The sequence below is a fragment of the Electrona antarctica genome (genome assembly GCF_951216825.1).
Source record: "Electrona antarctica genome assembly, chromosome: 12".
In the NCBI taxonomy this organism is placed as follows: domain Eukaryota; kingdom Metazoa; phylum Chordata; class Actinopteri; order Myctophiformes; family Myctophidae; genus Electrona; species Electrona antarctica.
This window is the reverse complement of record NC_136793.1, coordinates 47,389,612-47,449,611: the sequence shown is the minus strand read 5'-3', so window position 1 is coordinate 47,449,611 and position 60,000 is coordinate 47,389,612. Positions and strand designations below refer to the sequence as shown.

At 42.1% G+C, this 60,000-nt stretch overlaps 1 protein-coding gene across 3 annotated transcripts; it reads left to right on the top strand.

The window, feature by feature from the left end:
* Positions 1-19,971: 19,971 nt before the first annotated feature.
* Positions 19,972-55,570, top strand: LOC306934215 (far upstream element-binding protein 3-like). 3 transcript variants are annotated; one of them, XM_079516761.1, is made up of 19 exons: positions 19,972-20,199; positions 29,941-30,049; positions 32,201-32,234; positions 32,726-32,772; positions 34,620-34,691; positions 34,777-34,834; positions 36,404-36,566; positions 37,152-37,250; positions 40,376-40,480; positions 41,157-41,259; positions 42,783-42,883; positions 43,268-43,412; positions 43,877-44,037; positions 46,690-46,760; positions 48,027-48,112; positions 48,286-48,333; positions 51,480-51,551; positions 52,283-52,377; positions 53,165-55,570. In XM_079516761.1, exons 1-19 carry the CDS (start codon positions 20,107-20,109, stop codon positions 53,171-53,173), a joined length of 1,671 nt encoding a protein of 556 aa, XP_079372887.1. In that variant the 5' UTR covers positions 19,972-20,106; the 3' UTR covers positions 53,174-55,570. The 3 variants fall into 3 exon arrangements, with proteins under 3 accessions (XP_079372887.1, XP_079372886.1, XP_079372888.1); XM_079516760.1 differs by having other exon boundaries at positions 40,376-40,486; XM_079516762.1 differs by lacking the exon at positions 48,286-48,333 and having other exon boundaries at positions 19,974-20,199.
* The last annotated feature ends 4,430 nt before the right edge of the window (positions 55,571-60,000 follow it).

Below are 60,000 nucleotides of genomic sequence, written 5' to 3'. Positions count from 1 at the left end.
TGCCAAAACATTCTTCCCAAGATGCCGAAGGTATCTCTCTGTCTCTCTCTCTCTCTCTCTCTCTCTCTCTCTCTCTCTCTATATATATATATATATATATATATATATATATATATATATATATACACACATATATATGTGTGTATTGAATGTTTGCAAGAAAAGAAACAAAACACATGTATTTACTAAACCCCACAAAAGACCCCTGGTGAAGGGGAGGACTGGACCCCTTGCAGTTTGAGAGTAGGCTACTGAGAATGTTATTGTTTTATTTCTCCAATTGTGCTTTTAACACCGTCCAGCCCATACCCCTGGGAGATCAATTAGGTAGAACAGGTAGAATATTGACTATACCTGTCCGGCAGAACACAGTGAGAGAAATAAGCAACCATGGGTCTATGAAAACAAGCCCAAAAGAAGCGACTAGACTACATGAGCACTTTAAACCTATATACATTGGCTATTTGAAAATAGAAGATCTACAAGCTCTTGTGGATCTGCTATTTTCAAATAAATATATATATAAATTAAATGTGCAATATTTGGAGTTACCATTTGGAGTGTGTGTTACCAACACAAGTCTGTTGCTCCCTGGCACAAATATTTTCAGGGGTGGTTAGGGACACATACTTACTATTTGGTGGGTCCTTGACATGAAAATATTTGAGGACCATTGGTTTAAATAATAATAATTTTAAACATTTGGAAACAAGCCCAAATAAGCAACTACACTTTAGAAACAAGTAGCCCAAAAAGGCCCACAACTAGCACTATCACTTATAGCAGACCTGGCAACGCATAGACTTTTCCTACCCGATATCACACACAATTGTCAACGCCCCCTTCTGTGACACCCTAGTAGTCGTGAACAAGACCCAGAGATACTTCAGTAAATTAAACATCTACTGATGCACAAACTTGGACACATCATCAGTGTTGTAAACCTGGAATCATTAGACGTTTCTGGGTCTTGCAACAGACACCCTCCTCCAGGCGACCCGACCAAGGCTGATCAGACCCCGGCCTGTGTCCAAGTCCAACTGTCTCTTGTGAGACTGAGAAACAGTCATTGTGGAAGATGGCTGATGAGATGTTGGCGACACTATAAGAGGCTCCTGGCTCTGTGGGCGTCCGGGCCTGGTTCCTCCTTCGTCTGACCAGGAGTGTAGAATCCTTTTGCATGTGCGTTGTGTTGTCGTTACCGCTGAACAGCACACATCATAGCCTCGGTGACACTCAAGGCTGATTTTAAACCCTCCTTTCAGGTTTTAGAGAGGACTCTCTGCGGCCGTCCTCTGTCTTTCCAGATGTCACCACACTCTATGTTCGTCACCCAGTCCGTTCCTGGTTGTCACTGGTACTTCTTTACTTCTTTTCTTTCGGAAAATTAAACATCTACTGATGCACAAACTTGGACACATCATCAGTGCTGTAAACCTACTCCCCTGGGGCAAAGTCTCGTTCCCTACACGGACTGCACAATCCATCGGTTTCCTGCTGAGCTCCCATAACGTTTTTTTCAGGCTGCTGCCCTCAGGGAAGAGGTACCAGAGTATCAAAGCCAATACAAGCAGACTGAAGAACAGTTTTCTCCCCTAGGCTGTAAGACTGCTTAAAAAGCCCAAATGAATGATCCATGGTATTATGGCCTTGTATACTGATCGGAGTTCTTTTAAACTTTTTAAAACTTTTTTCACTTAGTATCGTTATTTATTTACTGTTTTTATTGTGTATTGTGGAGCATCACCCAACCTAAGTTTTTCACAATGCATGTACTTGTACATCTGTGTGACAATAAACACCTTGAACCTTGAGAACCATAGCCTCAGATTTGGAGATGCTGATCCTCATCCCAGCCGCCGTACACTCGACTGCGAACCGGTCCAGTGAGAGCTGAAGGTGTCGGACCGATGGTGCCATCAGGACCATGTAAATAGGCTACTGAAGACTGCCTGACTGGCAGAACACAACAATTGTATGTGAGGCTATACAGGGATGTACCAGGGTAACATAATGGCCCCATTCCTGTTCACTCTATGCACCTGACGTTAGATACAACGCAGAGTCACAGAGCAGCAAAGGAGGTCCTTCTATGTTGCCATGCAGCCATTAAATCCATCCTCATACGCATGCAAAACAGCCTATAGAGCGTCGCAGTCCCGCCCCCTACCATGGCCCAGGAAATGAATCCCAATGCATTTTCCTCATAGACATTTCAAAAAGTATTTATTTAAAGACGGTTACGCCGCGGACAAAGCCAACTGGAGTCGTGACAACTCATGACAACACAAACAATATTTTGGACCAAACAAATAATTACAAAGAAGAAAAACAACAAAAAAGTGTTGTAACCTGCCGTTTCTTTCTTCTTTCTAATTATTTGTTCGGCCCAAAAAATTGTGTTTGTTGTCATGATTTATCACGACTCGAGTTGGCTTTGTCCGCGGCGTAAACGTCTTTAAATAAATACTTTCTGAAATGTCTATGAGGAAAATGAACAGAGAATCATTTCCTGGGCCATGGTAGGGGGCGGGACTGCGACGCTCTATAGCGTCAGCCTAAATGATCTGTACATGCATCACAGACGCATGGACAGGTATTGTGTGTGTGCGTGTGTTTGTGTAGCTGCTTACAGCCAGAGTGACCACCTGAAATCAATCACCTGTGCATTCAAGCCAGTTTAATCCTCAGCCTCGAGCCTTTGCGGAGCCTTGCTTTTGTGAACTGATTGGGTCTTTTGCTCTGTTTTTCAGACAACAAAGATTCTGTGCTTGTGCCTTGTGCCTTGCCTTTCTGCCTGACCTTTTGGATTGTTCTTTCCATTAGCCTGTCCACTGTTCGCTCCTGCCTGCTCCTTGATTGCTTTTCATTTTGTCATTAAGGCTTCTGCTTTTATGACGGTCTTTTCCACAGTGTCTATGATAGACCAGTGACTAACTAATCCGTAAAGTAGTTCGTTTATTATCTTGTGGAATGGTGGCTGCTGCTGCTACTGAAGAGTGCCATGAATTCCACATATAAATGGTTCTACCGTATTTCTTTCCTTTTTAAAATCACAACTGTGTAGCTGCTTAGATTGAAAGCATCTACTGTGTAATCCTGTGGAAGGAAAAAAGGGCCCTGATAATTATTGTAATGAGGACAAAACATTGAGATGTCAGAACAGGAAACAGGCTGCAGGAGTGTCTGTTCGCATCACAAAGAGTTGAACATCACATTCCCAGGGTTAAAGCAGTTATGGTCTGGATTGAGCTGACTGAATGTATTTTCTCCCCCTCCCGTTCAACTCCAACTATCATCAAAGGCCTGAATTACCTTATGAGTGAAAGATAACAGCTTTCTACTGAGAGAGCAGAATGGATGCATTGATACCACCTGCTGTTACGGCTTCTATACAAGGCCAAATGGAGTTGGAAGAACCATTCAGCCTGTCTGCTAATTGAAATCGTGCAAGACACATCTGCATTTCAATATACCTGTCACTGTACACATGTTTGTAATGTTTATCGTGTGTGTGTGTGTGTGTGTGTGTGTGTGTGTGTGTGTGTGTGTGTGTGTGTGTGTGTGTGTGTGTGTGTGTGTGTGTGTGTGTGTGTGTGTGTGTGTGTGTGTGTGTGTGTCTAAATGAAGTGCTCAATCGGACAAAGTCATTATTAATGATGAACAATTATCTCCAAGGACAGGAGAGTTGGCCTTGTGGCGCACACTGGACTGCTTCCCTTAACACACACACACACGCGCGCGTGCATGCACGCATGCACGCACGCACGCACGCACGCACGCACGCACGCATGCTCTCAGCGTTAATGTGTTTAGATTGAGGCAGAATCCTGTCCTTCACAGTCACTTTGTCTCCACAATACAGACAAACCATCGGTCGCTAATGCTAATAGCTGCTACTACCTGACTCCGTACCTCCACCTCTATCCATTGCTCATGCTTCTATACCTCCACCTATCCCTCCATCCATCCGTCTAGCCATCCATCTTCCTTCCCTGTTGAAATCCCACAGTTTATTCTGCCAGCTTTTTGCCTAATAGATGTAGTATGCATGTTCATGTCATGTGTTTAAATACCTGTGTGCGTATATGAGTGTGCACGTGCATGTGCGCGTGTGTATGTGTGCGTGTGTGTGTGTGTGTAATTAGGCAGTAGTTTCTACCCACTGTGAGTCTAACTGCTATGCTTCATAATGTCACTCTGTCAGTCAGAAACACAGAAATCACTGAGGCACATAAAACTGCTGGAGAGGAGAGGAGAACGACAGGAGAGGAGAGGAGAGTTATGTATAACAGAGGGATGCTGAGTTCAGAGTGAGCTGACGACTTAATGGACTCAAACACACACACACACACACACACACACACACACACACACACACACACACACACACACACACACACACACACACACACACACACACGTTCAGTCTTGTAGATAAAGAAAGCATATACTGTACTAAAATAATGATCCCTCTCTTTTCTCTCTCTCTCTCATAACTCATATGCACACACCCTCCCCTCTCTCTCTGCGTCAGTTAAAAGGCAGCTGTCATTAGCGCCCACTGGGGTGTGTGTTCGTGCGTGCGTGCGTGCGTGCGTGCGTGCGTGCGTGCGTGCGTGCGTGTGTGCGTGCGTGCGTGCGTGGCAACTGCCATTAAGGCCCCACCACAGAGCATCTCGGTCCACTCTGGCCCGTGGCATGCTGGGAATCTTCAGCTTCCCTACGGCTTTCAGCCGAGAGCCAGAGAACTAAATGACAGGGTAGACTTTGCCTGGACACCCCGCAACGCCAACCTAATGTCCCCTAACCTGCACCCTACAATTAACACACCGCTGGGAGGAGAGGAGAGGAGTCTGTATTTTTTATTTATTTTGTTTTGTGTGTGTGTGTGTGTGTGTGTGTGTGTGTGCGTGTGTGCGTGTGTGCGTGTGTGCGTGCGTGCGTGCGTGCGTGCGTGCGCGAGTGTACTGTAAGTGCATGTGTGTGTTCTCTATATATAGTATGTGTGTATATGGAATTTTATGCATATGTGCTTATGTGTGTAATTATTTGGAAAATAAGGGTGAACATTTAAAAAAAAGTAAAAGGGGGAGTTGAATTAGGTATGGAATGCGAGTTTGAAAAGGTGTTTTTGAGAGTGGTTTTAAATGTGCATGCGTGCTGGATCCTGTGGCACAAGTTGCTTCTTTGACTTGTTTATTTTAAATCCCTTCTTAAAACATACTCTTATCAAAGGTTAGATTTTTTTAATTCCCTAAATGGTTTTATTTTTCACTGCACTTTGTTATATACGTTATCATGCTTTTATAGTTTTTAATATTATTATTGTTAATATTATCTTGACTAGTGAATATACCGGTATATCGTATCAGTTGTATTCTAATTGATCATTTGCACTATAGTTTCGGCTTGTGCCAGATTTGAAGTGTAATCGTTCAATTTAAGCCTTGGTATGAACATTGCAAAAATGCCCCATGGTGACCATTTTAGCTTCCGCCTTAAATAATAAAGTACATACAGTCGTTGCATTGTATCCAAACATGATAACACAGAATAGAATAGATTATGTTTTACCCTATGTTTTGTTCAAAAACCAATAATAATAAAATAATAATAAATAAATCAACACTGATCCCAACACCTCTGCCCCACACTGACCCTTTACCCGGGGAACATGGACCCTGGAAAACATAGAACCCTACGCACATATGGCCTTGGTACTGGCCAGCACCTATAGCCACATATAGGGCCTTGGAAACATAGCACCCTAGGCACATACTGTATATGGCCCTGGAAACATAGCACCCTAGGCACATACTGTATATGGCCCTGGAAACATAGCACCCTAGGCACATACTGTATATGGCCCTGGAAACATAGCACCCTATGGCACATACTGTATATGGCCCTGGAAACATAGCACCCTATGGCACATACTGTATATGGCCCTGGAAACATAGCACCCTATGGCACATACTGTATATGGCCCTGGAAACATAGCACCCTATGGCACATATAGGGCCTTGGAACATAGCTCTGTATGGCACATAGGGCCTTGGAGACATAACATCCTATATGGCCTTGGAAACATAGCACCCTATGGCACATATAGGGCCTTGGAACATAGCTCTGTATGGCACATAGGGCCTTGGAGACATAACATCCTATATGGCCTTGGAAACATAGCACCCTATGGCACATATAGGGCCTTGGAACATAGCTCCCTATAGGCACATAGGGCCTTGGAACATAGCTCCATATAGGCACATAGGGCCTTGGAACATAGCACCCTATAGGCACACATAGGGCCTTGGAACATAGTTCCGTAGGCACATAGGGCCTTGGAACATAGCTCCGTAGGCACACATAGGGCCTTGGGAACATAGCATATATTGTAAGGGTCTGGGAACACAAGTTCCTGAATGACCTTGGTTCTCATCCTGTGATTTCCTGCTCTCAGTATCACTGAATTCACCACTAACTATTCCCCGATGTATGAAGTTGTCCATGATAATCCTCCAACACGTAACAGCTGTGTTATCGTGTTTGGTTCAGGAGATATGATACACAATTTATAATTTCGTTATAGCAGAAATTAAAATGGACACAATGTGGTCAGCACAAGGTGTTTTTGCGATGACTCCTGAAAATGTTTAGGGGCCCAAACTTGTGCAAGTACATGTGTACCAATTTGTAAAATATCGTTTCACCTATCAAATGGACTAGCCTATGTCATTTTTGGACTATTAGTGAATGTATCATTTGGACTAGTTTGGGCAAAGCACAATCAGTGCTCATCATGTCTCCCATTTTTGATTGTGGCTCTTCTAACTGTCTAATTGACAAATTATCTAAACAAAAGGTAGCAATTGTCCGCCAATTCTCTTCTAATTGACCCATGAGCCTCGTTAAGAAACGGACTCCAGTCTGGTGAGCTCTAACCGCGTCTGCTGCAAACATCACTCGCTGTGTGTGTGTGTGTGTGTGTGTGTGTGTGTGTGTGTGTGTGTGTGTGTGTGTGTGTGTGTGTGTGTGTGTGTGTGTGTGTGTGTGTGTGTGTGTGTGTGTGTGTGTGTGTGTGTGTGTGTGTGTGTGTGTGTGTGTGTGTGTGTGTGTGTGTGTGTGTGTGTGTGTGTGTGTGTGTGTGTGTTGGACAGGTCTACAGCTCAAATGAAGTCTGACTCTATACTTAATTTAATTGGTCATTTGACATGAAGGGTGGGTGTGTGTGTGTGTGTGTGTGTGCGCACGCGTGTGTGCGTGTCTAATGGAGCAGGTAGGCAGTGAATTCATTACATTCAGTCTTTTATTAGGAACCATTTTAATGGTTGAAAACCATGGAGACGACAAATTACTGCCTTCTACCTCTCTTCCCCCCCCCCCCCTTCTCCCTATCTGCGTGCGTGTGTGTGCGTGCACATGAGTGTGTGTGTGTGTGTGACTGTGTGTGTCTGAAGTATTCTCTACACTAAGGAGAGTTGTTCTGCAGGGTTGAGGTCAGTAAAGTGACTCACTCTATATGTCTGTATGTCTGTCTGTCTGTCTATTGATGCCAGTCCTGCGTCTACACACGTTGCTTTCAAATTATACACCGTTGGTAATGCCTCATTTTCTGAAAATTGAAGAAATACACAAAATGAATTACAAAATTGCCTAAGCTTAATTCTTTTTTTCTCTCTCCAGATTTCTCATCCCTTCAAAACCGTGGAATCACCAGGAGGTCTGAGAGAGAACGTTTCTAAAGGTATAGTTGATGCTGCAGCATTGGAGCAAATGTTGTCATCAAAAACAGAACAAGAGAGAGAGAGAGAGAGATCTGTCTGTATAGTCTTGATTTTTAGTTGTTGATTTTTAAATGATGGAAATTCTCATTGTTTAATTTGTAGAAAAGAAAGGAGAGAGGGGGGGTGGAGTGATGTTTTTGATGTTTCAGGGTCTTCCATAGGGAGACAAATGAATAAAGTCATTATTTTCCCTTGTTTTCTTTGGTTAGAAACAAAGAACCTGTCTACAGAGCGTGCGTGCGTGCGTGCGTGCGTGTGTGCGTGCGTGCGCGTGTGTGTGTGTGTGTCCAACCCAGTCTCTCCAACACGGTGAAATGGCAAAACTTTTAATTCTGTAATAGACTTATTAATTTACGGAATTGTACAGTAAGACGCCCTGAGGGCGAGAAGCGAAAGGCGAGGTCGCGTGCACGCATCCGCCTGGGTGACAGCAGACTGCTGGGCTGGCGCTTTGGCATGGGGATTCAGATCAACATATGGAATGAATTCTGCACTGGCCATATATGGAGCGTGTCTTGAGTGTACAGGGTTTGATGAGGTCAGATCAACATATGGAATGTCAGAACAGGTCAGCTATATATATATCTAAGATCTTCTCCATGTATGGCTATCCAGGGTTTGATGAGGTCAGGGTCATGATCTTCATATATGGAGACGGCCATATATGGAGCGTCGACCATATATGGTGGCGTGACGTGGCACGAGGCGTAACGGGCTGACGGCCGTGGCGTGACCTGACGGACGGACAGACAGGTCTGCAACCTATACGGTCGCAATAATAGTGAACATTAAAGTTAACTCACAGACGAGACACAGAGAAATCTGTGTATATTACCAATTGTATTTTATTTTAGACATAAACTGTCACCAATGTACTTTAAACCAAATCTTCAGAATCCGAATCAGCTTTAATTGTCACATCACATGTTTACAGAAGTAAAAAAGTGGGTGAAATTAGTTTCTCATGTGCATCGTTCCCAGCATATCGTTATCCTCCATAGATGAAAGAAAGGGAAGAAGAAGGGGGGGGCAAGAGGGGAAAGGAGATCAAACATAATACAAAATGGTACCTGAGATAAGATGTAGCAGATGTATACTGTGCATGATCATGTGTGAGCCGAACTGAATGTCCAACAAGCTGAATATTCATGTCCTGACAAAGAAATCCACGGGTTTAATGACAATTAGGTCCTGTGTCACCCCCGCGTGACGCAGTGACCACTTAACTGGGTTGCCGGGTTAAGAGGTCAGATGATGGGTGGGCCACGAACGCTTTCGAGATGTTCAAGTGGGCCCTTAAGGGCCCAGAAAAGGTTGAGAAGAGCATATAGTTTTGAGCGCATTTTGATGTTTTTTTTTTTTTTTTGTTTTTTTAATTTTAAATGTAATTTAGTTTTAGTCATCTGAAATATTTTCATTTTAGTCTAGTTTTAGTCGACTAAATATTATACGATTTTAGTCGACTAAAGCTACAGTTGATTTAGTCGACAGGCCTAGATGGGCATCATAATGCCTGATTATGATGCCCAAAATCATGGAGAGTTCCCTAGATTACACGCGCCGAGCCTTTCTTTGTGAACGGTAAACAGGGAAGTGAACGACAACGCGCATGCGCGAAAGAGCAAGGAAGGAGAGGCCAACTAAAAAAAAAGAGAAAACAATTCAGAATATTTTTCTCGCGGTTGATATCAATGAAAATGCGCTAGGACGTGTACACACGTCTGGATTAGTTATGACGTGCCCACACGTCGTACTCGTATACGGTCTGAACCGGTTAAAAATGATGTGATCGGCCCCGATTTCTGATCACGTGATCGGATCGGGACAACCCTAAACGTAATGAATAATGCAATGCAGAATAATTTATAATCCATAATATATTATGTACTGTTAACACTAACAGTCAAACTGTCGCAGATGCTAATTGGCAAACAGCTAAGGTGACAATTATACCGCTAATATCCCCTGACACACACACACAAACACACGCACAGGCATCTGCGCACTTGCACACACAGTCACACACACACACACATAAACACGCACGCGTGTACACTGACACCACTTGAGGGGTCACAGCTGTGGGAGTCCTTATAACAGATGGACACACACATGCACGCACGCACGTTGCACACACACACACACACACACACACACACACACACGCACACACGCACGCACACACGCACGCACACACACACACACACACACACACTGTGAACTCTGACCTTCACACGCACACACACACACACACACACACAATACATTGTTGTAGCGACCAGCTGTCATTTACTACCTGCTAGTTAGAAACCTTTCGGAGAGGAGAGGAGAGGAGAGGAGACATGACATGACATGACATGATGTGACTGCAATTTGTTAGACAGGTTACACATGGGGGGCACGATGACTATAAAGACAGACAGACAGACAGACAGACAGACAGACAGACAGACAGACACACACAGACACACACACACACAGACACACAGACACACACACACACACACACACACACACACACAGCTAATTAAATTTCATGGCTTGGCAATGTTCCTCTTATTTTCTCTCTCTGTATGAATGTAAATATGATGCAATAACAATTATAACAAATTCACTCAACATTAACAGTGACACATCAAAGAGGAAAGACAGGAAAAACTCTAGCAATATAATTCATAATAATAGTTCTGCCTCATAGAAAACTCATTCTATTTTTCATGGATTTACAGACAATCTAAATATTTCAGGTACAAAATTTTTTTTAAACATTTTTCCAAAGAATTTCATGCATTTTCCAAAACAATCAAATTATTTTATGTTGACTGATTTTTTTACTACTTTGTATTCTTTATATAGAGAATGTATTTGTATTAATTGTATTGTGACTGATTTAGGCTACATTTACTATATGTAATAAAAGGGTATTATTACCAGTAAGACGCATAAGGGCGAGAAGCGACCTCGCCCTAAGCGGCGAGGTCATGTGCACGCATCCGCCTCGTTGACGGCAGACAGCTGGGCGAGCGCTGGCGCTTTGGCATGGGGGGTCAGATCAACATGGAATGAATTCTGTACTGGCCATAGAAGGAGCATATCTTGAGTGTACAGGGTTTGATGAGGTCAGATCAACATATGCAATGTCAGAACCGGTCAGCTCCCTATATGGAGATCTAACACCAGGGCTCCACCGGGCGCGTCAGCGTCGCGTCAGCGTCGCGTCAGCGTCGCGTCAGCGTCGCGTCTCCGTCACGGAATTTTCCCTTTTTAATCAATGAAGGGTGGCTCCACTGCCCACGTTGCGTTGCGTTGACGGAGACGTGACGCGTGCATTAAAATTGAACCGGTGCGTTTTTTGACGCACGCGGCGGAGACGCAACGCGTCCGGTGGAGCCCTGGCGTAAGGGTGCAAGCGGGGACATTCTCTTGAGTGTACAGGGTTTATGAGGGCCTTAATTTTCGGGCCTCTAGTTTTGGGGCAGGCCCGTCTAGAGTTTGAATGGACAGGTATCAGTCAAAAGAGAGACATCGAAGAGGAAGCATGGATGGGGAAGGATCGACATATGGAATATCAGGTAGCATTTACTATGACATTAGGGATCTGACGATAAAAATGTACGATTTCATAGTAAACTAGAAAAAGTGCCCTTCTGGGCACAGGTCTCCACCAGGAGGATAGGACTGTGTGAGATGTTTGGCAAAATGTTTAGGAGTAATATAAACATGTTTGCCTTTGATGGCAATTGGATGACTTGAGGCATTTTGTTCCAAAAATGTGTTTTGCAAAAATCAACCTGTTGGTGGCGCTATAACAGGCCAATGTGAAAAGGGTGGGATATATTCCTCAGCCTAGTAAGAAAATGTGTGAAAGATTTCACGTAAATTGCATGCTGCGTTCATGATTTGAGGCTTTTGTTCAAAACGGGGCAATCTTGCAAACTGTGAAAGCCAATTATAGCCAATTAGGATGGAATATGAAATATCGGACAGATCCAACTTAAGCACATGACCATAGAGATACTGTGTAACGATTTGTGAGATTTTTGGACAGAATCTGGAGGAGTAATATCAAAAAATGTGTTTTACAAAAGTCGGCCTCCTGGTGGCGCTATAAAAGGCAGATGTGGAAAATGCAAGTCAAAGGTTTGTCCTTGGCCTCTAGGGAGTGTGCATGCAACGTTTCACGCAGATCGGTGCAGTTTTAGGTAAAAAAATGTGAAAAGCTGCCTCATGGTGGCGCTATAACAGGCCGTTCTGGAAAATTTGGGGCAGAGGTTCATTGTTGGCATCTAGGGAGTGTGTGTGCAAAGTTTGGCATCGACCGGGTTAACGGTGCCGGAGATTAGCTGTACACAGACGGACGGAAGGAAGGACGGACGGACGGACGGACACACACACACACGGACGGACGGACACACACACACACGGACGGAGTGCAAAACATACTCTCTCCCCATGCCTTCAGCCTGGTGGAGACAATGAAATCAACAATAAACTTCATTTTTGTATTATAACACATTGTTTTACAATATATTCTTATGTGTCAAGTTAAGAAAGAAGCCGGACAATATAAGCTTTTCCTTCTCTTGTCCCTTCTTGCACAAACAATTGTTGTGCTTTGTTGTTGTGTTGATAATGTACCGGTATGCAGTATAGAGTTTTCTGTACATTTTTGTATTAGTTCAAGATAAATTGAAGATCGAATCAAACAAAAATCCTTGTTGTGGGCTTGTACATCGGCTATTTTCAATAGTTTGGGTCCCAGGGAGATCCAAACTCTCTTTGGGGTCCACCGCTGGAAAATACTGTTACATTAATTCTAACCACTAGTAAATATGGTTAAACACATAACTGTCCAAATTGTAATGTTGAATGTGACGTGTGTGTGTGTGTGTGTGTGTGTGTGTGTGTGTGTGTGTGTGTGTGTGTGTGTGTGTGTGTGTGTGTGTGTGTGTGTGTGTGTGTGTGTGTGTGTGTGTGTGTGTGTGCGCTAAAAAACAAGAATAAGTGAAAAGAAAGACACAGAGGTGACAAGGTCCCATATGTTTCTCATGCGCACGCACGCACGCACGCACGCACGCGCGCGCGCGCGCGCACACACACACACACACACTCCAGAGGGTCCTAATGCCACTTAAGTGTTAGTGTTTCCTGTTGACGTCCAACAGACACTTGAAGAGCCTCATTTTCCACTTGGCAGTGCTCTTTAAACACGCACGTGCGCACGCACACACACACACACACACACACACACACACACACACACACACACACACACACACACACACACACACACACACACACACACCGAATGAAAGACATTGTCAGATAATTGTTCACATAGAAAATGATTTGACTGAATCTCATTAAGCGCAAACATCTCTCCTCCTCCTCTATCCCCACTCGCTCTCTCTCTCACTCTCTCTCTCCCCCAACCCCTTCTCTCCCATAACCACCTATCCTTCCTCCCACCCCCCACACATTCTCTCCCCTATACTCTCTCCATCAGGTCACGTGTGTATATATGCTATGCTATGTGTCCACTGGAAAAGGTACTCAAATGTTTTACTTTAAGTTAAAGTATCAATACTGCAATGGAGAAATACTCTGTTGCAAGTAAAAGTCCGGTAATCAAAATTAACTTGAGTAAAAGTGCAAAAGTACTCATTATGCAGAATGTCCCATTTCAAGTTTTCAAATGTATACATTTAAATTTAAAATATATACTAAAGATGTAGTAGCTTAACTACAGTTTTCAAACTAGAAAAAGTGCCCTTCCGGGCACAGGTCTCCACCAGGAGGATAGGAGTGTGTGTGATGTTTGGCAAAATGTTTAGGAGGATGTTTTTTTTTATTTGTTTTTGCAACAGTTTTCTTCATTTTGTTGAGGAGAGCCAGATCACTCATAGCATCTCTTCTGGATGAGCAGGACATGTGCAGCATTTTGTACAAAACGGGCCACTCCTGAAAACTTTGGAAGGCAATGTTAGCCAATCAGTGTACAATCTGAGAAATCCAACAGACTCGTCTTGATCACATGACTACAGAGATCATGTATTTCTGTAGCCATTTCTTCATACGCCTTTGATGGCAATTTGATGATTTGAGGCATTTTGTTCCAAAAATGTGTTTTGCAAAAATCAACCTGTTGGTGGCGCTATAACAGGCCAATGTGAAAAGGGTGGGATATATTCCTCAGCCTAGTAAGAAAATGTGTGAAAGATTTCACGTAAATTGCATGCTGCGTTCATGATTTGAGGCTATTGTTCAAAACGGGGCAATCTTGCAAACTGTGAAAGCCAATTATAGCCAATTAGGATGGAATATGAAATATCAGACAGATCCGACTTGAGCACATGACCATAGAGATACTGTGTAACGATTTGTGAGATTTTTGGACAGAATCTGGAGGAGTAATATCAAAAAATGTGTTTTACAAAAGTCGGCCTCCTGGTGGCGCTATAAAAGGCAGATGCGGAAAATGCAGGTCAAAGGTTTGTCCTTGGCCTCTAGGGAGTGTGCATGCAACGTTTCACGCAGATTGGTGCAGTTTTAGGTAATAAATGTGAAAAGCTGCCTCATGGTGGCGCTATAACAGGCCGTTCTGGAAAATGTGGGGCAGAGGTTCATCGTTGGCATCCAGGGAGTTTGTGTGCAAAGTTTGGCATCGGCCGGGTTAACGGTGCCGGAGATTAGCTGTACACAGACGGACGGAAGGAAGGACGGACGGACGGACGGACGGACACACACACACACACACGGACGGAGTGCAAAACATACTCTCTCCCCATGCCTTCGGCCTGGTGGAGACAATAATTGTAGTGGAGTAATAGTACAATATTTGCTTCTGAAATGTAGTGGGAAAAAAACCAATTATTTTAAAAACGTTTTAAGAATATTGAAATTATCCGATCTGCAAGCACACAACGTTGTAGATTTCACTACTTTTGTGCTACACGCTTGTATGATGAAATGTAGGGCATGTGGAAGAATGATATGGTTGCTTTATATCTAGCCTTTATATTTTACCATCAACTCATGATACTTATACTGTATATAATACATTGTGGTATTTGATAGCTTGTATAAGAGCCTAGAAGTCTCCAGATCTCCACTAAGGCCTAATAGCCATTGTTTATGTTACACTTTGTTCTATCTTGTTGTGGTTCAGTTTGTCCTTGAAGCATTCTCTGCCCTGTGCAGAACTACCGTACTACACTTTATATTGTACTTCTACCCATCATATCATAAAGCATAAACATCACCACCTGAGAATATTGTCTCGACTTCTATTTGCCTCGTCGATTATTGATTGATCCAGAATTTCACGACAGCGTCCATTTAGGAAAAGACAAGAGAAAAAGTTGAAACATGGATATAAGTGGTTTCAACTTGCTGCCAACCAATCATATTTGTCTCACACAACTTTTGTTCTCTGGCCAAAGTCTGTCTCCATATAGCCTACTCTGGTTGATAATGAAATCTTCATTAATTAAAACAAAATATTTTTTTTTAAATAAAGTTCATAATAAGAAATACAATTTTCACAAGCTTGATGGCTGGGACAGTGGTGTGCACAGATAGACACTAGGGGGTGTTTTGTGTACAGTGTACACTGTACAGTATGTACAGTTGGGTAGCACCGATATTGTCCCTTATCATTTGACCCATTTAGGCCTGACCTCAAAATTTTAAAAAATCCTTCTAAATCCTCCAGTTTTCTGAAATAAATATTTTCACGATTTTTCAAAAATAGCAGACCTACAAGCTCGTAGCGCGCCACTCGGTGGCGCGCTATGAGCTTGTAGATCTGCTATTTTTCAATAGCTAAATTATAACATAATGTTTAAAACACCAAAAGGGGTTCCCCCCCAAAATGGGTTAACTGTCCTTTTGCCCAGATCACGCAAAACTCAGCAAAAAGAAAAGGACAATATCGATGGCCTTCAACTACTATAGACCATGGTGACATTGATCAATTCTTGATAAAAAGCTTCTAATATATTATTTAGGCCCCAAAATCTATAAATGTCACACTATTAAGGCAACCGGCCGGTTCCACACGCTGCACAAGGTGCCCTTTTTTTTCACTTGAGCTCCTGCCCCTCTAAATGTCTGTGCACGCCACTGCTGGGAACTCTGTCTGTGGCAATGACTGGCCAGCCTCATTCTCCTGGCTGATATCATATCACTCATTCTTTGTAGCCCCCTTGCAGAAGCTTGTAACGTTCTCGTTCTGTTTGCCCGTTCTCGTTCTGGTCGTTGTTTAGTACAACAGCATGGTGTAGCACCCATGATTCAGGGTTTTTTCTTTTTTTAATCTTTTACATACACCCTATGCATTTTCCATGTACAGCATACAAGAAAAAAGACACACTTTTATCATACCCATCCAAAGTCATAAAAGGGTAAAAGAGAGAACATAACACAGACAAAAATAGACACTCTGATGACATCAGTACTAAATGGTAAATGGTGCATTTATATAGCGCCTTTATCCAAGGCGCTTTACATAGATTGTGCATTACATTCACCCATTCACACACACATTCATACACCGATTGCAGCGGAAGCCATGCAAGCTACCAACCAGCACATCGGGAGCAATTTGGGGGTCAGTGTCTTGCCCAAGGACACTTCGACATGTAGACAGGAGGAGCCGGGATTCGAACCGCCGACCCATGGATCATTGGACAACCTGCTCTACCTCTTGAGCCACAGTCGCCCCGACTACTAGTAGTGATGACGAGGATAATGTTAAGAGGGGGAAAGAAAACTGACCACTGTTAAACTGAGTTCATTCAGGGATTTCATTAGGGCAGGCTTCAGAGCTGAATAGGAGAACAGACTCTACCGTTGCAGAGAAGAAGCTGACATTGATGTGACATGCCGGGTGGAAGTTGAACATCCACACTGACAGAGCCTTCCGTGCAAGCATTTTCTTGTGTCAAGTTGAGACGGGTAAAAAGACATGCTGTCTTCACTAATGCAGCAAAAAATAGTTTAATGCAGATCCACCATTTCTGGCACTCAGACCTTCAACGTTTTTGCTCTTCTCGAGTTCTTTAATCTATGCACCTGGCAATTTCAGTAGGTGCATGCAAAAGGATTTTATTTTCTGCTACGTTTGTATCAAGTTGACCCATGAATTATGTGTCCCGGAGGATATTATAAGTCAGTGGTGTTCAAACAAGAGCTGGTCCTTGAGGAGGTTCCAGGTGGTGACTCCCCAGCTAAATGATGGAGAGTTGGTAACGGGAATTGACCCTTATAGATCTTTAACTCTCGAGAGCGTATGCTCTCAAGAGTCAAATAATTGTTAAACATCTGCATTACTTAATTTATAAGAAGTCTACACAATTAGAGAATATAATGTATGAATACAGCATGGAATTGTGGACAACATCTTAGCCAATGATATACGTAACAAAATATTCTAGGTTTTGGGTCTGAGAGGCTAAATGTCATCAAATGGTATAGTCCGTGGCTCAAATGCCGAATAAATAATGGGTTTTGATATGAAAAAGGTTTAAAACCACTGTTATAAGTGATAAACTCAGTTTTCGTATAGCATTTAGCGCAAGCCCAACCCCAATGAGTTTTGTCATTCACCAACAGCAGCAAGTTACAAAGTGATTATTTTAAACAACAGAATGAAAATAAAATAGCAGATCTACAAGCTCACAACATGTCATCGCGAGGCATTATGAACTTGTAGAAAATCACAGAATCAAAGGATTTATGGTCATGATTCACCAGGATCCTGGATTTTGTTGTGGAACCAGAAGACCACACCCACTGCTATGCCCTGGCCTATAATATATCCTACATAATTCTAAGCGTGAGTGTTTCCCAAGTGGTCTGACCCCCTGCAGTGAAAAGACTGACTCCATTTCAACACAAATTGTCATTTTCTCCTCTATCTATAAATGGTTTCTGCAGAGTTGTTGTTGTGCAATAACAGACAGACAATATATCAGTATTTATAGATAGCAGTGCTCTCTGTTCTCTGCTCATGTGTTGTTCTCTCTGAACACCAACACAGATGTCTGTCTGAATGACTGTGTGTGTGTGTGTGTGTGTGTGTGTGTGTGTGTGTGTGTGTGTGTGTGTGTGTGTGTGTGTGTGTGTGTGTGTGTGTGTGTGTGTGTGTGTGTGTGTGTGTGTGTGTGTGTGTGTGTGTGCGTGTGTTTGTGTGTGTGTGCGTGTGCGTGTGTGCGTCTGTGTGTGTGTGTGTGTGTGTGTGCGTGCGTGCGTGCGTGCGTGCGTGTGTGCCTGCCTGCTCTGCCTCTGCCACTCTTTCTGGAAAATATTGCACAGATCGCTTGATGTACAATTTTACAGAAGGATGGTCTTCCTGCTTGGACTCCACCGGTGCCCATGGTGCATGGCAGGGGCGTGCTCTTCCCTGAGCCAGGCCTAAACCTGGCCGCATAATATACCAAAAAGGACGTTTTGCTGCAGGGTCATCAGCTGGGGAGCACCATTGACCATTCATGGACGTTTCGCCCCTTAACCAGAACGTCTTGACACCCCCTGCAGTGCAACTTATTTTGATGTTCCCCCCAAGTCTTGTCTCTATGCTACATATACTGCTATCTTGCGCCACCCCTTACCCCTTATCCATAAACGTATTTGCCATTTTTTTTTACTATTTTAACATACAGTAGTTCAAATAGCTGAGCTACAACGTGTCAATGACGATTGGCTATAGTTGAACTATTTCGAAATGTTTAAAATAGTAAAAAAAAGGCAAATACGTTTAGGGATAAGGGGTAAGGGGTCGCACAAGATAGGGCCCATACTGTATGTAAACTGAAGGTATCACCACCCTTATACCACCCTACAGCATCCACCAACCTGTCCGTCCCCGGCCCACACCTTGCCTAATGCACCCACCCACCCACCACCCCTACACTCCTACACGTGACCCCCCAAAATAATTATATTTGAACTGGGGACCGCCCCACCCTGACAAGAACTTGGAATTGTAGGAGTTGAGGCATTAGGCCTACATTAAAGGCCTATTCATCCACTTTCAGGTGATAAGGTTCCCACCGAATATGAATAGGCTTTTAGTTTGACTCCACAGATAACAGATAAAGCTCATGTGAGGCATTGTGAGCTTGCAAAGATCGGCTATTATTTGACAATTTGGCCAATGTTTGACCAGTTTTACATAGTTTGTTGATTACTTTTGTTGCAGTAATGGATTTCTTGTCTTAAATGTCTTAAAGGTCCTTCAATTGTCACTTCACTGTAATCTGAGGACCCCTCCAACATCACGTGGGGAGTCTGGGGACCCCCCCTGGCATCTGGGGACCCCCCCTGGGCATCCCGACCCACAGGTTGAGAACCAGCACCAGCAGATGGACCACAGATACCAGATTCTTTCTCTTTATTCTTTATTCTCCCCAGCCCCCCCCCCCCCCCCTCTCTCCATGGCTGCTCATTTCAGATCAGCACAGTAATACATTCATGGCTCTCCAATCCTCCCAGTGGGAGACTGGAGGGGGGGTTATACTGGGGTGTGTCACTATTGTTGGGAACTATATAGATTTGTCTATTGGATCCCGCCCCTCTCTACTACGCCAGCACGCACGCACGCACGCACGCACGCACACACACACACACACACACACACACACACACACACACACACACACACACACACACACACACACACACTGCCTTGAACATGAGCTGCTATATATGTACAGCACCTTGAGCTATATTCTATTCTATGTGAAAGTATATTATATACTCAGTATGTGTACATATTGTACAGCACTAAATCAGTTTCTCTGAGGTGAATGTATACGGTATCTGTGTGTGTCTAGATTATGGTCTTGGTAACGAATTTGTCAAGACTTGTTTCCATATGGGGTCCTCCATTTTCAATTAATCAGTGTGTGTGTGTGTGTGTGTGTGTGTGCTATAATGTGTGTACACACACACACACACACACACACACACACACACACACATATATATATATATATATATATATATATATATATATATATATATATATATATATATATATATATATATAATATTATAATTATATAATTTCTGCGCACACGGAGCTGCCGGAGCTGACCGCAAGAGGCGCTAGTCTCCAGGGGTACTCCGCCCTGCCCTGTCACGTGTCGCGCGAGCCGACGAAGTGTGCACGCGGAAGCGGAAACGGCGTGTCGCCGTAGCCAACAGCTGAGCAGCGTTGTGTGCTAATGTGCGCTAGCCACACTAGCACTAGCAGGCAGCATTAGCAGCAGAGCTAGCAGTGAGTGTGTTGAGTTGAGTGGAGTGAGTAGTCAGTATGATGGCGGAGCTGGTGCAGGGACAGGCCGCGCTGGGCCAGCCGGGGCTGAAGTCAGACGGCCTGGCCGATGCTTTACAGAGGGCCCGGCAGGTAAAAAAACAAAAAAATAACATCTTCCTAAAAACCCGGGGCTCGAAACCCCACGACGACACGGCCGATAGAGCGGACCGCTCAGACGCGGAACAAACACTTTTATATTTCTAACTCGACCCAAATGTACTCTTGCTGCTTGGTAGTTTCTTGCAAAGCTTGTGTGCTATGAACGAACCACATACTCTCTCACTCGCTCTCTCTCTCTGTCACACATACACACACTCTCTCACACACACACAAACACACACGCATACTACTAGCTATGCTAACTAGCTCGGCAAAGCGGTTTAGGAGTTGTGGACGAGGCCACTTGTTGCTGTGTTTGCAGACAGGGTTGTTGTCAGAGTTCACAGTGTTGAGTTTGGAGTTTGAAACAATGTCGAGAGAGCAGGGCAGAAGTTTGGACACACGTGTCACTCACACACGCACTCAAACTCAGAGAGAGAGACACACACACAACCTGTTGGCTGCTAACTTAGCTGGTCAAAGTTAAAGGGACTCGACCCCCACGGCCTAAAGAGGGCTTAAATCCACACACAATCACTGTTGGATCGAAGCCGTCGTTGTTGTGGTTTTTTGTTTTTTTGTGGACGTAAATGAAAGTAAGTGATCGGGGCTGTGTAATAGTTGTGGTTGGACTCCCCCTCCCCCTCTATAGCCAGCCACGGTGTTTACTGTAACACAAAAACTAGGCTGCCGTTATGCAACGCCAGTCCACAGCCCCATATATGTTCCGTGGGGGTGTGTCTGTGTCTGCCTATACATACATTTAACAGTTTAATACTTCATATGACGCGAAGTTTGGCCTGGGAGCACGGAGAGAGACGATTGACTAGAAAGACTTTAATAAGAACGCAGTTGTCTTGAAATGGTGAACCATATGTTGGGGAGTATTTTACAGAAATGGCTTGCTTAACCGCAATCTGGCTCTGATTCCTGAAGGCCCAGAAAGTAGCACGTATCAGTTGATATCAGTGGATACTTATCAATTGATTTAGTTTGTTGCATTAGTGGTGCAGTAGTGAGAGGAGGACGTGGCACTTCATCAGTGAACCTACGTTGAGTAGGTTTAGTGACTGAGACAGTACCGGCCCGGGTTGATCATGTGTGATGTCATTAAGTGGAAGTGAGACAGTGATTATAGGATCTGTGGCGCTGCAACTAAAGCAGCTTCTGCACACACACACACACACACACTCACACTCACTCTCTCTCTCTCTCTCTCTCTCACGTTTTCAACCAGTATCAGTTTTTACTGTTAGTTGTTAGGCAGGTGGGATTGGAATCCGACCCAAACCCCGACCGGCACTTTTGGTAACTTTCCACTTGGATCGACCCTAGAGCTAGCGAGGGTATTTTGAGTTAATATTGATACTGCAAAATATATGTGTGTGTGTGTGTTTGTGTGTGTGTCTGTGTGCGTGTGTGCACGCACCAGGGACATGACAAACCATTGCATTTCAGTTTTAAATTAAAGACTATTTAAAATAACTGTAGCTAAGTCATTAATAACGCTTCCCACACCATTGTGTATTTAGTGTTTCCTCTAAAGTTTGGCAGTATAGCTTATATTCAAAGTGTTGCAAATTGCCATTGTATAAGCTAGGGCTGGGCAATTAACCAAATATGTTTTCTAATAGACTATCGAGTCTTAATTAATAACTGTAAAACCATAATGTTTGAGTGCATGCGCTGCACACAGCGATATATGAGTGAATGAATGACTCTGTTGTGCACACTCGTCCGCACGCCTGTGTTTGTATGTCTGTGGAACCCAGCTGCGCTCAGAAATGATTAGGAATTTATTTATATTTATATATATATATATATATATATATATATATATATATATATAGCAGTGGTTTTTCAACCAGTGGTCCGGGGACCACCAGTGGTCCTTGTGGTTCCAGGTGTCCCCCCAGCTTTATGATGGAGAGTTGCGAACCAAATGGACCCTTATTAGATCTTTAACCCATTTAGACCTGAGGACGATTCTACAAATGTCTTCTAAATCCTGACAGTTTTCTGAAAAAACCTCTTTCAGTGGTGCTCAAACTATTTCATGTCAAGGACCCCAAAAATATATGTAATTGGCTGCCGACCCCCATCTGAAAACATGTTCCAGAAGCAAAGATTTGAGTGAAAAATGTTCGCTCTGAAAGAATATATATTCAAAAGTTTGCGCCACATTTTCACGATTTTTCAAAAATAGCAGATCTACAAGCTATGAGCTTGTAAATCTGCTATTTTTCAATAGCTAAAGTATAAAATAATGCTTAAAACACCAAGGGGTTCCCGTTTTGAATGGGTTACCTCACACTTGCGAGCGTAAAATGAAACCGAACGGAGCCGCTATTATAATAAATATGAGGACCGTACCCATACAAAACCCGAAAACCCCAAATGACCGAATGCCGACGTTATTATTGCACTCTACAGCGTAGGTCTTGTAGTTGGTTGCGCATGAATGTTGCACTCACATCTAAGCTTCATGGAAACTGAAGCGTGTACAGGCACAATGTCGCAGTGCACGCAACTAAGTATAATGTGTATATAATGAGTATTTCACCCTCAATGTTAAAAAGATTACCCGGAATACCCGCAATATTTGTAAAGGTCACTCCACCAAGTAATACCCGCAATATTTGTAAAGGTCACTCCACCAAATGGACTACTTCAGACTACAACAGACATGGCATAAGTTAGTTCAGCACAAACTGTCGGCCGATGGCACATTGTTGTGCGCATGCGCGGATGACATATCTCTCCACAGCGTGAATCTCGTTTGCGTCCGAGCATAGGCATGGTAACGCCCCGCCTGCCTGTGATTGGCCTACCGACACTGCGCGTCTTGACTCTACGCCGAGGTGGATATAGCTATGCTGGATACAGATACAGTGGAGTCTGATGCGAGGGTTACTCCGTGGTGTGGTGGGAAATAATACAAGTGTTATGGTATGATACAAGAGAACTATAACTTGTAACTTGTAAGAATTTTTGTAGAAGAGGCAAACTAATATTGTATTATAAAAACGTCTATTTTCCCTTCATCTTTATCCTTTTTAGTGTAATAGTATTAGTTTACTATAATTGGATTAATACACGATAATCAACACTAACACTTTATTTAGAACACACCCAAATCAAATCATAGTACAACTTATACACGTATGTACAATCAATTATACAATCAAAGCAAACGGCATAATTAGTTTGTACAAGTTAGTTACAAGGCTGCATTCTGTCGCGCGTGCCAAGCTGTCATTCTCTTGTATTTATTTCTCAATCTCACCATGGAGTAACCTCGCGTCTCGGAGGACAGTCAAGACGGGCACTGTCGGTAGGCCAATCACAGGCAGGCGGGGCGTTACCATGCCTCAGCCATGCCTATGCTCGGACGCAAATGAGATACACGCCTCTCCACACCAGGATGTGGCAGTAGCTGGGTTGCAAGAGCCCGTCAGTGTTGCCAGGTCTGCTTATTATAAGCAACTTTGGTTTGTTTTCCTTAAATAGCTGATGTAATGGGGCTCAACCAATTTGCGCTAGCTTTTATTTGGAGTTGATCAATTAGTACGTGCCCGTCCGCCATCGGCCTACTTGAGAACGATGCAACTTGGGAACCTAATAATACCCGTTGTCAACTTGTCATTGCACCTGTTTTAACTGTCTGTCTCACATGGAGATATCTGTATCTGCCTGTGTCTGAAGAGGGCAAACTAACTGAAAAGTGGACTGGTTAAGTAATCACCAGTAAGGTGTGGGGTTGGCAATCAATTGGCTGAGGCAGAGGCTGGAAATTGCACAGGTGAGGTGACTTGGCCTCATTAGGCCCACTGGCAGAGCCTGACCAGAGCCTTTTGTGGTGGTTCTGGACAACCGTGGGTCCGACCGACTTGATACCGGGCACTGCACCGCGGGGGTGTGGAACGCGTGTGTCGAATTTGAAGTCGGTGGGGTAAACAGTTCTCGAGTTACGTGCATTACAACCGTAGTACACATGGTGCATTTATAGTTAGATTGAGTGTTGAGATTGAGAATATGGTATCTAGTTCAAATGTGCGACTGGCTTATTTAGACTTGCTTCTGCACCACTAGCAGACGAGAGGTCAACTCTACGGAGCCTTTACCCCCTCTTCAGCACCCACGGTTATCGACGGGCTCTAGCCTGTCGGGACCCGACCGAGCAGGTTTGTTCGGTGTTTGACATTCGACTAGAAGTCCCCGTTTGGAAAATCCTGGTAACGCAAGGTTATGCGCATATTTGTACAACTACAATCCATAAACTTCCCGGCTGCCTTCTCGCGCACCGGTGTCTCGAACCTCTGGGTTAGACAACACTCCATTTTTGGGCATAGCTGCATTGGCAACTCCTTATGACTAACTGACTCATAGTGACATGAGCGTGACAACGTGGTCCACCGGCCAACCGGACAATTTTAATGATTTATTTTGAATAGTAATTGTTGTCTTTATTGTTAGACCATGCACAAAACAACCTCATACAAGCTAATAAACACACTCGAAGTGTGAATGGATGTTTATAATTGGCTAGCTTTAGCTTTACATGGAGGGTGAGCAAATTATACAGTAACTTAATCCATATCCTGTTCAATATGAAAAACACAATTTAACTGTTATTTGCATGACAATCATCAATTGAAATGTTATCATGACAGCCTTAGACACCTGTAAGTTGTGGTAGACTAATGGTATCCTTGAGCTAGTAATTGGAGATGGTAATTGGTAACCAGGAATGATTTAACCTGGGCTGTGGCCCTTTTGTAGGCCCCTTGTATTACCCAGCATTGCACTTTCCACAGAGCTTATCTACAGTCGGTACGTAATTGAACTTGTGCCTCCAATTTACAATTACAAATTTGGCACCTGTATTGTGCCAAATATAATACAACTCTGATTATAAGACGACCCCCATTTTTCAAAGACTAATTTGTGGAAGAAAGAACATTGAATGTCATAGTCTAGTCCCCGATTATAATGCGACCCCGTTTTTTTAGGATATTTCCATTGGAAAAAAACATGGTCTTATATTCAGGACAATAGGGTAATTAATCATTATCAGATGAGTAACGGTCACTAACCCTAGTCAACAGTAGTCAAGTAAACAGACTAGTAGCAGCTAAACATCTAACCTAGCATCTGTGTAAAGGAAACAACATGCTTGGCGTCTGTAGACAAGCAAACAATACTATGTAAAATACTGTAAAAGTAACCAACATGCATAAAGTTTATCTAAACAAGAATGACTCAGTCATAACTGGCAGGTGCAGAAAGCTCTCGTTTATGAATATTTACAATAATCAAATGGTGTGCCGCAGCCTCTACCTCACCTCAGAGTTTTATTCCGTTCAGACTATTGGTTTTATGGCCCTGGGTACGTCTCCCATTGGCTTAGAGGCAGCCTAGAGACGAGGGAGCAATCATGAAAAAGTGTTTACTACAGTTGCTACTAGAGGTAGTAGCAAATGTAGTCCAGGTGCTTTTCAAGCACCTGGCAAGAAGGCAACACGTGTGTTAGGAGAGTGATTGGAGTCTCCAGCAGAAAATGAGGTGTGAGTCTGCAGTCCTGTAGCCGGGGAGCCACAGTTATTTATACTTATTACACGTATTACACTAGTACACTTATTACCCCATTACACCTATTACACTATTGCATGTAGTACACCTAGTACATTTATTACACCATTACACTTTTACACTATTGCACTTATTACACTATTACACTTATTACACTATTACAAAATTACACTTATTACGCTATTACACTATTACAGTTACTACTATCTCTATTATTGTGATGCCATGAAAAAAAGACAAGTGAGGTCAAATGTAATCTACTTCAATATATCTGTAGTTGAGTCATCGAGTTAGCTGGTGTGTATTTTTTTTTTACCACAACTAATCTCAGATTTGGGCAGACATGTCACACTGGCAGCCTAGAACCATGTGCTGTCGTCTCCACTTCCTGCTTTTTCAAATGAATGTAATTTATTCTCCAAACCACTTGATGGTGCCAAAGTGCTTCCAGTCCTACCTTGGCATGTGCCAAAACTGACCCAATAGGCATTGACAGCCTTCATTTTCTACCTCGCCTATATTTGGCGATTAACTGGTATGTGCCAAATTTGACCCAGTCGTCCAAAAGGGGTTAAGTAGCATGTGACATGTCAAACTAGGGGGTTTTCATGATTCTGAATCCATTCCAAGCATTAGTTTTGCACGAAAAACACTCCTTGGCCTAAATTCGGCATATCCACTTGCCCAAATGTGCTGACCTCATCAAATTTGTGATGACGGCTACAGCCGTTTTTAGGCCAAGAAGTGTTTTTCGTGCAAAACTAATGCTTGGAATGGATTCAGAATCTTGTAATCGTACAAAGGAAATTCTCGCAATATTTCCGGCAGAGCAGACCTCTCATTCTGTAGACGTTAATGACCAAATGAATAGAAAAAACACAAATAAAAAAGTATGTCATGGTCCTCAGGTCCTCTCAAATTTTGGGTGACTGGCTCCCCGGCTACTGAGCTCCTTTCCACAGATTGGGAGCCTTGAGGGTTAAGTCTCGGTTGCTTTGAGTGATGGCCAGAGTGTCTTAGGGATGTAGCGCTTGTAGATCTGCATTGTTCTGCTGCATGAAAACATCTCACACACACATGAAGATGAATAGAGATGGATAGAGAGGTGACAGAAGCAGCAGCACTGCTCTTTTCTTTTCTCCTCAACTCTTTGTTGTCACCGCTCAAGGTTTCACAGCTGCCCAGTGTGTGTGTGTGTGTGTGTGATGATTATTTGAATTTGTAAGAAGTGTTGTGTTGCTATGTAAGCCGGTTAAGGCTACCAGGGTGAGCTATCAGCTAGCCAACCTCTTATCAGGGTCTGTAACACGAGTTTAAGGCTAGTCTACATAGTGATGAGTACCTTTCACCTTTGAATCCATACGGTACTCAGTACCTGGGAATCGGATTCGGTACGATACCTTTTTCTGTACTTTTTTTTATTTTATTGACCTTGTTCTGTATTTTAAAATATTTTGTGCCATTCAAAAAATATTCAAAACATGTCCCATTTTGTCAAGATCTGTTGTGAAATTAACTTATCTACAAGCTTGTACTGTACATGCTATTTTCAAATGGCCAATGTATAGGGTTAAAGTAGTTGAACTTATTTTGATGCTGATGCTGGACCCCACATTGACAGCCATTGGTCTACTCTTAAGACAGCTCAACATCATCTTACACGTCAACATCATAATAGTAGGCTTATTGATGTGACTATTACTGTTACCATGGCTGCTATTGTATATAAGTGTTTGTCTGCTATAGAATATAGATATCTTTTTACAGCTAGAGCTATGGATACTGTTGAAGGATTATTATCATATTCTTACCTTATCTTAGTTTTTCTTCTTGACAGCTCACAACATTGCATTTACAATAAAACCTTGATTCTCTTGATTCTTAAACCTCACATAACCACTTGATTCTTGAATGCGCCTCCATGTTGAACGTACATGTGATGCGCGTTCCCGTCTCCCGAACATGAACACCTGTCTATTCAACAGCATGAAGCCCGTCAGTCATGCAGCCGCAAGCTGACTGGCTAACTAAAATGGTGTCAACCGATCAATTGCTTTTTCCAGACGGTCAGAACTACAGACACATGTAGCATACACATACCGGACATTTCCTTTTTTTGATGCGATACAGAAAAAGGCTTTCGGCAAACAGCACATAGAATTAAGTGCAGATACATAGTATGCCACAGTCAATCTTAACTGATTGATGCCAAGTCTTAAAAATTGTCAGTTATTTGTCACAAGTCAATCAATGCGATTGGATTTATTATTTTGTCCACAAAAAATACTGTAAAAAAGGAATTGGATGTTTGTTTTCTGCCACATCGTTGCCTGTGAGAGAAGCCAATACACGAACATTGTGCACACAATCAATGGAGGCTATGGGAATGGCCCAGACCTCAGTAGGGGGATGGAATATCTTGAGAAAGTCCCGTTCCGGTGCCAATGGGTGTGCCACCTATGCATCCACTATATTACAAAGTTAGCGGGAGCCCTGTATCAATATTTTAAATGTCTGAGTTGACCTTCAACATCTGAGTCATGTGTCTGTCGTGGGTGATTTGGATGTACTGGATCAGTCATTTTCTTTTTTTTGTGGTCAAATTAGCATACAGTAGCACAATACTTGGCTCACACTGAGGGGCATGATGCATTAGTGCTGCACAATTAATCAAAAAAAGACACGGACACAGGTAGAGATCTCAATCTCTAAATTTGAGTAAGAATCGTGCAGCCCTAGTTGGCTGTACAATTCATTTTAGTTACTCATGTTTTTGCTACAAGAGACTTTAAGGTGAATTTCATGCTAGAAGGCTTTCTTACCTTTCGTTGCAGTTGTTGGGTCCGCACCAAAGTGGTCCAGGTGTCATTTTGTGCAAAAACCCATTATTGGCTATTTCCCCTACCCCTACCCCACCATAAGCCCTGAATGGGGTGCTGGGTTTTAGTGCTAATTCGCTTATTTCCATTGCTCGAATATCCTTTTTTTTTTGTATAAATCCTCTCTGCATAATGTCAACAACAGTATGTGTAGCATGACACTTTACTGCATAGTAACCCCGTTGCTGTGTTCCAGCCGTAAAGTGTGAAGTCTCTATCGCGAGATCTCGTGAGCTCCATGCAAGTGGATGGACATCGGATATTTGGCTACTGGGAAAGTTTGTGCCTCACCGTGCATGTGTTCACGATATCGCACGTAACGTTGTGGCTGCTAATTCCCCCGGTGGACCCTAACGCCAGGGCTCCACCGGACGCGTTGCGTCGCGTCAGCGTCGCGTCAAAAAACGCACCGGTTCAATTTTAATGCACGCGTCGCGTCTCCGTCAACGCGGGCAGTGGAGCCACCCTTCATTGATTAAAAAGGGAACATTCCCTGACGGTGACGGAGACGCGACGCTGACGCGCCCGGTGGAGCCCGGCCGTTACTCTATGGGGTGGACTGGGACTCGAAAAACCCTGTTGTAGCCGGCTATTTGTCTTTTTTTAATTAGCCGGCAAGGCCTGACGGTAACCGGTTAATAAAATGTCTCCATTTTCCTAGTGTCAATGTGCGTGCTAGTGCTATGCCGTGTACTGTGTAAGTGAAAGTCCTTTTCAGCATCTGCGTGTATCTGTGTGTGTGACTCAAATGGGAATCTAGATTTTCCTCCACAAGAATTGAGATCACGATTCTAACATGATTCTCCTTTGTTCCATGAAAATATTTGTCTTTAGTCTGTAGTTGCTGAACAACATTACTACATTCAAAATGTGGCACCTGGAGCCAACTACTGTGGCTTTAAATGGGCAACATCAAAGCTAGACTTAAACCTATCTTAAAGCCTCTCTCTTGTAGCAAAAACATGAGTAACTAAAATAAATTGGACAGCTGCACGATTCTCACGATTCTTCACAAAATGAGATTGCATAGGTGTCTGAATCTAGATCTTTTTTCGATGAATTGTGCAGCACTATGCGCCCCCACCTCGGAATCTCAATTTTGGTAAAGTGAAATAGGGGCGTCCTCACTGTCTGCATATGCTAATGTTCAATGCCTTTTATGTAATTGTGACAGGCCCAGGCTGCGTCACAAATAACAAAACGCATTGTAAATGTTGATGGTCATTAACTTGGACATGGTCTTTCCCTCCCTGTGTGTCAGATGGCGGTTAAGATGGGCAATGAACAGATGTCCCATCTCAACAGCTCATCAGCGGGCGTGGAAGCCTCACTCTACTACTCTGGACAGAAACGCCCTGGAGACGACGCAGGTGAGTCGGGAGTCAGGACACATTGATCATCCGCAATCCTGGTTTTCTAGTTGTCCTGAATGGCTGTCTTGTGGATGAGTTCAGTAAATGCATTTTGGGTGAAACTGAAAATGTACATGGCTATATTATAACTGAAAGCCAACAGACCATGTCAACAGTGTGTTTTGTCTGTGTGTTCTTTTTTTAAACTTGGGTTTTTGGAATGACAGAAGTCACAGGTAAGGTGTGTGTGTGTGTGTGTGTGTGTGTGTGTGTGTGTGTGTGTGTGTGTGTGTGTGTGTGTGTGTGTGTGTGTGTGTGTGTGTGTGTGTGTGTGTGTGTGTGTGTGTGTGTGTGTGTGTGTGTGTGTGTGTGTGTGTGTGTGTGTGTGTGTGTGTGTGTGTGTGTGTGTGTGTGTGTGTGAGAGATAACCTATGCAGTGGCTGACATATTTTCAACTTGTGGCTTTTCCCAGTTGAAAATGTAGCATTTGTTTGTGCATGAAGTCAAATTAAAGGAGAATTCCAGAATAACCATTTTCATACCTAATCTGATGTTGTCATTATATCCAAGAACGAGTGGTAGAGTTGAAAAATTACATAACTCCATCCACGCTGCACGCCACTGCTCAGAGCATGCGTGGTGGGTCTTAAAAACGGCAGTTAGACTTTTTACGGCAGCCCATTTGGAACAAAACACTGGAGCGTATATTTTTCGAGCGATCAAAATAAGCGATTTAGCATAAGACCCACGGTCTGAGCTGCAGTGGGCTAAGGAGGGAGGGAGTGATTTATTGTTCACCTACCACTCGTTCTTTCTTGGATATAGTAATCAGATTAAGTTAAGAAAACGTTTGGTCCCGAATTCTCCTTTAAGTAGGGATGTCCTGATCATGTAACCCAAATATTATTTTGATTTGCCACACACATTCTGTGCATTTTGACCTACTTCTGAAATATTCCACTTCTTAAAATTAATATCCGTAGTAACTTAAAACATTGATCGACTGACCTTTTTGTGTGGATGTGTAAAGTAAATGCTGCTCTGGTGTGTTTGATTCAAGTGTTTCTTTGTGCCAGCATGAAGGTAGCTGTACAGGTGAAAGATATGATAAGGAGTTGTGGTTGGGAAATATTTAGCATAGCACTTGACCCGGTTTATCATTCAGAACACACTAACTGGCAGACGGGGTGGAGCTTTGACCACTGGCCCGACATCGAAATAAAAAAAACGTTCGCTCTGAAAGAATATATATTCAAAGATTTGTGCCGAATTTTTACGATTTTTCAAAAATAGCAGACCTACAAGTTCATAGCGCGCCACTCGGTGGCGCGCTATGAGCTTGTAGATCTGCTATTTTTCAATAGCTAAAGCATAACATAATGCTAACACCAAAAGGGGTTCCCTTTCACCCTGGTGTCCCAAATATTTTCTAAATCTTTCATACATTTTCAAAATGTTCTGATAATGGCCGATCTATTGTGTAATGCGTTGTGAGCTTATAGGCTATTTTTGATTAGTCGAAGAAAGTATAAAATGGGTCTTATGTGCTATTTTCGATTAGTCGAACAAAGTATAACATAGGACTTATGTTATGTGCTTAGTCATCAGTGGCTGATTTATCCTCATAAATCAGCCAGTAGACTGGTAAACGTCTATCAAAGGTATGTGTGCGGTCTGAAACAAAATGGACTTTCTCTGTGGAACTCACTTCCAACACACATCAGAGCTGCCCCCACCTTCGAAATGTTCAAAAGCACACTCAAAACCCAACTTCTCAGACTGGCTTTCCCTACATAACCCCCCCCCCCCCCCCCACACACACACACACACACCCTTCTTGTTTGTCCTCTTTTGATTTAGATTTCTAGTTTTTAACCTTTTAAATCTTTTAACTAGTTTTCTAATAAAATTGTTTTTTTTCTGTTCTGTAAAGCGACTTTGGGTACCTTGAAAAGCGCTATATAAATCGTATATAATTTATTATTATTATTACTGCGGTCAAAATATGAATTAAGATCAGTTAGAATATTTAAAAAAAAAAATTGGTCTGCCATGCATGAACATCCTGAATTCACTCTGCCTCCATAGCAGTTGTCTGTCTTCTAATTGGGTTGGTCTTTTATGAACTGGAGAAGATGCATTGATATCTGTTTTCTCTGTTTCTCATAGTAGCTAACCAGCTTGCAGCCATGGGTCACCAGAGGTAAGCGCTCAGAACACACACATTCTTCAGTCTGAAGGATCATTGCAAATAAAAATAAGCATTCTGCCATCATGCCAGAATAGCTTTTAAATGCTCAAAACATATTCATAATATGGCTCTGTTGTACTTATATGTAATGTGCTCTAAATCAGAACTGAAACACAAATGTTAGGTCATAAACATATATTTTCTATATTAAGACGAATCATCAAATATTTGTGATTTCAACCAGATAAATCCTGAGCCCTCCACACACACACACACACACACACACACACACACACACACACACAGTACTAGTGATGTTCTTCTTTCGGATGGATAATAATGTGCATGGTTTAGGACCAAAAAAAATAGTAATTGTATATTGATCTCCTCTCCTACTGTGTACATAACACACACCTGATTGTGATTGGGGCTTTTATAATGATAATCAGTTATTGACTACACACTATTTTGTGTGTGTGTATGTGTGTGTCTCTCTCTCTCAGGGTAATGACGGAAGACTACAAAGTCCCTGACAGGATGGTGGGATTCAGTAAGTATTATGTAATGACCTTTGACCTGTCACAGCGCCATAGTGTCAGGGAGTTGACCAGACAACGCACCGTGCAGCGTCGTCGTCCACCCCTCCTATATTTGCCCGCAGAGTCTATTTAAGCGAGGTTTCGAGGCCCCAAACACTTTGATTAGTTGAGATCTACATGCTACTATTTATTGGTTATTTGATTGGTTGATTGGTTCAGGCTATGTCGCAACTCAATGGCCATGATAATGCCGTTGGAACACTCGCTCCTTGCCTGTGCAGATGAGGTGTAAGTCAGAATAGGGCCGTAACGATTACAAATTTAAGTTGACGATTAAGTGTCACAAATAATTGCGATTAATGATTTAATTGTTTATTTTTTTCATTGAACATTGGAATGTTACAATTTGTATTTCTGTTTACCTTTAAGGCTTTGTAATCACAAATTGCACAGGGCAGATATGACAAATAACTTAAATCTAAAACTTGAACTTGAAACTAATGATTGCGATTATCTCAAATAATTGCGATCAGACGATTATGTAATAATTGCGACCGGCCAAATTCAGAATGGATGGGAGTCTTTGATGCTAAAGTGCCATTATGTTCCCACATACATTTCAGCTGAGTAATCATTGTAGGCCATTACCAACTGGTAAAACCAGTATTAGGCAGCTTGAACTACAACTGCCGCCTGTGAACATAAGGCTGGGAAATTAACTGAAATGTTGTAGGCACCGATATTTAGAACCAATAACAAGGTTCAAGGTTTCTTTATTTTGTCTCCCAAAGGAGAAATTTGTCTTGGACCCCAAGGACCCGCCCTGCAGCATACAGATACAATACAAAACAATATACAATACAAGACAACAAAGGCACACAGTGACCCGTACAACATTAGAACCAATAACATACCAATCGAGAAGCAGGCTTTTTTATATACATTTTAATTTCTTATACATCACAAATCATAATCATCATAATTTTTTTAAATTAGTCTGATTAACCACTTTATTACTAACACTGTATTGTACTTTGTTGTACAATGGTGGCATACGAAAATAGTGAAAATGGAAGATTACAAGCTAAGCGACACATTGTGAGCTTGTAGATCGTCCATTTTAATTTCATTAATCATAATCGAGACAAAGGTTTGAAATAATAATCGTGATATTTATTTGAAGTGCCAGCCGTCGTTGGCCATCTCCTACCGATGAGCCGTCAAAGTGTATTAGTGTGTTCACACGGGCACACGTAAATTCATTGTCAACGGAAGCCATCGACATGACGATGCAAAGACGCAATGATGCTCAAATTGACAATGAATGGTAGACTGCATCTTTGTGTCTGCCCGTGTGAACGCAACATATGTCAAACTTTACAGGATATGGGAAAAAATAACCTGTGTTTTAATTGATCCAATGTATTATTTATTCACAAGCTCTTGTTAATAATTATATCTATCAATTACACACCTCATGGAGTCTTGAATCCATGGAGCTTTTGTGTTTTTATCACATTCCTAAGCCAATCATTTGATAACCGGCTGTGCAGAGGCTGCACTTCCGGTAGGAGAGACACAGGAGACTATTTGTGTCTCCATAGGGAACCACTGCTGGTCATCAAATTATTGGCTTAGAAATGCGACAAAAAAGGGGGTTAGTAATCGACCACTATCCCTTTAATTTACTACTGTCGTCTTTTATTCTCATCTCTTCCTGTCTTCTCTTCTCCCCTCTCATCCTCTCGCATCTTCTCTTTCCTCATCTCCTCTTCCCACCCTTCCTCTCTTCGTGTGTTCTCTTCCTGCCTCCTCTCTCTTGCCCTCCTCTCCCCTCCCCACCCCTCTTCTCCTCCAGTAATAGGCAGAGGAGGTGAACAGATCACAAGGATTCAGTTGGAGTCGGGCTGCAAGATCCAGATCGCTGCTGGTAAGTCCGTCCGCTTAATTATATCATATAGTTGGTTATTATTTCTCATCTTCTTTTACTGAAATGTGTCTGTCTCTGTGTGTAGACAGTGGAGGTCTGATGGAGAGGCCATGCTCACTGACTGGAACTCCAGAGGGAATCGAGTGAGTCCTCTTTACCCACAGTGCATCTGTTCTGGCTCTACTCCCATAATCCACCTCAGCTGTAGTCCATCTCGGCTGTAGTCCATCTATGCAGTCTGATATGTATTATCTAGTTAGTAGTACCAGGGCCTTACCCGTTATAATATATGAACAGGAAATGATGTACAGTGTGTGTAATGCGATATAATAGAACACATTGATTGGGGTTGAATTGTTAACGGATGATCTTGGGAAGTTGGGTTGAACTTGGGCACAAAATTAATGTGTGTGTGTGTGTGTATGTATGTATGTATGTATGTATGTGTGTGTGTGTGTATATATATATATATATATATATATATATATATATATATTTCATTTCATTTTACCGATGGCATGGGATGGCGGTCATTGCGCTGTCACAGTAATGTAGCTGTGGGAGTGTAGAGCCAAATGGACCCGCTAATTCCATGTTGTGGTCTCGAAACAGTGTGTCACCCGCGTGCAGTTCAAACGTGTGCGGTGGTGGTAGAAAGAAAGTGTGTCACCCGTGTGCAGTTTAAACGTTTGCGGTGGTGGTATAAACTGTGTCACCCATGTGCAGTTTAAACGTTTGCGGTGGTGGTATAAACTGTGTCACCCATGTGCAGTTTAAACGTTTGCGGTGGTGGTATAAACTGTGTCACCCATGTGCAGTTTAAACGTTTGCGGTGGTGGTAGAAACAGTGTGTCACCCGTGTGCAGTTTAAACGTTTGCGGTGGTGGTAGAAACAGTGTGTCACCCGTGTGCAGTTTAAACGTTTGCGGTGGTGGTAGAAACAGTGTGTCACCCGTGTGCAGTTTAAACGTTTGCGGGGGTGATCGAAACAGTGTCTCCCCCGCGTGCAGTTTAAACGTTTGCGGTGGTGGTAGAAAGAAGCAGGCTTCCTTGTGCACCCCCCGGAAATGTTCCCCGTGTGGCTTTGCTGCTGGGAGCATAGGGCTGCGAGACGCGGTCTAATCCCAAAAGGGGAGGTGTCGAAAACGGGCCTGATACACACATGCAGAACGCATGTTCTATGTTCTGTCTGTGTTTGATGGCCACCTCAATGCTTTTCCAATTGGAGTCGCATGGTTTGACCACACATTTGTGACCAAACATTTGTGTTCTGTACGTGTCTCAGACATCAGACAGACAGACAGGTGACACGTTCTTCCGACCGACAGCGTTTCTTACAGTACATGTGAGAAACCAGTACAAGTGAGGAAAAACGGAACGGAGTGCACGTCTTTCTGGGGCTGCCCGTGCACTCGCCCGGACCCGCCCTTGACCCTTCCTGCGCTGGCCGGTGGCGGAAAACAGGCACTCCCCGCTCCGTTTTTCTCACTTGTAATGGTTTCTCCACATCTACTCAAGTCATTGTTCTTTTCTACGAAGTATATAAACCATCTTGGTCATTATAAACCTATATGTTCTCATATACTAAACCATCATAGTCTTTATTATACTAAGCATATGAGCCATGTTAGTCATTGGAACACCCATTGATCACAGTGTCAGAACATAAAATTCCCACTAATGGGATGGTACATGTGTTTGTGTGTGAGCAGGCAGGCTAAGAGGATGCTGGCTCAGATTGTGGATCGTTGTCGGAATGGTCCAGGTTTCCATGGAGATGGAGACGGTGGAGCTTCAGTTCAGGAAATGTTGATTCCAGCCAGTAAGGTTGGACTGGTCATTGGAAGGGGCGGAGACACCATCAAACAGCTTCAGGTAACTAATTTAATCCTGTTTTCGATCCCTACCAGGATCCTGGTAGGAGATAAAACCAGCAGTACCAGAGGTCCTGGTAGGATATAAAACCAGCAGTACTAGGTCCTGGTAGGAGATAAAACCAGAAGTACTAGAGGTCCTGGTAGGAGATAAAACCAGAAGTACTAGAGGTCCTGGTAGGAGATAAAACCAGCAGTACTAGGTCCTGGTAGGATATAAAACCAGCAGTACCAGAGGTCCTGGTAGGATATAAAACCAGCAGTACTAGAGGTCCTGGTAGGATATAAAACCAGCAGAGTCTGTTTTCTGGATGTAAAGCTCTTTGACTAGTGCTATTTTTACAAGTGACGATGGAGGAATAACACTAGCTACTCAACATGAAAACATATGCACGTGCAATATATTAATATTATTCAGCAATATGAAATCAAATAAGGATGTTTAAATTTATTTAAATACGAGCACAGCGTTTGTTCTTGCATCCCACCCCCCCTCCATCCTAACATTTCATAATGGTAGGATAGAAAACCAGCTCTTATTTACATGGAGTGTGTGTGTGTGTGTGTGTGTGTGCGCACGTGATAGGAGAGAGCAGGTGTGAAGATGATGATGATTCAGGATGGTCCGATGCCAACAGGAGCTGATAAACCTCTTCGCATCTCTGGAGATCCCTACAAAGTCCAGGTACACACACACACACACACTATAAACGTAACACAAAAAGTTCTAAAATTTGTTTTATTTTTTTGTTGTAACGGTGCTCCTTCTTGGCAATGACTTGTATTCCGTTGGAAAGCCAACTGTTTTTTGAGGGGCGCTCCAATGCATGGCTTTGGAAGATTACGTCATATGGCAGCCAAGTCTATGGGTTTGTTTAGAGCAGTGGTTTTCAACCATTTTCATATCAAGGCCCATTATTTTTTTCTGCATTTGAGCCACGGGACACCATTTGATGGGATGCGCACTAAGATTAGACACACCAACAATCCGACATGCGGCAACAATGGTCGGACTCGAACTGCGCTGCTCCCGTGCTTGCGGTTAAAGTTACACTCTTACCCCAAGAAAAAAGGGTGTGATAGATGGATGGAAGGTAGTCGAGAGTTTTCTGAAAAAGTTGTATTGCTATATCCGTGCATGGTTCTCAAACTTGTTCATGTCAGACCCAAAACTACCGAATGTGTACTCATTTCCATGCTGTATTGATGTTGGTACCATAGGAGAGATAACAGGCTAATGTTGATCAAACATAACACTTCTCTAATTGTGTAGACTTCTTGTAAATTAACTTAAGTAATGCAGATGTTTAACAATCTTTGAGAGTGTAAAATGAAACCAAATTATTATTAACTCAAGAGTTAAAGATCTATAAGGGTCCATTTTGTTACCAACTCCCCATTTAGCTGGGGACCACCTGGAACCCCCTCAAGGACCACTGGTGGTCCCCAGACTACTGGTTGAGAACCACTGGTTTAGAGCAATTATGTCGTAAATCATTTGCCAGCCAAGTCTATGGACTTTGAGGATATTACAATGTTTGTTTAGAGCACTTATAACGTAAAGTGTTTGCCAGCCAAGTCTATGGACTTTAATGTTTGTGTAGGGCACTAAATGACAGCGTGAGACATTGTCATGTGGCCGATTATAAATACAGTGGGCACTGGGCACCCCTCACTTCACACAGGTGTGATTTTTACCTTTTTAAATGGTGCCCCATTTGTAATGAACACGCATTTGTGGGATGAGCAGAGCAGCACAGTGCATGCGCCCATGAAAACCGACGCGTCTCTGCCAATGCCATGCAGCTCATTGTGCTGTGAAATAAGCATCCTGGGGCTGTGGATCTCAAAGTGGGGTCCAGGGACACCCAGGGGTCCTTGAGTCGGTTCCAGGGAGTCCCCGGAAAAATTATGGATAGCTAGACTCGAACACGCAACGTGCTGTCAGGGCCAGAGCCTATATGTGGTATGTGCCAGGACCACTGGGCCAGCGGGCGCCACTCTTAACAGAGGCCAACAAATGGGTTACCATTTAAAAGAAAAATCAGGCTACAGTATATAAAGGTTATTGCCAAGAAGCATTGTTAAAACAGAAATAATCTACCTAACTGGTGTTTATATACGTATAATAAACATTGTCAGAGAGACTCAGAGTATTGTATTTACAACCTTACTGGTCACATGATGAAGCCATCAATGGACACATGACACACTATGTGACCATGACATGACGGTAGCCAACATTCACGCTGGTTCTCAACAACATGAACACAATGAAATGAAATAAACAAACTGTCGGGATTACAGTTAATACTAGTATATTATCACCCCTTTTATCTTTTCTTCCTTTATAAACACACAATACCTGACATTTAAATGTACTGTATACAGTATATAATATGTTCTGCTAATACTTGTTTTGTCTTTGGGAGACTCCTCTGCTATTGCTAATATATTTGGTTCATATAATAAATGTGTGGGTGAACATTTCAGCCTAAATGTAAAGTCTAAATGAGTAAGTTAACCCATTTAGGCCTGACGTCGAAATTAAAAAAAAATATTCTAAATCCTGAATCCAGTTTTCTGAAATACCTATGTTTCTATATCAGTGGTGCTCAATATTTCATGTCAACGACCCCACAAATGATATGTAATAGGCAGCCTACCCCCATCTGAAAATATGTTGTTCCAGGGACCTCTCAGAAGCAAAGATTTGAGTTAAAAACGTTCACTCTGAAAGTGTATATATATATATATATATATATATATATTTCTTTTTTTTTAAATAGCAGATGTTGTAGATCTGCTATTTTTCAATAGCTAAATTATAACAGAATGCTTAACACCAAAAGGGGTTCCCGTCCAGAATGGGTTAAATGAGAACTTTCCTCTGGTAGCGTTTTCCCATCACTGCCGTCTTCCTGGCTCTGATAAACATTTAGAATAGCATCTATTAGACCAACAATGTTCTGTATAAAGTGTTATGAAACCTGTTCCAAGAAGTGGTTCTCAACCAGTCGGACTAATCATGTGTCCCAGGGATTGTGGTGTTTTGGTAGAATCATTAATAATCCCTCCTTTTGACTTTTGAGTGCATGGTCAGCAGGGACAAATTAGCCAGTGGGGCCGTGGCCCAGGGGCCCTTGGCATTCAGGGGCCCCTCAGGGAAATTGGACCGTTAGGTACTAGGTTTGACGCCCTGAAAAGGGCTCCTGGGACCCTCCATTGGCTGTTGATTTTGTTAAATTTAGGTTAACCTTCTAAATCCTCCGCTTTGAGCTTGTGAGCTTGTAGATCTGCTATTTTTCTATAGCTAAATTATAACAATGTTTAAAACACTAAAAGGGGTTCCCGCACAAAATTGATTAAAAACACGAAAATGACGCGCGCACGCGAGCTATGGGGGCCCTGAAAATATTACCGGCCCAGGGGCCCTCGTGGGGGTTAATCCGTCCCTGATGGTCAGGCCATCATTCTACAAAGACATGAGAAATACATTGAATGTGTAGTGTACTGTACACAGTTACAATCTATTGAACTCATCACTTGGTACGCCTGTTATTTGTATTGTTTGAATACACTTTGATATTACAATCTTATACATAATGTTAAACCCATTTTGTGCACAGCCACTAAATCTGTTGGTGGTACAGAGTACTATAGTTTATCGACTTTTGTGTTTGTGTTATTATGAGGAACATGAAAAGATGAAGTTACCACTGTACCGCTTTCCTTCGTTATGGTTTTTAACACTTTGTCCATGGAGAGACTCCCAACTAAAGCTCTCCTCTTCTTCACACACACATACAGGCAGCCAGAGAGCTGGTGTTGGAGGTGATCAGGGAGAAGGATCAAGGAGATTTCAGAACCGGACGAAACGACTTCACTGCCAGGCTGGGAGGAAGTACCCTGGATGTAAGTGTAAGACTTGCGCTTAAAACACACTTTACATTACAATACACATACACAGGGGTGCACATAACTGGTGCGCATGCGTGGTCAAAATAAATGTTGCGCGGCAGATCAAACGAAATGGGGCTCTCTTGCATACTGCCACCAGTAACATTTACTAGCTCTGGTGTCATGTACTACAAATATCTACATTCTGTAAGTAGACTTAAAATGCAACTACTGTTGACTAGTCAATACAAGTGGCTTATTTTTTAGCCATGACAAGTTATGATTCCGTTCGAAGCGCTAGTCTAACCAAGAAAGTAAACAAGAACCCACTTGGATTAAACAACTTTTTGCCAAAGTTCATATATTTACGATGTGAAAACCATGCAGCATCTGTGACTTAAACAATGTACACACTTTGGAAGTACGTTAAACATTGGAACCTAATAGGCGAGTAGTTCATTTTATCTGTCTCATGCTGGCTGAAGTAGCATGGTAGAGGAGAGACGTCCGCCCGCAGTGCGCACCAAGCAAACATCTCCACAGGCTCCACTGAGTACTAACAAAGCTTATGTGCACCACTGTACATACATTATGTACAGTACACACAGAGAGAGAGAGAGACAGAAAGACAGTTTTGTGTCTGAGGAGACTTGTTGAAACTTAGCCGTCTGTCTTTCTACATCCCCCCCAGGTGGCAGTGCCCAGGTTTGCTGTAGGCATCGTGATTGGTCGGAATGGGGACATGATCAAAAAGATTCAGAATGATGCCGGAGTCAGAATCCAGTTCAAACCAGGTCTGTATACATCAATCCGTAACTTTATTCTGTCAAGTATGTTTTTATTAAGAACAGGTTATAGGTGCCCGCTGGCCTTGTGGTCCAGGCGCATACCACATATACAGTTGGAGGCCATCGATATTGTCCTTTTCTTTTTGCTGAGGTTTGCGTGATCTGCGCAAAAGGACATTAACCCATTTTGGGCGGGAACCCCTTTTGGTGTTTTAAACATTATGTTATAATTTAGCTATTGAAAAATAGCAGATCTACAAGCTCATAGCGCGCCACCGAGTGGCGCGCTACGAGCTTGTAGGTCTGCTATTTTTGAAAAATCGTGAAAATATTTATTTCAGAAAACTGGAGGATTTAGAAGGATTTTTAAAAATGTTGAGGTCAGGCCTAAATGGGTCAAATGATAAGGGACAATATCGGTGGCACCCAACTGTAGGCTCTGGCCTGACAGCACGTTGCGTGTTTGAGTCCCGTTCATGACGACATTTGCTGCCCGTCTCATCTCTCCCCCCCCCGTCTCTCTCCCTCCTGTCAATCTCCGTTATAAATTATTATACAATTGGTACAGTATACATTTTTTTTAATGAAAAACAAAAGCGAAAAGGAAAACCCTCAATCCCTCCCACCCATACTGCTCAGTGACACTGCATAGAATAAAGTAGAAATGACGATGATGGACAGTCAACCACGGTTTCCTGTCCATTAGGTGCTTCTACTCAAGTAACGGACAAGGAGCAGTACTTATTCTCTCAAGGCAAAGTGTACTAGTAATTTCATTTTAGCCAATGTTTAAATGTAGGGGCCTTCTCCTATTTCCAGTGCGTCCAAAAAATATTTAATCCATATGAGAGAAGTTGTTTCTGTGCTCTCATCAACACATCAGGGTCAATATGAATATTCAAACTATCTGAGGGCGAAGCTGTGAAGAAGATTTGCATCTATTAAATTACATTTGTCACGGTGTGAAGAAATATCTTGGAATATCTTATGTAGTTTTGATTTGGAATAATGGAGTCTATGTATGACTCGTACCTGAATTTGGCAAGTCCCATCTGACATTTGAGTCCCTAACTAATTTTCCCATGCCAACTTAACTGCCGAATCCGTAACTTTCTTGTCCTGTCCCGCATTTGACCCTGGGTCCCCTATGCAAGTGCAAGTTACATTTCTACCGTTGAGCTATAACGGAGAGCATGTTAAAGAAGGTGTTATTTCCATACGAGTTGAATCCAATATCTCTTGTCAACCAGTAGTGGGCCTACCTGACTAGAGGATCTTTTTCTCCTCTACACTAAATATCTTTGCCGAAAATAGCCGGTCTACTCTTGTACATTTTCTATTTTCACTGAATGTTTGCCCTAGAACAGGTATTCATGTGGTGAAAGATGAGATGTGTGTGGGGTTGTGACTTGTGACCCTAAAGGTTGCAAGTTCAAATCCTCAGGATCTCATCAACTGCGGTCGATGAGCCCGTGAGCAAGGCACTATACTGTGGAGCTGTTGTCAGTGATGTGTCTCTCCTCCTCTAGATGACGGTATCAGCCCTGAGCGTGTTGCCATGGTGATGGGCCAACCAGATCGCTGTCAGCATGCTGTTCACCTCATCAACGACCTCATCCAGACCGCACAGGTTGTTCTATTTTTGCTATATTATTTTAAGAAACGGCACATGATAGTTGGTTATATTTATTGTTTTATAGGACGAATGCACAATGATACATTGGAGTTTGTTAGGTTTCCTTTTATAATATGAAACCACAACAGTACATTATTTTACACTGTATTTATTGTACTTCACCTTATATAAGAAACGGCACATTATAGTTGGTTATATTTATTGTTTTATAGTAAGAAACCACAATGATACATTATACTTTGTTAGATTGACTATTATAATATGAAACCAACAGTAAATTATTTTACACCGTATTGAGTTGAATTTCACCTTTGTTATAATATTTTTCATTTGTGTGTGTGTGTGTGTGTGTGTGTGTGTGTGTGTGTGTGTGTCTAGGAGCGTGATGGGTTTGGATCTGCTCTGCGTAGTGGTGCTGGTGGTGCTGGTGCTGGTGGAAGGGTCAGAAGCCGTAGTGACTGGACCCTACAGGAGGTCAGCTACACCATACCTGCTGATAAATGTGGACTGGTCATTGGAAAAGGTACACACACACACACACACACAATCTGGTCTTATATGTTCATTCAGCTCATTGTTCAGAGGAGAGAGAGAAGGTAGATATTCCTCTTGTTGTTCTGAGCCAGACAAGTGTTTGTATAACTATAATCGGTTTCAGAAATACTATTTCTACAAGCTACACCTTTATATATTTTAGACCAATAGTTTTTGAGAGATGTGGCAAATATCTTCAAATCTCAGTGAACAATGTGAAGAAGAAAAAACGGTGGTCATCATCACACATTTTAACAGCAGCTTAATTCAGTTAATAATGGCTTCATGATCTCCGTTAGACTTAGACTTAGAAGTGTTAAAAATGTCTTGTTCTACACAGACTGTCTCTCTCCTATCTTTGCATCTATCCGTTTGTCTGTCCCTCTGCCTTCCTGCGTCTGACTGTATATCCATACTTACCTGTGTTTACCTGTCTGTCTGTCTGTCTGTCAGGAGGTGAGACCATTAAAAGCATCAACCAGCAGAGTGGAGGTCATGTGGAGTTACAGAGGACTCCTCCGCCGTCCACCGACCCGAACACCCGTGTCTTCACCATCCGAGGAACTCCCCAGCAGATAGACCTGGCCAGACAGCTCATAGATGACAAGATTGGGGTAAAACATGTGTATATATATATATATAATCATACCTCATGTAGCTGCTAATCTATTGCACCTAAAACGGACAATAAGTGCTTCACGATTCTTGCTCAAATGTGAATCTCGATTTTCACACGATTCTCATTTTTCCATGAAAATATTTATTGTCTTTAGTCTGTAGTTTCTGAACATTACTGCATTCAAAATGTGGCACCTGGAGCCTGGTGGCTTTAAACAGACAACATCAAAGCTTGACTTAAACCTCTCTTAACTGGTTTATGGCCATTGACGTAATGAAATCAATAAATCCCTTATGGCCACTGACGTAATTGACGTAATCGATTGATTCCCAATAATCGGGAGCTTATTGTCGCAAAATTTAGCATTTTTTAGCTAATTTTGCTAACGGCCGATGTAATCTTCCTAAAACCGGCCGAAAATCCGCGCGTGCACGGTCGATCGCGCACGCGCGTGATCGCGCATGCATCGCTGCGTAAAATGCGATGTTTTGGGCTTGATTAGAGCTTAATTTGACTTAGTTATGAAAAATACGATGATAGCTTAGCATTCCGGACATCTTTCATTGTGGCACACTAGCAAAGCTACTGCCGGATATTTTGATCCTAACCGGATGTGGTCATCGTTCACTCGCTCCTTTTGGTCAGAATCGGCAAAATGGTGACGTTACCGCCACCATCAGGACTGATTGTCCCAATACTATAGTCTTGCCCCGTCAGAATGAGATATAGTGTGTATATCGCGGATTTTTCTATTGGCATTAAAATGACAAATTAAACATATGAAAAATGCTGGCTGAAGAATCAATCCACTGTTAATTAGGTATAGCAATAAGAGGGTTAAAGTCTCTCTTGTAGCAAAAACATAAGAGTAACTAAAATGAATTGGACAGCCAACTAGTGCTACACAATTCTTCACATAATGAAGGTGTCTGAATATAGATCACAATCTTTTTTCGATTAGTGTGCAGCACTAGGGACAATATAGGTGTATATAATCTGATCCAAATATTAACTTTAGTGTTAAATGAGTGTCGGTTACAAACCCCATGATCCGAACCGAGAACCGAGCCGGTTCGGGTGCAAAATATTGACATGCCGTCGGGGAACGAGTCGGTTCCATTTCAAAGCTGCGGGCCTCGTTCCGGGCATCTGAAATGCAGAATACCCGAAATGCCTGTGCAGGACCCGAGCTTTATTATATATTAAACCTTTCAACTTTAAAAATAGGTTTTGAAAATAGACATATTATGGTTATGCGTGCGTTCAACTGCGTTGTAATGATTATGTTATAAAATACACGCCTCGAGGATTTGGAAATGGAACGTATCCACTGGTGGTGGGTGTGTCACAGGGCGTGTTCGGAAATAGCACACCGGAGCACACTCGCCTATTAGTTTGCATTGCACAGTGCGCTCAGTGCGCTATTTCCGAACGTGCCCGTGTGCGCGCAGTCACAGTAACAACACGAACACTAACACGAACATCATCATGGCGGCCCCCTTCTTGAGCGAGGTGAAACCGGTGAAACGCAAACTACAAGCAAACGATTACAGCACGCAATCTCCTAAAGGGAAGTCAGATGTCTGGGACAGTTTTGTTGTCATTGTCGACGCAGACGGTAACGATGTTGGTGCTGCTAAATGCACAAAGTGTGACTCACTGCTTACTTACGACATGCAGAAGACGGGAAAATCTTCAGTGTTTCACAGTCACGGTGAAAATAAGCATACATAAGTATAATAAGACGAAAGTCCGTGAAAATGTAGTTCTGTTCTGAATCTGCATTGTGCTGTGCAAACTGTACTTAACCATGCGACGCGCTGCGAGCTTCTTGTAGATCGGCTATTTTCAGCGCTCCTTTGTAGAGGTGGGGGTGATGCTGACGTTCAGTGTTCACTTCAGTCTCATAATCACAGTCACGGTGAATATAAGCATAATATAGGATTGGACACACCACGGGTGTAACGGGTCTTTCGGACGGGGTAGTTTTATTTCGGATCGGATCCTGTTTTTATCGGCCCTGTTTCGGACCGGATCCAAAACTTTCGGGTCCGGGTCCGGGCCGGGTGTGGCCAATTAGAATGTTTTCGCATCCGGATCGGTTCTGTTCTGATATCACCGGGTCCAATTTTATGGACCCGTGCTGCCCTCTACCATGAAGCCTTGAATTCATGGAGATTTTAGTTTTAGTTTTTGTCTCATTCCTAAGCCAATAATTTGATGGCCTGGTCATCCGTCTGTAGGAGACTATTGAGTCTCGCTCTTGCCGGTCATCAAATTATTGAAGTAACACACGTGCGTGCGTGTTACTATACTATACTACTATACTTACTATACTTGTGTGGACCAAACAAAATGAATCCTAACCCAATCTGGGAACCCATCTTCAATCCCACTTTGAATCTGCCTCTGGGGGCACCGTGTAGAGACCTAATTAGACCTAAGAGTCCTAATAACAACTCTACACATTGTAATGGGAGTTACTGACAGATTCAGCTCTGAATCTGTCTTGAGAAATTAACCCTAACCTGTTGGTGTTAATTTCTTCTCATTCAACTAATCTTAACCCAATGTTAACCTCACTCAACAAATGCTACCCTATAGTGTTAATCTTGCCCAACTCTCTCCATGTCTCGTCTTCTCTCAGGGATCTGGCATTATGAGTAATGGAGGTTTTGGCTTCAGTCCTTTCACCCAGGCTCCTGCTACGCACCAGAAGTAAGTCACCCCCACAGCATATAGTTTTTGTTCCAATACTGTGTGTATGTTCTGGACTGGTCTTTGTGTGTTTCACACTAAACCGTATGGGTTGGGACTGAACAGTGTGTTGCTGCTTTCATTGCTATTGCTTTATGTATTCTTTATTTTAAGTTTAGGTTTTAACTAAAACAACCTTTGAATAATAAGCACTAATGCCATTTGGCAATGTGGTGTGTGTGTGTGCGTGCGTGCCAGGGCTCCAGACAAACTTTTTTCACCAACGTCCCGGAACCGTCCCAAAATACAATTTGAACTGTCCCAAAGTGAATGTATACAGTCCCGGGGAAAAGTTTTAAAAAAAAGCACCACTGAGATTTCTAAATTAATAACAACTTTTCTTTAAAATAGGGTAACCCTATTGTATATACGTATGCATGCAGTACATTATTTGTTTGGCTTCATATTTCTTCTGTAGATAGAGAAAATACACTGATTTAGGCAAAATGCTCCCAGATGAAAAGTTTTTATGAAACTATATACACATTATACTCTATATATGGCAATATGTCTGAGATGAAAGAATGCTTTGGCCATACTGTATTGAGTTGTGCTTTCGGTTTGAAATGTTCCCATTCTGCATACCGTTAATAAATTCATCAATCAATCAATACTAGCCTATGAATCTTTACATATTGGATATACAGTAGCCCGCATGTTGGCTTCAAACAGCATGCGCTTAAAATACAAGTCACAGACAGATGTATTCACCGTCGTATCACGGAGTACCTTCCTACAGCTGGAAATAAGAGAAAATATCGCCGTATTTGAATCATTTTAATACCATTTAAGATTGCACTGTGTAGAGGTTGGAGGAGCCGAGCGAGGGTGTCCGCACTACTTGTCGCGTCTTAAATTGTCAGTGACTCGTCAAACATTTACTCAACTGACCTACGTAACTATTAAATCGATTGTTATTTTGAAACTCGGGAGGACGGGTTAAATAGTTTTGCTTGGCACATGCGATGCGACGCCCGAGGACAGGCACACAGCCTGGGGAAGGGAGGGCTGTCTTCTTGGGGCAAAAACAACAGGCTACCGTCGGGGTGTGGTGGGGTGTGCGAGTATGAGGCTCTGGCAAGCGCAACATTAACTTGCAGCGGACTATTGGAATTAGAGTTAAACACAATGTGTCGCAGCTTGTAGATCTGCCATTTTTATGTTTTTATGGTCAAAAATGTATTGAAATGACATTCATTCAAAATTGCCATGCCTACATACCTGTAGCTGTGGCAGTGGTCAGACCTTCATGGCTGGTGGATGGGGGACGACCTACCAACCCAACTGGCAAAATTCTGCTCAACAGGACCCTGGTGAGATGCTCGCGAGCACACACACACACACACACACACACACACACACACACACACACACACACACACACACACACACAGGCAGTTAGACACATCTGGAGTTAATGTCCTGCATGCTAAGGCTATGTATGTGCGTGCGTTTGTGCGTTTGTGTGTATGTGTGTGTCACACAGGCCAAATGGACATCTCTAAAGCATGGCAGCAGTACTATAAGAAACTAGGCAAGTCCACTCCCATAATTCACACAGACACACACACAAACACAGCCCCACTACTACAGAGATGCGTGTGTGTGTGTGTGTGTGTAATGGTGTGCGTGTGTGTAATGGTGTGCGTGTGTGTGTGTGTGTGTGTGTAATGGTGTGCGTGCGTTAGAACTTGAATTGGGCCTGAATTTCTGGACCCGACCGTAGCATGAGAAACTTCTGTCCAAACCGAATCTGAAGCGAATCTGACCTCCACCTACCGGAGCCTGCATTCAGTGCATTAATGTATTAACTTTAACCTTACATAGCCTGTTAACCGTTATTACCTTTCAATAATATGTGAACAAAATCTAAACGATAGGCTTCTGGTCTGTCATGGGCCACAGGGTTTACTTACCTTTTTACTCAAGTCCGCACAGACATCCTCCATGCCTCTCGGATTTGATCACCACGTGCGTACTTTGTGCATGGTGACACTTGACTGCATGCGCAGAACAGAATCCTGACCGCTCTGTTTGTTGAGAGGTCGTGTGGGATATCCGTTGCTTCCCGCATCTGTATAACTAGTCGTTAAAAGCCTATAAAGACAACCCCAATGTGCTTAAATTCTTGGAAGGGAATTACTCTTGCTGTCGGGAGAGATGAAAGTGTGGCTTGAGTTAAAGTATCAGTGGAACTACTCTATGTATGGTAGTGTCTTACAGCTACGTGGCTGCAGCGAGTATAATCAGGCCTGTTGACCTGTGTCTACTTTTACTATTAAAATAAAAATCTGTATAGGTAGTAATTTCATGGCAATACACGGAATCCCATTTGAATAAAATGAATAAGAAATGGATAATAAGTACTAGTAAATTCACGGAACTCTACTAAAGAACCAACAGGTAAAAATACAGTTATTAGAAAGCAGTTAGTACCAGACATTTGCAGAAAACACTGTGGTACTTAATTTGACAATTCATTGTCGGGTGGAAATCTCATAATATGAAAAGATGAAGAGTTTTGGGCATAACTTGTCCAAAACTTAATCTTTTCAGGATTCAAAGTCAAAAATAGCAAAAGTAAGTTACTTTTTTACGCGTTCTGAGCTTGTTGATCTGTTACTTTAATAACAGATCTGTTACTTAAAGTAACATATCAACAAGCTCAGAACGCGTCTGTTCTGATACTGATTGTGATACTTTTGTGTCACGGTGTAGTATGTATGGTCAAGCAGGGGGTTGATTTCAGGGAAGACAAAGTTAGAATATGGAGATAAGAGGTTTCTGCCGTACGACGTCCGACTGTCTAAACAGAGACAGAGTGTACTCTGTAAGAAAGTTACTTAATGTAATACTGTGTCAACATGTACTCTGTAAGAAAGTTACTTAATGTAATACTGTGTCAACATGTACTCTGTAAGAAAGTTACTTAATGTAATACTGTGTCAACATGTACTCTGTAAGAAAGTTACTTAATGTAATACTGTGTCAACATGTACTCTGTAAGAAAGTTACTTAATGTAATACTGTGTCAACATGTACTCTGTAAGAAAGTTACTTAATGTAATACTGTGTCAACATGTACTCTGTAAGAAAGTTACTTAATGTAATACTGTGTCAACATGTACTCTGTAAGAAAGTTACTTAATGTAATACTGTGTCAACATGTACTCTGTAAGAAAGTTACTTAATGTAATACTGTGTCAACATGTACTCTGTAAGAAAGTTACTTAATGTAATACTGTGTCAACGTGTACTCTGTAAGAAAGTTACTTAATGTAATACTGTGTCAACATGTACTCTGTAAGAAAGATACTTAATGTAATACTGTGTCAACATGTACTCTGTAAGAAAGATACTTAATGTAATACTGTGTCAACATGTACTCTGTAAGAAAGATACTTAATGTAATACTGTGTCAACATGTACTCTGTAAGAAAGTTACTTAATGTAATACTGTGTCAACATGTACTCTGTAAGAAAGATACTTAATGTAATACTGTGTCAACATGTACTCTGTAAGAAAGTTACTTAATGTAATACTGTGTCAACATGTACTCTGTAAGAAAGATACTTAATGTAATACTGTGTCAACATGTACTCTGTAAGAAAGTTACTTAATGTAATACTGTGTCAACATGTACTCTGTAAGAAAGATACTTAATGTAATACTGTGTCAACATGTACTCTGTAAGAAAGTTACTTAATGTAATACTGTGTCAACATGTACTCTGTAAGAAAGATACTTAATGTAATACTGTGTCAACATGTACTCTGTAAGAAAGATACTTAATGTAATACTGTGTCAACATGTACTCTGTAAGAAAGTTACTTAATGTAATACTGTGTCAACATGTACTCTGTAAGAAAGTTACTTAATGTAATACTGTGTCAACATGTACTCTGTAAGAAAGTTACTTAATGTAATACTGTGTCAACATGTACTCTGTAAGAAAGTTACTTAATGTAATACTGTGTCAACATGTACTCTGTAAGAAAGTTACTTAATGTAATACTGTGTCAACATGTACTCTGTAAGAAAGTTACTTAATGTAATACTGTGTCAACATGTACTCTGTAAGAAAGTTACTTAATGTAATACTGTGTCAACATGTACTCTGTAAGAAAGTTACTTAATGTAATACTGTGTCAACATGTACTCTGTAAGAAAGTTACTTAATGTAATACTGTGTCAACATGTACTCTGTAAGAAAGTTACTTAATGTAATACTGTGTCAACATGTACTCTGTAAGAAAGTTACTTAATGTAATACTGTGTCAACATGTACTCTGTAAGAAAGTTACTTAATGTAATACTGTGTCAACATGTACTCTGTAAGAAAGTTACTTAATGTAATACTGTGTCAACATGTACTCTGTAAGAAAGTTACTTAATGTAATACTGTGTCAACATGTACTCTGTAAGAAAGTTACTTAATGTAATACTGTGTCAACATGTACTCTGTAAGAAAGTTACTTAATGTAATACTGTGTCAACATGTACTCTGTAAGAAAGTTACTTAATGTAATACTGTGTCAACATGTACTCTGTAAGAAAGTTACTTAATGTAATACTGTGTCAACATGTACTCTGTAAGAAAGTTACTTAATGTAATACTGTGTCAACAACATGTACTCTGTATGAAAGTACTTACTGTAATACTGTGTCTTGTGTTGCAGGTCAACAGAGTCAACCTCAGAACATGATGAGTGACTACAGCAAAGCCTGGGAGGAATACTATAAGAAACAGAGTCTGTTTATCTCTATCACTCTCTTTGTATCTATCTCCGTCTGTCTGTGTATTTTACAGTCTATCTGTCCATCTTCTGACTGCATGTATCTGACTATCGGTGTCTCATTGACGTTAATTAGTCAAATATGTTACACACACACACACACTGTTAATCAGTCAAACATGTCATGACTGTGTCAATGAGTTAAGTGTTACACTACCATCTTAATCAGTTAAGCATGTTAAATAAACACAACATCATGCCTGAAGGTCAGTAGACCGAAAGCTTGCAAAATAAATACTTTGTGCGCAGATCTGAGTGTGCGGAGCTTCCCTTTAATTTGTTTCAAATAAACACATCACAAAATATCGTTAATATTTTACAATACGAGGTAAACGTTACAGTTCACAACGTGTTGTGATACATTGCGAGCTTGTATATTGGCTACTTTCACTATTTTAAAATGTTTTCTTGATCCAGCGCCACATTCTGGTAGACCTACAACATCATGCTTACGTTTGTAGTCTAGGTTCAGGGTCACTGACTGAATGCTTACTGGTTTTCTGTCTGTCTGCATCTTATCTGTCAAACAATAATACTGTCTCTGTCAAAAATATATCCATATGTACTATTTGTCTGTTTACTAATTGTGTGTGTGTGTGTGTGTGTGTGTGTGTGTGTGTGTGTGTGTGTGTGTGTGTGTGTGTGTGTGTGTGTGTGTGTGTGTGTGTGTGTGTGTGTGTGTGTAGGTCAATCCTCTCAGAGTTCAGACTACAGTGCAGCGTTGGCAGAGTATTACAGACAACAGGGACCGTATCTCTGGCCTAGCCAGCCTCAGATACAGGTAAATACACACACACATTGTGCCTCACAACATCATTTAGTAGCTGCGATATTCCTGATATGCCATTAATATTAATCTGACCTACAACGTTACTCGTCTTCTGGACAGTCTTTAGCCAGCTAGTAAGTTATAACATAATTATCTCATCGTACCAAAGCCAAAATGTTGTGGGCACTGGACCCGTGATCATTGTGGTACCAAAACACTGTAGCATCGCTGTTTCCATCGCTCTGTACCTGTTCTTTCAGCAATGAACCCTTGAAATGTTGGAAATGTACTCCTGCCTGTTTGGGCCACTAGATACAGTCTTGTAACCATTGCTTTTTTCTTGTTTTTCTAGTTTTTATTTAGTTTTCATCAGTGAAAAAAAGGCAGTCGGTCAACATTTTTGGACATGGTTTTAACCCATTCAGTCCTGACGTCGAAATAAAAATAAAAAAAGTTTTCTAAATCATGACAATTTTCTGAAAGATTTGAGGCACATTTTAACGATTTTTCAAAAATAGCAGACCTACAAGTTCATAGCGCGCCACTCGGTGGCGCGCTATGAGCTTGTAGATCTGCTATTTTTCAATAGCTAAATTATAACATAATGTTAAACACCAAAAGGGGTTCCCGCCCAAAATGGGTTAATGGTTAATGTGGTTAAACGCTAACGTGACATGGATGCGTTCCAGGTCTCAATGGATTAAATGAACACTGGCACCGACACACATTGAATCTTCTCATCTTCAGCTCCAAACTGACTTCACTTCCTGATTAAAACTTCCTGTCTGTCTCCCTATAGGATCACTAGATGCTCCGCCTCCTGGCGATGGCTCAGTGACGGTCGTCAATGAAAACAAGAAATTGGCGTTTCTAAGCAACGCGCTCCCTGCTTCCTCTTTCCTTTTGTAGAAACTAAATATTAACACAAATCAAGGACTTTTCTCTCTTGTTTTTTTAACCATAAAAGGCTCATATTTTGTCGGGCAGATTTTTTGGAATAGCCTCTCCGGTCTCAAGAAATATATAACTGGTATTTCTTTTTGGTTTTTTTTGTTTTGTTTTTTTTGTTTTTTATCAAACTTGAAGTTAAATAAATATGTATCCGTGTGACTCTGAACAAATGTAGTTGAAGATCTGATCTGTATTTTGTCTAGCTGAGAGGCATAGCAGTCTGGACTGAGAGAATGTTTTAAAGCATGCGTCACTCTGTTGACTTAAAGTTCTGTTTTTTTTTTTTCCTCACTTTTTTTTTACCTACAGTAGAGACGTTTTAATGGCATCTGATTGGCTGGTTAATGTTTTACTGTCGCGGACAAAATGTTGTTTTTCTTTTCTCTCGTTGGTTTTGTTTTGTACTAAAAGCAGCTGCGAGGTGTGTGGCGTCATCATGGAGGTGAAATGAATGAGAGCGTTGTTTTTCTTTTTCTTTTCTTTTTTGGTTGTGATGGTAGTTTCTATTCCTGTATTGTAGTGATGACTTTAGTTTTTATGATGAGAAGTCCTGATGAGCCGTTTAAAGTCACATTTCATTTTGGAGTCACCTGTCTGTCCTCTTGCAAGAGACCTGGATCACACAGCAATATCTTTCTGGATTCGCTCTAGTCTAGTTTAGAATCTCGGACTAGCCTAGTCTAATAATCTGGCCTGGTCTAGTGTGGTCTAATCTGGACTAGTTTAGGGTTGTTGTTGTTGTTTATTGTTGTTGTTGTTCTTATTGTTGTTTTTTTGTTGTTGCTTTTCATTAGGACTACTTGGATGTGATAAACTACATGAACTTTGTTTTAGATGAACTGTTTTGAAAGATGATATTTAGACTGTTATTTTTACAACGAAAAAAAAAATGGAAGAAAATCATAAATGGCCATGTAACTTACTTCCCACTTGAGCTGTATTTTGCCGATTTTACAGGTCCCCAGAGAGGACAATCTTTGTGTGGGCTTTCTGTGAAAACCAAAGTGAAATGTGCCTTTAAGATGAGAGACTGTGACCAGTGGACCTCCCTCTCTCGCCTCTGTGTGATAATGATTATGATTATGATTATAATAATGATGATGAGTTCTCCTGTACAGGGATTCTATTTAAAATCTGTTTATCCAATATTGAATATTCAGTTTCTTTTTTCTTTTTTTTGTCAATAAGAGAAATATCATTTATGTAAAGTGTTTCATTCTCTCCAGGTTTAAAAAACGGACTCTATTATTATTATTTGTTTTTCCTCTCTTGTTTAAACGATGATTATGATGTTAAATTCACCTTGTTATGTCACCGATTTACAAACTGAAACTCAGTTATATGTTGTGTTCTCAAGACTATGCTAGGCTGGCTGTCTCTCTTTCTCTGACTATCTCTCTCTATCCCCTCAGACTATGGTGTGCGTGTGGAGGTTTTGCCCCTGGGTCAAAGGTTTGTTGGACTGCAGTGTGTAAACAATGCATTACAAACATCCCAAAGTCTTTAATCCAGCGCTGGTCTTCACAGCAGCCAGGAAGAGAACAAAACGGGATTGGACGATCACATACATGTTCAGTGGAACCAATCATGTGTCGGTCGGGGATGTCAGGAATGTTGTGTTAGGTCCATGGTCCTCAAAGTAAGACCCCCTATAGTACTGCTGGGTCTTCTATCCTGCGATCTTATACCTGTTTTTTTGTTTTTAATCCTACCGAGACGTCTAGTAATGCTGGTTTTCTATCCTACCAGAACCCCCTAGTACTGCTGGTTTCCATAGATCACTAGTAGTATGAGGTGGTGGTGTTCCACTGAGCATGTGTGCTTGCTTACCGTCCACGCCTGTCTTGTTTTTCTTTCTTTTTTCTTTTTCCTACCCATAGTTTTCTTTGTGGGCCTCAGCCACTGCCCTCCCCCCCTCCTCCCCGAACCACACACACGCACACGCTCACTCACGCACACCACGGCTACCCCCCCATCCAATATATCTGTACGAGGTGGGGGGCGAGGGTCGGGTGTGTGTGTGTATGTCTGTGTGTGTGCACGCGTGCGTTTGTGTGCGAGTGTTTGGTTTCATGATCATTTCTGTTGGTTTTCTAATGGATAAAAATGTCCTTAACTGTAACCTTGAAAATTTTTCTATTAGATTCTATTGACAGATAGTTGAGTAAAGGATCCGTTCGTTTCGGGCGGCCAGGAACAGCAGGATGATGATGATATGATTAACATGAGGGCTAATAAACAGGCTCATTCTTTACGACTGATGGTTTCTTTCTGTATATGTGTCTCAAGCCCAAACCCCACCAATGGCTCGAGAAGCTACAAAGTGGTTCGACTCGGCGCTTGTTGACCCAAGTGATTGAATTGGTTAAATTCAATGGTTTCTTGCAACAACATGCGTCTACTCGCACCCGTTTGGTTGCAAGGAGTTGCATGGTGACCCATTGGTGTGGTTTGGGCTTAATTAAACCACTGTTTCCCCAAACAGTGCGTCAGGACCCATGTTGGTGTCACAGACACAAACATCCCTTTTATTTATTTTAAGTGAAAGAATCAGACCCGTCTGAAGTGAGTGGTGCTGTACGTACTGTACTGTACTGTACAAGCCCTCCTCCCTGGCCTGTGTTAGGCTGTGCAACAGTGATACCTGGTGGTGAACAAACGCTATATATTTTCGTGCTCGGACAGTACACACATAGCTGTCTATCGGAGTGGTTGCACCACTCAATGAATTAGATTTCAAGAGAATGTTATGAATTTTAAAAAAAAAAGGCAATTCCATAAATACATAAATCCTGTACAGGCATGATGCCTGAAGAAGGTCCGTATAGGGATCGAAAGGTTGTCCTCAAATTTATATTCTTGTACCGAGCAGATAATCATTGTGCGGGCGTATCTTTCATTTTTATTATTGATGTGTACTCTTGCTTTTTTTCCTGCAAGAATACAAGCTCACAATGTGTCGCGTAAGCTTGTAGATTGGCTATTTTCACTATAGTTTGGGTCCCGTGGAGAGATCACATTTTTATTTTGTCTCCAGCTAATTTAAACTATCGCACCCCAAAGGGAAAGTCAAAATCTCAAGGCAGACTTGTGTTGGTATGGTATCCACTATCCATGCAAAATAGCCTCTATGACATGTGCTCTCTCTGTAACCATTCATTTTCAATTACTAACGGCAAATAAAAAGCTTGGCCACTTAATCCTTATTTCAACCAATATTAAAAATAGCTGATGTTCAATGCATCTGCCATCACATCGCATCAAAGGTTTTTAATTCTCGCCTATAAATGTCATGTCCAAAATAGTGACACCAGCTTGAAAGTTTATTAGAATGTCCCAAACTCTAAAAACACAGTAAACATAGACATATGTACATGTCATGTACATTATACTGATGTATAGTTTAAAGCTGCTATAAGCAATAATATGTCAACAGTTTAATGACCTTTTTATTTTTTTGGTATTCAGACAGCCAGCAATGGGTAGAACGCTCCCAAAAAATGTTTGTCTGTGACACATCTAGGGGCCGCAATCTGCATTCAAAGATGTTCCTAGAAGCTTTGTCATTGGTCGAAAAAAACCTGGTCGCAATGACTAACCAATCAGGAAGCAGACAGGCAAATCGACCAATGACAAAGCTTCTAGGAAAATCTTTGAATGCAGATTGCAGCCCCTAGATGTGTCACATGCAGAGACTCATTTTTTGGGAGTGTTCTACCCATTGCTGGCTGTCTGAATACCCAAAAGGTCATTAGAATTCGGACATATTATCGCTTAGAGCAGCTTTAATGTAGGTCTATATATTGCAGTCTAGGCTTGTCACATAATCTCACAAATACACCCCTCTTGAGTTTTAATTCTTGATTTAGTCCCTGTCACTGCCAAGCCCTTGTTGGTCTGATAGGAGGGTGTGGAGAACCACACCTCCTCCGGTACCCTTGGAGTCACCAACCGCCACTTTTCACCTGGCAGGAGGACATAAGGTGTGCAGAGGAACATGATATCCCTCCCACTTCTGCTCCCTCGTGAACAGCCAACAGACCAACATGCAGGAGTATTATATAGTGCGGCAGCAGAGAAGGTAACCGGATTGGCTCACTGCTTCAGCCTGATGGCCTCAAAGGTTTAACATCTCCCCCCGTGGTTAAGATGTTGGCTTTCCACTCGGGAGACCCTGGTTCGATTCCCGGGTGTTACAATGGTGCCGTGACCCGGATCGGGTTTCCCCGTGAGAGGAGGTCAAAAGGGTGTGAGTGTAGCAGAGTGGCTCACTACAGCCTCAGCCTGATGGCCTCAAAAGTTAATTTCTCACCCGAGCCATAGGCAACTCTCTTTCGATTAGTGGTTAAAGGACCACTTCACCACTTTTCAACATCTCTTCATATAATTGATCCTCACTAATGTTCATGATAAAACACCACCATTTTTTCCTACTCCGTCTGTCTCACATAGGAGGGCTTTGGGCAGTTCGGACACCCGTCAGCCTGATGGCTGACAGGTTGTTTTTTTTTTAAACTTTTTTTAGATTTTCATTATCGTGAGAACGATGGCTTCAACTTTTGCATTGCAACTTTTCAGGAAAAGAAAGCCTGCCGTTTCTATTAGCTTGGATTCACCATCGATGTCACTGGTGGACGGGTTTCTGAACTGCCCACAGCCTTCCTATGAGACACAGACTGAGTAGGAAAAAATGGTGGTATTTTATCCTAAACATTAGTTAAGACTAATTATAGGAAGAGAAGTTGAAAAGTGCATGGTGAAGTGGTCCTTTAAGATGTTGGCTTTTCACGCGGGAGGACCCGGGTTCTATTCCTGGGTGTTACACTTGCCCCAAAGCCCACTCCCACCTCCATTTATTCAAGTGACCACATGTATTTGTTTTACTGAGGTTCAGGTTATTTTAGGCATAGTTTTAGTGAGGCTATAAGATTAGGAATTTTACTGAGGCTACGTTTAGGAATACCTGGTGGCGACCGCTCCGAGGTCGGCTCAGTTCGCCATATTTGACCCGTGGGCGAGCATCTTTTGGGGTGAGCGTTCTTGTCACAGAGAAAGCCTTGCCTTGCCGGTTCCCACAGACGAATAACAGTCTAAGTCCACACTATTGATCCATAATATATAAATGATAGATAAGGGTTCAGGACAACGAGGCCTTTTCGTGGAGGGGTCAGTCTGAAATTTGGACTTAGACTGTTTTTCGTCTGTGGTACTTTACTGACAACATGACCAGTAGTAGCCAAGCTGGATGCATCGTGGAGGAATCAAACCCCAGTCAGCATTGTGCTAGCTGGGCTAGCCTGACATGGCCAGATTAATGTCACTGTGTCATATTTTCTGCACTGACAGATTCGTCTGGTTTCCAGGCTATAGTGCTGTGTAGGTAATTTGACCCCTGTAAGTACAAACCGGACATCCGGTGACAGCCATTTAGACGTGGTCTTCTAGGCCGTAATTATTATGAGTGATACAGTATACAGTCATAACTAAAAGGACAGATGGCTGTGAGGTCATCTGTCATTAAACCTAAAACTGTAATTACTGATACACTCAACACACTCTCTCACTCACTCACTGCAGGACAAATGCACCCCAGAGACATAGAGAGACATCAGGATTGTAATGACGTCAACTGAGGGAGAGGAGGTTGCATAGAGAAGTGGAGAGAGCTGGTTGGATAGATGTATGAATGGGTGGATAGATGTTAGAACAAGAGAAAAGCTGAGAAGTATCAGTTTATTATCAGACACGAGAGAAGTGGAGGTTAGTGATAAAAATCACACCCGTGTGAACTGAGTGGTGTAAGGTCTTATATAGCCTGTCTGACGTAATGAAATCATGTCTGACGTAATGAAATCACACCCGGGTGAACAGGGTGAACATAGCAACCATGCTCATTTTTTGAGCACAGACAGACTAACAAAGCCAGTTGTAGGAGTGGTTTACACCACTCAAAAAGGAGAGAGAGAGAGATGACTGGAATAAAAGAAAAAGGTTGTGGTTGGTCTTCACTGTGTGTGTGTGTGTGTGTGTGTGTGTGTGTGTGTGTGTGTGTGTGTGTGTGTGTGTGTGTGTGTGTGTGTGTGTGTGTGTGTGTGTGTGTGTGTGTGTGTGTGTGTGTGTGTGTGTGTGTGTGGAGATGCAGTGCTGAGTGTCAGCACTCAAAGTACAGGAAGCGACTCTAAGTACATGAAGTGTGTGTGTGTGTGTGACCCTGATTAAACATTAAAGCAATGGCCATTTGGATCAAAGCCAAATGGATCTCAATGATGGAGACAGACAGACAGACAGACAGACAGACAGGTTGAGAAAGACACAGCAGGATAAACTGTGCGTCTTGTTTTTAGCCATTTGTTTTATTAAATGTAATGATTGTTGGTTCAATCCCTGCCATGTTGAAGTGTCCTTGAGCACGACACTGAATCTGATTGCCTTGTATGGCTGCTTCCACAGTCCGCGTGAAACATTGTAAAGCACTGTGCGAGTGTAGTGGGAAGACCAGAGAGCTTTGTATAAACGCAAGGCCATTACTATTTGAACGTGTGTAAGTCACAATAGTGAGACTCACCAAAAGCAGCAGTTTTATTCTGCACATAATCTGATGTTATTTTCTACTAAAACACCAGATAATTTACCATTTAGCATCACTGAACATATTGTAACATATTGTTACAATTTAGACATTTA

Coding starts and splice junctions, on each gene's coding strand:
- LOC306934215 (XM_079516760.1), top strand. CDS start 20,107: ATGATGGCGGAGCTGGTGCAGGGACAGGCCGCGCTGGGCCAGCCGGGG. Junction 34,835..36,403: donor GGAACTCCAGAGGGAATCGA/GTGAGTCCTCTT, acceptor GTGTGTGAGCAG/GCAGGCTAAGAGGATGCTGG. Junction 51,552..52,282: donor GGAATACTATAAGAAACAGA/GTCTGTTTATCT, acceptor GTGTGTGTGTAG/GTCAATCCTCTCAGAGTTCA.